We start from the raw sequence: 66,655 nt of genomic DNA, 5'->3' as shown, positions 1-66,655 counted from the left end.
GGGAAGGTAAAGGGGGGACCATTTGGGAGTTTTTTAATTGGGGAGAATAGATTATGGGGGCAAACTAAACGATGTCGTTTAGTTAAGTGCCAACTTGGTATTTAACTGTACACCTCAGCACCGTTAAAATGTCTCTTAACTTTTGGACCAACGGAGATTCACGATTCTGAGAGTGGAGGACTTATTTGGTCATTTTAAAAAGTGGACGAATAATCTGAAGCGAGTTGGAAATTTCATGGACCAAATTGGGCATTACCTCTATTCATATTTGTTGATTAATCAGTCAATTTTAATGTTGTAGCACTCTTACTGTACACAAAAAAAAAATAGATTCTGCCATCAAATCATGTTATACCTACTCTTTGTACCCCATGTGAACCAAACTCTACTATCTCACCCACATCAACCCTATAATGCCTTAAAATTGTTGCTACACTAATTATGAGAATAAATCCACCAATCATTTGTGTTTGAACATATATTATTGCAACACTTAAAAGTTATAGTAACATCAATTCTCTCTTTCATGATTAATTTCGGCCAGAAGCTAAATGTTTTCTATTTTAAAAATTTTGGAATTCCAAATTGAAAAAATATATATTGGATATGATTTTTCCTTTATAAGAAAGTATTTTTTGAAATACCAATAGAAAATATCATTGGCTCATTTTGTACTTTATCAATTTGATGAGAAATGTTTTCACCAAAGAGAGAGAATACAAAGTTAAAAAATAAAATAAGTGATAATGCATCATTGTTATTTTAGATACTCGAACGTAACAATAAGAACCATAAGTTCATAATAAATATATAGATGCATTTCATGATCTTATGCCAAAATAAAAAAACTTATCCAAATTCAAATTGTTGTCTCTGCTGGACAAATGACCATTAAAACACATATGCTAGAAGAAATTGACTCCAAAGGTAAACTTATTCGAAAAGAAAATAGGCAAATGATGTTACAAGAAGTGATTACTCTTCTTGTCAAAAAAGATAAAGATACAGGAAAGACACCTGCAGTTATCTAAAGCTCTAACGTTCTGACATAGTTTCAAATGCCTGAAGTCGTTTGATGACAGAAAAATTAATTCTCCGTATTAACTACTGGCAAGTGCACCGGGTCGTATCGAGTAATAAAACTCACAAGAGTGAGGTCGATCCCACGAGGATTAACGGATTAAGCAATCAATAGTTAGTTGACTATTCTAGTTAGACAAGCATAATTGGGTGATGATCAAACAAGAATTGTAAAAAGACATGAAAGTAAAGGAAAGCAATAAGGAGCAAGAAAAGTAAATGACAAGAAATGTAAAGTGCAAGAAAGATAAAATGTTGGAAAGTAAATTGCAAGGAATAGAAAGTGTAAGAAAGTAAAGTGCGAGAAGATAAAGTAAATGACGGAAAGTAAAGATGGAAAATATAAGGGATTGGAGATATTATGATCCTTCATAAATAAATGGGTCTCAACTTCATTCTCAATCATATGAAGTAGATCTATGGCGGATTGTCAATAATTGAGTTCCAATTCCTTGGCAACCCAATTTCTCTTAACACAATCAATTGCCAATTTCTTGATCTAATTATTCATGAGAAGAGGTTAAGCTCAAATTTCTAATCCATGAGCCACACAACCCTTAGGATCTCAATTCAAAGAGGTTATATGTCACGTACCAACTAAGAATGTGTTGATTAAAAGAGTTATGAGGGAGAAGCTTCAAAATGATTCCTATTATCCCTTTCCAAGGCTCACATAGAGATTCATGGAGATCCAAGCCCCCTTCCGGTAGTGAATGGATCTATGAAGCACAAAAGTTTTTCCTTAGCTACAAAAAGTGGATTGAGAAGAAGAAGAGTTACATTAATTCATTGGAATTACAATATAGCTCCTTCCCCTAATGAGTGGGGGTTTAGTTGATCATTGCTCCAAGAAAACTCAAAAGAAAATTAAAGTTCATGAAAGTAAAAATGAAAATTAAAGATTCATAACTAAAATGTGTACAAAGTAAGAAAGAAAGTGGAAGAGTGTGGAGGGAGAGTCTGAAGACCACTCCCTCGAATGGTGTATCCAGCCAAGAGTCCCCCTTAATTCTATGAAACTAAGGCTTTTATATAGGCTCTCCTAAATTATAAATTGAAATAAAATTGAAAATAAATTACAATGAAATAAAAATAAACTATTCTAGATGCTTCTTGTGGCCTTGATTGAGTGATATGAGTGGGCTTTGCTTGCTTGAAGTTTGGGTGGACCTTTGATGTGAATTTGAAGCTTCAGGGGTCACTTGCATGTGTTGGGCACTGCTTAGAAAACTTGCAAGGGAGCGTGGCCTATGGACGCTCTTCTGCACACTGGGTATTGAGTGTGATAAATGAGCGCTGGCCATTTTTCTTCTTGTGCTTACCCACACCTGCTTGTGCGTGTGCACACTTAGCAAAAACTCTTCTTGTGCGTACGCACAGACCCCAAATTCTCATTGGTCTAGTGTCAAAGACGCTCTCCAACCCACGCTTGAAAACGAGCGCCGGGAACGAGCGCCAGAATCACCATTTTGTGCGTGCGCACAATCTTGTGTGTACGCACACTTCCTTAAAAATGCATGTTTTGTGCGTACGCAAACATCAAAAATAAAAGGTGCTCTCAAGTGAATGCCCAGGAGAGTGCCCAAGTGAGCGTTGCCTTATCTCCAGGGGTGCTTTTGATATTGGTGCTTGCAAGGTAACTTGGAGTAGAGTGTTGCAACGAGCGCTGAGGCAGGGCACTCTTGGGCACGCATGGAGATGAGCGTGGGTATGAGGGAAGTATTGGGTGAGTGTATGGTGTGGCTTGATGGTGTCAAGGTGACAAGGGGTGGCAAGGTAGTTTGAAGGGGCAAGTGGTGAAAGTGGCACTCTCCAGCAAGCTTGCTGGAGAGCTTAGAAGAGAGCGTGACAAGGTGTGTGCTTAAGTGGTGTCAAGGATGGTGTCAAGTGGTGAGGCTTGACAAGGTATTGGGGCTGTTGAGGCTGGTTGTGACGCTCTCTAATGAGCTTGAGGGAGAGCGCCAGGCTTGAGTGTTGTGATTGATGATAGCTTGCTTTGTTGCTTCATGCTGGGTGTTTTTGGGGGCTTTAAAGATGCCAATTGTTTGTGCCTCAATTTCATACCCACTATGGACTATTATACATCATTGGAAAGCTCTGAATGTCAACTTTCTAACTCAACTAGAAGCCTCTCATTTGGAGTCCTACAGATCAAGTTATGCTCCTTTGAAGTAGGTAAGGTCGTGCTGTCAGGATTGCTGGCGCTCTTGGAGGGAGCTTGCTCGAGAGCGCCAGTAGTGAGAGCGCCAGGCCTACTTCCAGGGTCTATTTCAACACCAGGTTTTGAGGCCCTAATTAAATGTCCATCCCATACTATTATATATCTTTGGAAAGTTCTAGATGTCTACTTTCCAATGTAATTGAGAGGGCATCAATTGGACCTCTACAGCTCAAGTTATACTTCATTGAAGAAGGCATGGTCATGCTGATTTGGTGCTGGGCGTCTTCATGTGTTCCTTTGTAAAGAGTGCTTTGTTTTGTCCTTTTTTACTTCCTTCTCCACCATTTTCTACAACATAAATCAAAATCAAAGAGATAAAAGTAATCTATGACTTAAGCACAAAAACACTCAATAATTAAGTATGATTAATTAAAATTTAATGTGAAAAAGCATAGGAAAACACAACATGATGCGCAGTCATCACAACACCAATCTTAAACTTTGCTTGTCCTCAAGCAAGAAAAGAATCATGCAATAATATTTGACAATCTAAGGTAAGAAGAATAACAATGTAATGTTCATGGTTGGCTAGTTTCTTGTGCATGCTACAATCACAAAGGAGATTTAAATGATTAATCTTTCCATCTAGCTCACTTTATGAAATCTTTTCTTTATGTTCCTTCCTTGAAACAAGCTTTTCATTTTCTTCTTGTCTTATCTTTTTGGGTGCTTTGCACCATGAGTTGAAAGCTACGACTCTAAATGCTTTGTTTTCAAGTATTAACACTTGGTACATAAGCACCACAAGCATTTAATTAGAGGACTTCCTTAAGTTCATTTGTTTCTTTTCTTTACTCTCTAATCATTGATGCTCAGAGCCTTGAGCTTTGAGGGAGTGTTTTTGCACTTGAGCCTAGCCTTGACTCTAAGTGTTTTGTTGTCAAGCTTTTTGCTTGATACATAAACACCACAAGTACTTAACAAATGAATTGTCATTACTCAGAGCCTTCATCTTTCTCATTCTTTTTCTTTTTCTTGCCTTAATTGCATTTGCTTCTTCAAGGTTTTAATGATTTCAAAAAATTTCATACAATGTCCTAGATGAAAACTTCAATTAAACAAATTCAAATGCAATTGAGCAACAATAGCTATGCTAGCCTCCCAATACTTATATGCTCATGCTAACTTCTTCTTTAATGACCTTGTTTGTTTATGATCATGAAACTAAATTGTTTTGAACTCACAAAATTCAAGATGGTAGTTGTAAAGCTATGCTTATTCACAAGGAATGGCACACATGCGTATAGAGAAAATAAGAGACAATTATGCAATTGAATGTATTGGAAACAAATAAGAGAAAAAGGAACTTTACCACCTTGTAGTTCATCTTCATTGTTGTTATCATTTTCCTCCTATTTTTCTCCTTTCCATACCAGACTTAGAATGATTGCTTCAAGCAACAAATAAAACAATGGTGATGAGGTTCATGATAGGTCATGAATGTCTTAGAGAAATGAAGTGTTAGTAATGCATGTGCTTCAGCAAGCAAAGTTAGAAAAGATAACAATGAAGTCACAAGAAACAGAGACATTGTGATTGCAAAATCAAGTGGAGTGTGCATAATACATTGCATGAAAGTTAAGTCGCACACCAAACTTAGTGTAATACTTTTATTTGGAATTGATGCAAGTACCCAGTGAGGATTTGGAAATCAAATTTGTTGCATAGCAACACCAAATTTAGAATGCAATCATATGCCAATTTATTTGAAATAAAACTAAGTAAAAAGAAGAAACTGTTCTATATTAATAACACAATCACTAAGAGAAAAAGATGTCACGAGTAGGAGTTTCTTGGTGAGGTATTAACACAAACAGTTGGGGACAAAAATAAAAGGAAGAATTAAAAGCAAATAAATGACTAAAACAAAGAAAGAAAAAGTGTCTAATCTAGGTAATCAACCACCGGTAGTTTGTTAATCACAATTAATCCCCGAAAACGGCACAAAAAACTTGATGACGGAAAAATTAATTCTCCGTATTAACTACCGGCAAGTGCACCGAGTCGTATCAAGCAATCAATAGTTAGTTGATTATTCTAGTTAGACAAGCATAATTGGGTGATGATCAAATAAGAATTGTAAAAAGACATGAAAGTAAAAGAAAGCATTAAGGAGCAAGAAAAGTAAATGACAAAAAATGTAAAGTGCAAGAAAGATAAAATGCTGGAAAGTAAATTGCGAGGAATAGAAAGTGTAAGAAAGTAAAGTGCGAAAAGATAAAGTAAATGACGGAAAGTAAAGATGGAAAATATAAGGGATTGGAGATATTATGATCCTTCATAAATCAATGGGTCACAACTTCATTCTCAATCATATGAAGTAGATCTATGGCGGATTGTCAATAATTGAGTTCCAATTCCTTGGCAACCCAATTTCTCTTAACACAATCAATTGCCAATTCCTTGATCTAATTATTCATAAGAAGAGGTTAAGCTCAAATTTCTAATCCATGAGCCACACAACCCTTAGGATCTCAATTCAAAAAGGTTATGTCACGTACCAACTAAGAATGTGTTGATCAAAAGAGTTATGAGGGAAAAGCTTCAAACTAAATCCTATGATCCCTTTTCCATGGCTCACATAGAGATTCATGGAGATCCAAACCCCTTTCCGGTAGTGAATGGATCTATGAAGCACAAAAGCTTTCCCTTAGCTACAACAAACGGATTGAGAAGAAGAAGATTTACATTAATTCATTGAAATTACAATAGAGATCCTCCCCCTAATGAGTGGGAGTTTAGCTGATCATTGCTACAAGAAAACTCAAAAGAAAATTAAAGTGCATGAAAGTAAAAATGAAAATTAAAGATTCATAACTAAAATGTGTACAAAGTAAGAAAGAAAGTGGAAGAGTGTGAAGAGAGAGTCTGAAGACCACTCCCTCGGATGGTGTATCCAGCCAAGAGTCCCCCTAATTCTATGAAACTAAGGCCTTTATATAGGCTCTCCTAAATTACAAATTGAAATGAAATTGAAAGTAAATTACAATGAAATGAAATTAAACTATTCTAGATGCTTCTTGTGGCCTTGATTGAGTGATATGAGCGGACTTTGCTTGCTTGAAGTTTGGGTGAACCTTTGATGTGAATTTGAAGCTTCAGGGGGTCACTTGCATGTGTTGGGCGCTCACTTTGGGCGCTGCTTGGCAAACTTGCAAGGGAGCGTGGCCTATGGACGTTCTTCTGCACACTGGGTACTGAGCGTGATAAATGAGTGCAGGCCATTTTTCTTCCTGTGCGTACGCACACCTGCTTGTGCGTGTGCACACTTCGCAAAAACCCCTCTTGTGCATACGCACACTACGTTGTGCATATGCACAGACCCCAAATTCTCTTTGGTCCAATGTTACTATTATTCTTGTTAGATGAATTGATTGAAATGAATTAAGAAAAAACTAAATATATAGGTGAATCTCTTCAATCATCCCTCAATCAGAGATATATAATTCTTCTCTTTTTTAACCATTAAAATTCTATTGTTATAAACTAAGATTGTTTATTACTTTTCAATTAGCTTTATTAATTTTCACAATTTTTTATTTTATTTTCAGTATTTTTTATTTTTAAATTTTGTAAAAAAAAAAAAGAAAAAATGAGATAAAAACAAAAAAATATGATTTTATTATTTTTAATATTTTTAATTTTTCTTTCAAAAAACAAAATATACTAAAAATATAAATACAAACCAAACACACTCTATTAATGATTTCTATCCTTATCATGGAGGATACTAATTTAGTTAGACTTGAAAGTGAATTGTTACGATTACTCTTGGGTTGTTGTACTACATGATTAATCGAATTTATCTTCGATTTGAATTATATTAATTGACATGAACTCTAGCTAATTTCTTCGTCTTGTGAGTTAACTTACTAGGACTACGTTAATTAATGTGATAAACTCTAACAGAATTTCCACAATTTAGTTGATTAACTTGTTGGGATGAATGGGTTAAATTCAATTATGCAATTTTTTTTTGGTGACTTTTCAATTATGCAATTTGAAGGATAATGATAGTCAGTCTTAAGCATTTACTTTCAAGCCAATATCTAGATTGTATTTGAAATTCTACTCATCAATTTAATTTCATGTTGTTAAATGGCATGAATCTGACCCATTTAGATCCAACCCGCATAAGCATGTGGTTTATACGAGTTGACCCATTTATTTTTCATTTGTTTACAGACTTCAAATTTTAAGTCCAGACCATTTATAGTCAACCCAACCCAACGAATTAAACAGGTTGTCTCATTTTTTTTTTTACTTTTCATTTTTCAAAAAATTGGATAAAAAAATCCAATTTTTTTCTAAAGACATAAAAAGTCATTTTTAAGCAAAAAAACCTTAAACAAACAAAGTTTCTTTACACATTGTTTGGATCAAGAGAATTTGGAGGGAAAGAAAATGAAAGGAGAGAAAATGGATGGAAAAGTAGGTTTTTTGTTGTTTGGATGAGAGAAGAAAATAGAGTGGAAAGAAAAAAATTTATGTAGGACCCACTAAAATATTTTCATCTCAAGGATGAGATGAAAATGAAGAGAAATGTTACAAACATAAATAAAATTACATATTTACCTTTTATTATTAATAAATTATAACTTATATATAATATAGATAAGGATATTAATGTAATTTTATACTATTATGATTTTCTTTCTTTTCACTTTTCTTTCTATCCAAACAAAAAAAAATTTTCTTTCCATTTTCTTTTCATCTATTTTCTCTTCATCCAAACACCATACAAATTACTCTATTTTTCCTTCTATTTTCTTTCCTCTTATTTTCTTTCCTTCCATTTTCTTTTTTACATCCAAACAAAGCCTTAGTGAGTTAGGTTTGATCAAGAAAAAATATTGCAGAAAAGCTTATTGTTTTAAAAAAAATGCAAAAATAAAATGTAAAAGGATCGCCCATTTAGCCTACAGACTAGCCTATTTAACCTGCTATTTCTTGACCAAAAAAAAAAAAAAAACCTGCTTAATTTTTTTTAAATTAGTTAAACTCAACTAGTTTAACCCAAAATTTAAACGACTTTGATTTTAGAAGCAAAACCTACTCACTTAATTAGGTAAATGGACTATCCCGACGAATATAGTCCATTTTGTCGGCCTATTTACAACTCAAAATCCCCAATTTTTTGGTCAATATAATGAATCTTCTCTAAATTCGATTTTAGGTTATATACTCCTAAACCTATTTTCAAAATTCATTTATGCTCCCTTTTAAATTTAATGACAGCCTCCTTTATTTTGCACAATGACAAAAGTTCACAAGCTTAATACTTTGGCAAACAATCAATTATTAAAAATTTCTTTTTCTTTGAATTCATCCTAGTAGAAGTTGAATGACCTAGCCTAGCATGCCAGCCACAGCAGACTAGATGATGCAATGTGTTGATGCTAGTGCAGCTGTGAGTTTCCATGAATTAGCATCCATCATCTCCAACCACTTTAGCTTGACTAGTCAATGAACCTAAATTCAAAGTTGAGATTGCTAGTGAGTTTGGACAATAAAATTAAGTTGAATTTAAAATATGGAATGTGAACTACATTTGTGAGAATTAGCCAATTAGGTCTTTCAATAATTGTATGTTGCCAGTGTTATTGGTTATTGTTTTGGAGTCATCAGGTAATTTAAGAAGAGATTTTGAAAAGACTCGAGGGCGAATGATACATGATCAGTGACACCACTATCAATTATCCATGATTTAGTTTTAAAAGATGCAATGCTCTAGATATGATTACCTTTTGGCTTAGTAAGAGTGGTTGTGGTAGTGATGTTGCTTACACTAGGAGGAGCTGTTGTGAGTTAACAATGCTTTCTTCTGGCCCTGAGTGACTACAAGACTGGGATCATTACTGCTCTCGTCAGAAGCTGTTATCAGTACTAGAAAGCTGAAAAAAGGACATCATAACCAACTGATTGAAATATTCACAACCAATTTCTGTGAGAGCTTTTACTCCTTTTGGTGGTAAGAGATCTTCTGCCATCCATAACAAGATCAGCTCATCCTTATTGAATTCACAATCTTTGGGAAACAAAGAACAATAAACAAAGTATTGCTTTAGACTTGAAGGAAGACAATGATAGCTAATGCTTAATGCAGGAATAATTTCATTCTATGTCTTCAAAAATTCCCCAAAGATCACTTTTCAATACATTATCCCAATCCCTGTGACCTGTCATCATAGTTTGTTGTACTTAATAAGGCAACTAGTGCCTCTAGGCCAGATGTAGCCCTTGGCACTTTTTGACAAGTTTCGGCCAACAAGTTCTAGAGTTGAATAATACTTCAATTCAGGAGAAAGAAATACACGTTACAAAAAAGAGACCAGCAATCTTCCTCTGACAATAAACTTAACTTGTAAGCTGAAATAGTTTTCACTATAGCAACAGTTTCATTTCGACTTAAAAGAATCTTGCCTCCCATTTTTCCATATTGAAAAGCTTTTTGAAGAATTTTACAATGACTGGAACTATTAATCCACACATCACACAAAACAATCAAGAATTTCTTCCCCTCTAACTTACCCTAGAAACTAGTTTGAAGTAAATTTAAATCATCCTCATTACAAGAACTAGCACTAGCTGCTTTTATTATGGTCTTTGTAACCTTAACAATGTCAAATTGGTCAGAAACACAAACCCATGCTTTAATGTCAAATTTGTCCTCCACTTTGGCATCATTGTAAACCAATTGAGCCAAGGTAGTTTTTCCACCTCCTCCAATGCCTACAATGGGGATCATAGATATGTTAGCATCACAAGTACCATATAACAACATTTCTCTGATGGCCTCCTTGTCAATGTCCCTGCCATATATAGCAGAACTTTTAACCAGAGATGACTGAATTCTCCATGTCATGTCCTCCAGACCTTTGGCAAGCTCTTCTTTTAGAACAAGATCATCTTTCTCTTTAACAATAGTGAGAGTAGGAAGAAACATTACCTGGATCCCTTTGAGAGGCAGTGGCAGTGGTGGCATTAGTGGAGAGCTCATCCAGCAAATCATCAGACAATAGACAGCATCTTGGAGATCAACAAGCCACTTCTTCACTTCTTGGTCTCTGATCTGCTCCTGCTCAGCATCATCAAGCACAGGCCAAGCAGCATGGAGACCTACTTTCAGCTTTCAAAGCAACTTCTGGTCAACTGGCTTCCTTCCGGGGGTTGAGTTGACAGAAGACAGCTTGTTCAAAATAGCATCATCAAAAGGAGAGATAAGCTCCACCCTCAAGTTTTGCAACCATTATTGAGTCTCAAGTAAAATAGAAAGAATGTTTTTTGCTAAGTATTATATTTGTAGTACAGAGATATTGTTAACAGTGCTGAATAATTAATTAATAACATGACAAGCATAAATTAGGTGATACCAATTATATGCACAAATACCTCAACAAATAAGTGATTCAGCTCCACTTAAAATTCTTTTAAGAAATAAATTAATAAATACTAAAATGTGTTTTGTCTATTCCTGCGTCATTTTACAAGGTTCAAGTTAGAGATTATGTACTTCAATCCTTAATATAATAATTAGGAATGTTTCCTTCAAAGATTTATCATTTTATTGGCCTGGATAAATAAAAATGATATCAGAATAGTTTAGTGCAGATAAAACAATAATCATGGACTTATGCTAGTTTAGTGTAGATAAAATAATAATTCATCATCTAATTTGTGTGTTTAACAGAAATTACAGCTGGCAAAAAGAAGTGATAATATGCTAGCATGTTCAACAAAACTACTATGTGCAAACTGAAAATCAACCTCCAAATCAGTCAACATATATTTGTGTATATATATGTATGTGTTGTTTCAAACATTTTCCATGTGTATTTTCTATATGTGCAACTTATTTGGTGGCTAACTTTTTGTGTACACGCAGCATTGCTGTGTTCTTAAATGGATTTTTGTCAAGTTCAGAACTAAACATTATTTTCAATAAAGTAAACCATTTGGTACTTTAGAAGAGGAATCAATGGCATAAGAAGGGCACCTTTCACTGAAGCCACATTGCCTATGACCTGAAAAGGGTTATTAGTTAGAAGTGCTACAAATGTGCATAAGCTAGTAAACAGATAAACTATGATTGTATGCACGAAACGACATGCACTTATACACAGATAACTGTATTCATGAAATGTACATATGGTACATAAACCCTTACAAGTTATCACCCAATAGCATTACCCTCCTAATTGAATTATGCAGCACAACATGGTCAAATTTATCCATGAAATAGTAATGCTCTGAAGTGTTTTGTAGTTTTTAAGAGATATTTTAGCCTCAAAAGTTAGACATATATATGGACAATATTCATTATAATGTACATAAACAAGGGCATCGTCTCACAAAGGAAAGTAGGAAATCATTTTTTTCTTTTTTTTTTTTTTTTTTTACCAAAGATAGGAGACTCGAACCCGCAACCTCTTGATTGAGTATGGGGAGATTATGCCATTTGAGCTATAACTCATTGACAAAGTAGGAAATCATTAACATGAATTAGTCAGAGATTATATATAAGATACAGAATATGAAAATATACTCGGGTAGAAATAATATAGCGAACAAATGCATAGCTACCACTTATTTCCTACACACCTCATGACTCAAGTTTGTCAAAATCCAAGGGAAACATTTGGATGAGCAGGAACATAATATATAGTTTAAAAATTTACAGGCTCAAGAGTAAACTTGATATCAGATGATCATTAGTTGCAAGACTATCTGCACAAAGCAACATGATGAGAACAAGCATGTTACTACAAAGTAGATAAGCACAATGGAGCACTACCTCTCCACTCCATATACAAAATCACTTCCTATAGAAAATCATTAGTTGATATCTACCATTTAGCTTCTGTCTCTCTTAAACAAAAAAATTAAACATAATTGCAGTTTAAAACATCATCAAATTTGTGGCAGTCCCAACAATGAAGGGTTCCATCAGCAATCTGGTCAAGAAATAGAAAAGAACACCCAAGGTGATCGAAATTGGGAGCGCCGGCAGAGCTTGGCGGCACACCGACAGCAGAATAAGAGTGCAGCCTAGTCCTGATATAATTGCAAGGTAACAAGCATACACAGTCATGAGATCATACATTGCAGCTCTACCAACAAGAACACTGTAGAAAACAAAGTCTCCAAGGCCAAGCTTAATGCCCCTCTCAGCAATCTCCACATCACCACCTCTGCTCTCATTCCCTTCATGCCTTTCCTCATCAACAATACCACCCTCTCCGCCACCATTGCCAACCAATGGCGATCTCTCCTCTTCATCATTCCTCCCACCCTGACTTCTCTCACCCCCAAAACCACCCATTGCCACAACAGAGTACTCATTCCCACCATAATCCCTATTCTCATTCAAATTATCATTCACATTCCTATCTTTGTTGTCCCTAGACACCGCTTGAAGCTCAATTGCCGATGACGACGATGATGACGGCGCTGAAGACGGCTCCCCTGCTGTAACCCCAGTCACCAAAAGCCCCAAACTGGTCCCTCCGCGAGACCCGGCCCGTGCCACTGTGGTGGGCCGGGCCTCATAAATCAAAGCAGGAAGCTCCTCATTCCGGCTGGATGCTAACTCAACCAACATCTTCAACGGTCCACCAGGTGCCAAAACCGCCACAAGATCATAAGCCGCCAGAGCCACCAGAAGAACCCAGGTGGTCCACTCGGGCAGCTTGGTCAGCCACGCAGCAACACTGATACCCAAACAGACCATGTACGACTGCCGAACGATTATCGGAATCCCGGTGCCAAAAACGGAGAGAACCCCGACGACGGTGAAATTGAAGAGAAGGATAAAGCACGTGACGGAATCGACGGGGATCGAGAATCGCTGGATGAGTGAGAGGAAGATGGATCCGCCCATGGAGCCGAGGACGAAGAAGGCGCTGAAGCGCGTGTAGTGTTTGAGGAAGGAGGTGCAGTTGTAGTAGTACAGGAGGAGGAGGAGGAAGGTGACGATGGCGATAAGGATGACGAATACGAGGGCGTTGAGGAGTGCTCCCTCGAGCTTCTGTGCGGCGGTGTCGGAGGGGTTCTCGGCGTAGACGAGGTTAGCGGCGGTGCGGATGTCGGAGACGGCTGAGGAAGGGGAGGAGGAGGAGGAGGAGAGGGAGTAGACGAGGAGGACGACGAGAAACATGCAGATGGAGACTGGTGACATGACTCCGATTATCTCCACGCCGATGGATTCTAGAATGCTCGATTCCATTTTTCTTTTTTCGTTGGGGAATTTCGTCGAACACTTGCTGGGTGAGTGATGATGTGAAGGTACGGTTACGACTTATGAGTGATGACTATGGTCATTCATTGCTGATTCCATTTTGTTTGATGCTACCTTTTTTTATTTGCTTTTCTTTGTCGTGCTGTGTTTGTTTGGTGCGGGTGTCATTCTTTTTCGAAGGGCTTAAGATCATTATGGAACTGGTGGAATTAGAATAGAGAGAAACCATTGGAAAGGGAATGGTTATTTTATGTGAAAAAAGTTTTAAAATATGATTAATTTGCCTGTTTATCAACAATGGCAAGTATAGTATTAGTACACTTAGCAATCATTATAATGTTATGGAAAGTTCTACAAAAAATAATAGTCTCATTTATTTGTTTTCGTTTTTTTTAAATAAAAATTAGGAAGAAAACTACGTTATGAGATGTGAGATGCGAAAAAAAATTCTTCTTGAATCATCAATTCATCACTCTCACTAGAAGCATTAATTAAAATTTACATGATATTCCAAATTTTGAAAAATAGTTGTTGTTTTCTTGTTTAAGATCATCTATCATTCTCTCTCTCAATGAACATATGACATCCAAACTTCCCAACCTAGAAGAGTTTTAATTTTTAGAATAAGAGTTGCATATGAGTGAAGATAAATCTTTTGATAGTGAACCAAATACACTAAAATCAAGTGCTAACAACTCTTTCCTATAGTCATAGTTCCATGCAATTTGTAAATCATAGAAGGCTCCCCAAAATTTAGCACAATGACCCAAATTAGTAATGAAACAAATTTGAGAAAAAGCCATCCTTATATCTGATGATGACACCACCACAAGCTGTCCAAATATCATACAGAACAGAGCCATCTGTATTCAATTACCCTTCAATTTAAACCAAGGATGTGGAAGTGAAGACCATGCAATATCAACAGGAAAACTTCAATTGTACCTACATCCAGCAAGATATTTTTATTAAAAAAATTTCAAAACCTATCATAGATTTGTTACGGAGATGAAGCAAGATGTTAAAACAATTCTTCATTCCCAATTTTCCCACAAAAAAAAAAAAAAGGTGGTTGTCCTAAACATATAAGCAATTTGTGAATCATCATTACAATGAATGTAAGAAAATTGTGACAGCATATAAGCAAATTTGTGATGTCCTAAGTGACCTAATCTTAGATACCATATGGATTCTGTGAAAGTTGCAGAATTAACAGAGGAGACCTGGCAAATTTGGTTTGGTTTAAGTTGATATGTCAAGTTTTTGGTGGAGTTTTTCAAGATATAGAGACTTCTACATTCATTAACTACTCTAATTACTAAGATGTAGTTAAATTCCGAATCTGACATGTGATCTGAGAAAACGAAAATAAGTAATTTAGTGCTGCAGTAAGAGCTGAGATTGACAACAAAGTGAAAGAGAAAGTTGGGATATACAATATATTAGTGAGGTAAAGTGATTATTGAAAAAAATTGTTCCTGTGATATCAGTTTTAACAATTGACTCATCTGGTAGCTTGACATATATGGGTTTAAGACGATGGTAAACTTGGAAAGAAGACAAAAAATGCATACATAATTAGTTGCTCCTGTATTAATGATCCAGAGCTAGATTTTAGTGAATTAACTAACAAAGTTGCTGCTAAAATCGTATTTTTTTTGTCTTTGAGGTCTATAGACAGAGATTTTGAGAAAATGATACTAGTTTGGTTGATGGAATATTGTGTTTGGCTACGCTGATTGTTGAAGTAAAATCATTAAAGAAGTCTTCTATTCTTGAGATAAAACAAGAGATATGGTATTGCTATTTACATGCTGTTTTTTTTTTTTCACTTTTATTGAATTCACCATTCTCTTCATCAGCAAAAATGTGACGGATAGAGCCTGTTTTTTTTTTTTTCATGTGAGATGAAACTCCATGTTTCTTGTAACAAGAATCCACTAGATGTCCATTTCTTCCACAATAAGAACAATTTTTTTTTATAGCCTCTTCCTATACCTCTTCCAATAATTGAAATTTTTTCACTTCTACTCCCTTCTTGATAGCCTCTTCCTACACCTCTTCCAATTGAAGTTGTTTCACCTCTACTCCTTCTTCTGCCGCTTTGAGCCATGATGTTCCTCTCAATAGTTGCATCAGCACTTATAAGGGCTTTGGATTCAATAAATTCAGAGTAAAATTGCCTTTTCTACTGTGAAAGCAAGGCAAATATTGTATCAATATCGGGTAGAGGCTTTTTGCAATATTATTTGTGACTAGACAATGTTGAATTGCTCGTTCAGACTAGGACTGTGAAAATGGGCTAAACTTATCGGGCTACCCCGTTTATTTGTTTAAACAGGTAGGTTTTGTCTCTAAAATTAAACCCGTTTAAATTTTAGATTAAACAGACTGAGTCCGATTAACCTGAAAAAAATAACGGGTTAAACAGGTTAGCCTGTGGGCTAAATGAGCGGTCCATTTATTTTTTATATTTTTTAAAAAATAGCACTTTTAGCCAATATATATCCCGATTTAGCACTTTTAGCTAAAGGATTGAAATTGTTCTTATTAAGTTGAGATTGTAGTGTTGTCTGTAATGATCTATTTTCATTATGTTTAGATCATACCAGAAATTAAGCGCTACTAATTTGTCTTCCTAATTATTATATATTATTTATTATATAAGCATGATTTGTTGTTAAAATATAGTTATTTTATGAGGTATTCTTTTTTTTTTTAAATATTTGGATTGATAATTGGAATCATTCATAATCAATTTACAAATAATAATAGATAAAATAGTTATAAACAAGCACACTTATATACATATCAGGCAATTAACAACATTCGGTCATCTAGCCTTTATTAGAGTATATATATATATATGACATCCCAAGTTCTGACCTATTCAAAAAGTCTCTAAGCTAGCGTCCAGGCTAGTTTAGACTCTACACTCACCTAATCCCTCTAAACTATAAAAGCGAGGAAAAGTATGTTCTAGATCTTCAAAACTCGGGTCAGGTGGAACGTTATCAGAAAGTGGAATATCATATACTGCTTTTCTGTACGATCATATGTAAGATCCAAACTTTTTGAAGTTAGATTAAGGATTAGTTTTGATATATTTTAATGGGGTAAAGTTCAATTTTCAAAAATTATTTTACTAAAGGTAATTAATTTCAAATTTGGATAACTGAGTTTGAATTAAATTAGAATTTTTATATAATTTTATAATTATTGAATAATTTTCTAGATTTAAATTATAAAGTTTAGTAGTTGTAAAATAATAAGAATTTTATATGAATTGATTTAAATAATTGAGATTTTAGAATTTAATACTTTAAATTTTATGAATAAAGAAAATTAATTTTATTATCTTATATTTTAAATTAGAGTACCTGATTGAAAATCTAATAGCCAATTTAAGAAATGAATAATGTTTTTGAGAAAATTTTATTGGGTTAAATTAGGTTTTCAATTTACTACTCTACCTTTCAATTTTACTAAAATACCCACATTAGTCATAAGATCCCTAATTTTTACTTTTTTTCCAAATTAAACTTTAACTTTAGCCCTAAATCCATTACACATACACTCTATTCTTCTTTCTCACCGCCGTTCACTCCCTAAGACACACACACACACACACACACACAAAAGAAACAAAGAAAGAAAAAAGAGAGGAAGCACTTGAGTGAGGGAGCATGGAGAAAGGGAAAAGAAAAGAAGGAGGTGACGGCGCCGGCGGGGATAGGTGTCGCCATCGCCGTCGTCGTTGTCGAACCAGAGGAGAGGGGGGAGAGAGCACGGTGTTGAGTGGGAGGAGAAGTAGTCACTGCTGCTGGAGGATCTTCGTCACCGCCACTGCGCCTTGTAGCCATCGTTGTTGCTGTCATCGTCTTGGGTCGTCGCCTGTGCCACCGTCTGTGAAGCCATCGCCGCCACCGAAGCTCAGGGTCACCATCGAACAGAACACGAAGAGAGAAAGGGAGCTCACGAGTGCAAATGATGCGATGATGGTGGGTAGTCATTGCGATGCCGTTACTGTCGTTGCTTTCGTCGTCGCCGCTGGAGCTCCTCGGCGTAGTTTTCGCCACCGGGGGTTACCATCAGAGCTACTGCGGCTCTGGTCTGTTGTTCTCCCTAAGTGTGGTAATTTCTCTTTTTTTTTTGGAATCATCGAAATTTAGTGTTCTGTTAAAGTTTGTTAAAGATGTTAAAATTTTGGTACCGTATGATTGAGTTTCGATGATTGCATGTTGAAATTAAGGTTACTGCTGAACCACTGGAGCTTTTGATCGCTGTCGGAGCTGCTGCCGAGTCAGTTCGAGGCTGCTGCTTTGTTCTTTTGTTGCAGTAAGTTAACTCTGTTCCAAAACTATCACTGCTAGCATTCTGGTTATTTGTTTTTGAGAATTCCGCGATGTTAACATTTTAGGGTCGAGTTTCGGTAATTGCATGGTTGAAATAAAAGTTGTTGCTGTTGTTGCAAAAGTAAACGATGTTGTGGATGCAGCTGCCGCTGTTGCGGGCCAAGGAAAAAAGGGACTTGTTGCGTTTAATTATGCAAATTGCGACTAACTGAGGTAGGGGATCATTTTAAAATAAAAATATTTTAGGCTTGAATACCTAACAAGTTTAGTAGGTTAATGCAAATGAATGAATGCTTGTGATGTAAATGGTTTTTTCTGTGTGATTGAATATGTTGATTTTGATTTTTAGATTGAAATTGATAATGATTGGTTCTGAATGACGGACTTGAAAATGTTGATTTGAAATGTTGATTTTGTTGGATTGAGGTTGAATTGAGGGAACCCGAAAAGGGTGGTAAACTCCGGTTTTTAGGGGAGGTTCTACCAGAATTTTTGTAAAAATTTAAAGAGTTTTGAAATTTTGGTTTAAATGAAGAATGAGTTTTATGATTTCAATTTGTGAAAATGATTTATGATTTAACTTATCTAATTTTTAATAACAACAAAAGGAGATTTATTTAATTAGTTGAAGCTTTTAAAAAGGCAAATTACTTTATCAAACTATGGGTTCAGGTTTAGGAAGTGTGAGAGGAGATAATGTTAATAGAGTTAGGTAATGGAGTTGAAGGAAAAAGAGATACTTGGGGAAGGATATAGTAAGTTTTGATTTATAAGAATTTTTAGATAATGGTTGAAGAATTTGAGAGTATTATATTGAAATTGAGGATTTAGAGAAGTTTGGCTTGTCAATTTATAAAGTGATTAATTAGAGAAATGATTTAATGAGATTGAAGGGGTCACGCCGTGTTTGAGTTAGATTGTTGTTGGCTATGAATGATTATGTTCTAATTGAGTTAGTATACAACCGTGACCTCGAGTCTAGGGTGTCGTATTAGAGACCTCATACCCGCAAGCCACATGTAACGACCCAAGTCTAACCCGGTACATGTTGAAGTGTGCGGAGTAGAGTTATGGCATTGAGTTATTAATGAGTCTGATGAGAATTGTGATTTAAGTTGAGACATGTGCAAAAAATTATGATTGATGATGATTATGTTATTAATGAATCGATTAGTAATAGTTAAGAATGTGGTGTTGGTTCTGGTTGATTATATTTACGTGGGATGATGATTCTGGTTGATGAGGATTATGCTGTGATTATTGATGATTATGATTATGCTAAATGATAAATTTGGTGATGATGTTGACTGTTGTGATTTGTTTCCCCTTTTGTTGCATCTTATTCTCTTTGTTTATAAAGTGTATTGGGTACTATATCCCATGAGTGTGACGGACACTTTATCAAAGAGTGTGGTGGGTACTATATTCCAAGAGTGTGGGAGCATTTAGAAGTGTGACGAGCACTATATCCCATGAGTGTGACGGGCATTTTATCCTAAGAGTATGGCGGGCACTATATTCCAAGAGTGTGGGGCACTTTATCCTGGAAAATGCGACAGACACTATATCCCAGGAGTGTGGCAGTACTATATCCCAAGAGTGTGACGGGTATTATACCCCAAGAGTGTGGATGCATGTTAGATAGATGATATCTGGGTTAGCTACCGGACATGTTGGTGCAGAGTTCAAAGTCCATAAACTAATCGGCAAGTGCACCGGGTCATACCAAGTAATATCTCAGGTTAGTGAGGGTCGATCCCACAAGGATTGATGGACTGAGAAATAATAGTCAAGTGAATCACTTAGTCATGCAAACAGAAAATTGTGTTTTGAGGTTCAAAAGCAATAAAATACCAACGCAGAGAGTGAGAAAACAAACAGTAGAATTTGTGTGAAATGTTTGTGAGAAGACAGTTACGGTTTCAGACGGAGTTATTTATTCTTTCGAATTAAGTTTTCTTACCAACTATTTTAATCATGCAAGATTCATTTCATGGCAAACTGTAATTGACTAAACCATAATTCCTTAGTAATTTAGTCTCCTCTAACCTAATCAACCGCCAATTTCTTAGTCACTTAATGTAGATTAGAGGGTTATGTTCAATTCTAGTTTATTGGCCAAAAAAATACTAATTATCCAAATATAAGAGGATTATATGTCACGTATCCCGTTAAGTCCAAGTAATTTGAAGTTTAAGAAGAATTTACTTTCAAGTTAGTATTCAAGTGAGATAACTTTTCTAAGAATCATAAGAATTCATGTAGAATAAGAATTATTCTTCTGATATATTCAAATTCATAAGATGAAGAACGAAAGTAATCCTTGAAACTGAATCAATACATTAATTAAAATAGAATGATAATATTCTTAATCCATAGAAATAAACAAAACTCTTAACCTTAACCAAGGAGGTTTAGTGGCTCATTGGTGCGCGGAAATCGTGAAGGTTCCATTCTTTGGTAACGGCGCTAAAAACTCAATACACACATTCACAATCTTAGTTCTTTGTCACAACTTTCACAACTAACCAGCAAGTGCACTGGGTCGTCCAAGTAATAAACCTTACGTGAGTAAGGGTCGATCCCACGGAGATTGTCGGCTTGAAGCAAGCTATGGTCACCTTGTAAATCTCAGTCAGGCGGATTCAATTGATTATGGAGATTTAATAATTAAAAGATAAATAAAATATAAAATAAAGATAGTGATACTTATGTAATTCATTGGTGAGAATTTCAGATAAGCGTATAGAGATGCGTTCGTTCCTCCTGAACCTCTGCTTTCCTATTGTCTTCATCCAATCATTCATACTCCTTTCTATGGCAAGCTGTATGTTAGGCATCACCGTTGTCAAGGGCTACATCCCGTCCTCTCAGTGAAAATGGTCCAATGCGCTGTCACTGCATGGATAATCATCTGTCGGTTCTCGATCATATTGGAATAGGATCCATTGATCCTTTTGCGTCTGTCACTACGCCCAGCACTCGCGAGTTTGAAGCTCGTCGCAACCATCCCTTCCCAGATCCTACTCGGAATACCACAGACAAGGTTTAGACTTTTCGGATCTCGAGAATGGCCGTCCATGGATTCTAACTTATACCACGAAGATTCTGATTAAGGAATCCCAGAGATACTCATTCAATCTAAGGTAGAATGAAAGTGGTTGTCAGGCACGCGTTCATAGGTTGGGAATGATGATGACTGTCACGATCATCACATTCATATTGAAGTACGAATGAATATCTTAGAATCGGAATAAGCTTGAATTGAATAGAAAAACAATAGTACTTTGTATTAATTCATGAGGAACAGCAGAGCTCCACACTTTAATCTATAGTGTGTAGAAACTCTACCGTTGAAAATACATAAGTGATAATGGAGTTCATTGGTCTCGGCCCCAGAGGGGAACCGGAGTAACCAAGACTTTTTATGATCCGAAGATCTAAATACAATAGTAAAAAGTCCTATTTATGCTAAACTAGTTACTAGGGTTTATAAAAATGAGTAAATGATGCAGAAATCCACTTCTGGGGCCCACTTGGTGTGTGCTTGGGCTGAGCATTGAGCTTTACACGTGTAGAGGCTTCTCTTGGAGTTGAACGCCAGTTTGTAACCTGTTTTTGGCGTTTAACTCCACTTTGCAACCTGTTTCTGGCGTTTAACTCCAGAATGCAGCATGAAACTGGAGTTGAACGCCAGTTTGTGTCATCTAAACTCGTGCAAGGAATGGACTATTATATATTTCTGGAAAGCCCTGGATGTATACTTTCCAACGCAATTGAGAGCGCGCCATTTGGAGTTTTGTAGCTCCAAAAAATGCACTTTGAGTGCAGGGAGGTCAGAATCCAACAGCATATGCAGTCCTTCTTCAACCTCTGAATCTGATTTTTGCTCAAGTCCCTCAATTTCAGCCAGAAAATACCTGAAATCACAAAAAAATACACAAACTCATAGTAAAGTGCAGAAATGTGAATTTTATTTAAAAACTAATAAAAATATACTAAAAACTAACTAAATTATACTGAAAACTATGTAAAAACAATGCCAAAACTATCTAAAAACTTCCCAACCTCTTCTTCGGATCTCATGTCGGATCTCTGGATACTCATTCTTTTTTAGCTTGAAAGGAACCTCAGGGATCACTTTCTTCTTGGCCACAACTTCATAGAAGTGGTCTTGATGGACCTTTGAGATGAATATCTCCATCTCCCATGACTCAGAGGTGGAAGCAATTGCCTTTCCTTTCCTCTTTCTAGAGGTTTCTCTGGCTTTAGGTGCCATAAATGGTTATGGAAAAATAAAAAGCTATGATTTTACCACACTAAACTTAAAATGTTTGCTCGTCCCCGAGAAAAGGAAGAAAGAAAGTAGTAGAAGAAGAAGAAAATAGAGGAGATGGGGGAGGAAGATGTATTCGGCCAATGAGAAGAAGAGAGGGTTGTGTTGTGTGAAAATGAAGAAGGAGTGAGGGGTTTATATAGGAGTGAGGGGGTGTAGGGTTCGGCCATTAGGGTTGGGTTTGGGAGGGAAATTAGTTTGAATTTTGAAGGTAGGTGGGGTTTATGGGGAAGAGAGGATGGATGTGAGTGGTGAAGAGGTGATGGGAAAGAGTGATTGAGGTGATTGGTGAAGGGTATTTAGGGAAGAGAGTTATGAAAAGGTGTGAAGAGGAGAGAAGAAAATGTGGGGATCCTGTGGGATCCACAGATCAAGTGGGGTCAAGGACTTAACATCCCTGCTCCAATTAGGCGTGTAAAATGCCCTTGCTGTGCAATCCTGGCGTTTAACGCCAGACTGCTGCCTGTTTCTGGCGTTAAACGCCCAAATGTAGCTTGTTTCTGGCGTTTAACGCCAGGTAGATGCTTGTTTCTGGCGTTAAACGCCAGCTTGGTGCCTGTTTCTGGTGTTAAATGCCAGACAGATGCTTGTTTCTAGCGTTTAAATGCCAGACTGCTCTCCTCCAGGGTGTGCTATTTTCAATGCTATTTTTCATTCTGTTTTTGATTTTTCAGTAGTTTTTGTGACTTCACATGATCATCAACCTAATAAAACACGAAATAACAAAAAGAAAATAAAATAGATATGATTAAATAACATTGGGTTGCCTCCCAACAAGCGCTTCTTTAATGTCAATAGCTTGACAGTGAGCTCTCATGGAGCCTCACTAGGGGTGGCAAGCGGGGAAGCCCGTCCCGCCCCGCCCCGCCTAGTGAGGCGGTCCTAGAATCCTAGCCCACCCCGCCTAACGGCGGGCTGGCGGGCCGGCGGGCTAAGCCCGCCAAATATCCTCTTTTTTTTTTTTTTACTTTTAACTATCAAATAATATATATAAAGATATAAAAAAATCTCTTTTGTTTTTTACTTTTAACTATTATAATTTCTAAAAGTATAAACAAATTATAATTTTTGTATTCACAAACATTAAAGTCTTTGTAATTATAAATATTGTTTCCAAAGCAAAATAAACATAATCCAAAACATAATTAACAATATTGTCTCTAAAACAAAACAAACATAATCTAAAACACCCAATTTTCATCTTCATTCTCTTGTAAGTTGGGTTGGGGAAGTTGGGTTTTGGTAAAAAAAATTATAAAAATACCCCTTGATAAAAAAAGACTAAGCCCGGCGGGGAAGCCCGCCCCGCCCCGCCAAAGCCCGCCAAAACCAGCGGTTTAAGCGGTGCGGGTTAAGCGGGCTTTTGCTATTTGGCGGTCCCAATTTTCTAGCCCGGCCCGCCTTTTTTGGCGGGTTACGCGGGCCGGCCCGGCGGGTTTAGGCCCGTTTGCCACCCCTAACCCTCACAGATAATCAGAGCAAGGTTGGAACCTCCCAACACCAAACTTAGAGTTTGAATGTGGGGGTTCAACACCAAACTTAGTGTTTGGTTGTGGCCTCCCAACACCAAACTTAGAGTTTGACTGTGGGGGCTTTGGTTGACGCTGCAATGAGAGAAGCTTTTCATGCTTTCTCTCCATGGTTACAGAAGGAGATCCTTGAGTTTTAAACACAAGGTTGTCCTCATTCAGTTGAAGGACCAACTCTCCTCTGTCCACATCAATCACAGCTCTTGTTGTGGCTAGGAAGGGTCTTCCAAGGATGATGGATTCATCCTCTTCCTTCCCAGTGTCTAGGATTATGAAATCAGCAGGGATGTAAAGGCCTTCAACCTTTACTAACACATCCTCTACTTGTCCATAAGCCTATTTTCTTGAGTTGTCTGCCATCTCTAATGAGATTCTAGCAGCTTGCACCTCAAAGATCCCTAGTTTCTCCATTACAGAGAGTGGCATTAAGTTTATTCCTGACCCCAGGTCACACAGAGCCTTCTCAAAGGTCATGATGCCTATGGTACAGGGTATTAAGAATTTGCCTGGATCCTGTTTCTTTTTAGGTAATTTTTACCTATCCAATGCATTCAGTTCATTGGTGAGCAAGGAAGGTTCATCTTCCCAAGTCTCATTACCAAATACTTTGGCATTCAGGTTCATGATTGCACCAAGGTACTTAGCAGTTTGCTCTTCAGTAATTTCTTCATCCTCTTCAGAGGACGAATACTCATCAGAGCTCATGAAGGGCAGAAGGAGGTTCAATGGAATCTCTATGGTCTCTAATTGAGCCTCAGATTCCTTTGGTTCCTCAAAAGGGATACTCCTTATTGGTCACTGAACGTCCCAGGAGGTCTTCCTCACTAGGATTCACGTTCTCCTCCTCCTCTTTGGGTTCGGCCACATCATGTAAGGCTATGGCCTTGCACTCTCTTTTTGGATTTTCTTCTGTATTGCTTGGGAGAGTACTTGGAGGGATTTCAGTGACTCTTTTACTCAGCTGGCCCACTTGTGCCTCCAAATTTCTAATGGAGGACCTTATTTCATTCATGAAACTCACAGTGGCCTTAGATAGATCAAAGACTATATTTGCTAAGCTAGATGGATTCTGCTCAGAATTCTCTGTCTGTTGCTGAGTGGATGGTGGAAAAGGCTTGCTATTGCTAAACCTGTTTCTTCCACCATTATTAAAGCCTTGTTGAGGCTTTTGTTGATCCTTCCATGAGAAATTTGGATGATTTCTCCATGAGGTATTATAGGTATTTCCATAGGGTTCACCCATGTAATTCACCTCTGCTATTGCAGGGTTCTCAGGATCATAAGCTTCTTCTTCAGAAGATGCCTCTTTAGTACTGTTGGATGATTCCTTCAATCCATTCAGACTCTAAGAGATCATATTGACTTGCTGAGTCAATATTTTATTCTGAGCCAATATGGCATTCAGAGTATCAATTTCAAGAACTCCCTTCCTTTGAGGCGTCCCATTACTCACAGGATTCCTTTCAGAAGTGTACATGAACTGGTTATTTGCAACCATGTCAATGAGTTCTTGAGCTTCTGCAGGCGTTTTCCGCCTACAGAATAGTCCAATGACATCTTTGATAATTCAGACAGACCATCATAGAATATATCCAGGATGGTCCATTCTGAAAGCATGTCAGAAGGACACTTTTTGGTCAGTTCCTTGTATCTCTCCCAAGCTTCATAGAGGGATTCACCTTCCTTTTGTCTGAAGGTTTGAACATCCACCCTAAGCTTGCTAAGATTTTGAGGAGGAAAGAACTTGGCTAAGAAAGCCATGACCAGCTTATTCCAAGAGTTCAGGCTATCCTTAGGTTGAGAGTCCAACCATATTCTAGCTCTGTCTCTTATAGCAAATGGGAAAAGCATAAGCCTGTAGACCTCGGGATTAACCCCATTGATCTTAACAGTATCACAGATCTGCAAGAATTCAGTTAAGAACTGAAAGGGATCTTTGGATGGAAGTCCATAAAACTTGCAATTCTGTTGCATCAGAGAAACTAGTTGAGGTTTCAGCTTAAAATTGTTTGCTTCAATGGCAGGGATTGAGATGCTTCTTCCATGTAAATTGGAATTAGGTGAAGTAAAGTCACCAAGCATCTTCCTTGCATTGTTATTATTTTCGGCCATGTCTCCTTCTTTTTTCGAAAATTTCTGTCAGATTTTTTCCAGAGAGTTGTGCTTTAGCTTCCCTTAGCTTCCTCTTCAGAGTTCTTTCAGGTTCAGGATCAGCTTCAACAAGAATGTTCTTATCCTTGTTCCTGCTCATATGAAAAAGAAGAAAACAGAGAAGAAAATTTGGAATCCTCTATGTCACAGTATAGAGATTCCTTTATGTGAGTAGAAGAGAAGAATAAAAGGAAGGGAAGAGAAAAACTCGAACACAGAGAGGAAGATGGTGTTCAAATTTTGGGTGGAAGAGAAGTGTTAGTAGATGAATAATTAATTTGAAGGAGATGAGAGATGAGAGAATTCGAAAATTAATTAAAATAATTTTTTTAATTTAAAATCAAAGTTATAATTCGAAAATTAAAAAAGAAAAATTAAATTAAATTAAATTAAAGTTTAAAACAATTAGTTAATTAAAAAGGAATTTTGAAAAAGAGGAAAGGGATTTTCGAAAATTAGATATAAAATTAGTTAGGTAGTTTTGAAAAAGATATGATTGAAATAGTAAACTTTTAAAATCAAACAAAAAGTCAAGTAGTTAATTGAAAAAGATTTGAAAATCAATTTTTTGTAGAGATAAGAAAATAGAAATGATTTTGAATTTAAATTTTGAAAAAGATATGATTGAAAGATTTGGTTGAAAATTTAAATTGAAAAAGATTTGAAAAGGAAATTAAAAAGATTTTATTTTTGAAATTAAAGTTGATTACTTGACTAACAAGAGACTAAAAGATATGATTCTAGAAGTTAAAGATTGATCCTTTCTTAATAGGTAAGTAACAACTTGAAAAATTTTTGAATCAAAATATTAAATGTTAACATTGAATTTGAAAAAGATAAGAAAAAGATTTTGAAAATAAATTTTGAAAATTTCGAAATTATGAAAGAAAAAAATGAAAAAGATTTGATTTTTAAAAAAGATTTGAAAAAGATAGAATTTTTAAATTGAAAATTTGATTTGACTCATAAGAAACAATTAAATTTTTAAAACTTTTGACTAAATCAAATCAAATTTTTGAAAATTATGAGTGAGATAAGGAAAAGATATTTTTTTTATTTTTGAATTTTTAATGATGAAAGAGAAAAACACCAAAAAGACTCAATTCATGAAAATTTTGGATAAAAACAAAGGAAACATGCAAGAACACTTTGAATGCAAAGATGAACACCAAGAACACTTTGAAGATCATGATGAACATCAAGTATGTATTTTTGAAAAATTTTTAATAAGAGAAAACATGCAAGACACCAAACTTAGAAATTTTTAATATTTGGACACTAAGAATTCAAGAATGCATATGAAAAACAAGAAAAGACACAAAACAAGAAAATATGAAGATCAAACAAGAAGACTTGTCAAGAACAACTTGAAGATCATGAAGAACAAGAAAGAGACTCAATGCATGTGTTTTCGAAAAATGCAAGAAAATTATAAAAACATGCAATTGACACCAAACTTAAAAATTGACACAAGACTCAAACAAGAAACATCAATTTATTTTTGGTTTTATGATTTTATTTAATTTTTTTGGATTTTTGAAAATTATTTTGGGAAAAATAAAAAAGAAAATTATTATTTTTTTTGTATTTTTTGAAAATAAGAAATAAAGAAAGCTTAAAAATAAAATAAAATTACCTAATCTGAGCAACAAGATGAACCGTCAGTTGTCCAAACTCGAATAATCCCCGGCAACGGCGCCAAAAACTTGGTGCGCGGAAATTGTGACGGTTCCATTCCTTGGTAATGGCACTAAAAACGCAATACGCACGTTCATAATCTTAGTTCTTTGTCACAACTTCGCACAACTAACCAACAAGTGCACTGGGTCGTCCAAGTAATAAACCTTACGTGAGTAAGGGTCGATCCCACGGAGATTGTCGGCTTGAAGCAAGCTATGGTCACCTTGTAAATCTCAGTCAGGCGGATTCAATTGATTATGGAGATTTAATAATTAAAAGATAAATAAAATATAAAATAAAGATAGTAATACTTATGTAATTCATTGGTGAGAATTTCAGATAAGCGTATAGAGATGCGTTCGTTCCTCCTGAACCTCTGCTTTCCTATTGTCTTCATCCAATCATTCATACTCCTTTCTATGGCAAGCTGTATGTTAGGCATCACCGTTGTCAAAGGCTACATCCCGTCCTCTCAGTGAAAATGGTCCAATGCGCTGTCACTGCATGGCTAATCATCTGTCGGTTCTCGATCATACTGGAATAGGATCCATTGATCCTTTTGCGTCTGTCACTACGCCCAGCACTTGCGAGTTTGAAGCTCGTCGCAGCCATCCCTTCCCAGATCCTACTCGGAATACCACAGACAAGGTTTAGACTTTCCGGATCTCGAGAATGGCCGTCCATGGATTCTAACTTATACCACGAAGATTCTGATTAAGGAATCCCAGAGATACTCATTCAATCTAAGGTAGAATGAAAGTGGTTGTCAGGCACGCGTTCATAGGTTGGGAATGATGATGTCTGTCAGGATCATCACATTCATATTGAAGTGCGAATGAATATCTTAGAATCGGAATAAGATTGAATCGAATATAAAAATAATAGTACTTTGTATTAATTCATGAGGAACAGTAGAGCTCCACACCTTAATCTATGGTGTGTAGAAACTCTACCATTGAAAATACATAAGTGATAATGGAGTTCATTGGTCTCGGCCCCAGAGGGGAACCGGAGTAACCAAGACTTTTTATGATCCGAAGATCTAAATACAATAGTAAAAAGTCCTATTTATGCTAAACTAGTTACTAGGGTTTACAGAAATGAGTAAATGATGCAGAAATCCACTTCTGGGGCCCACTTGGTGTGTGCTTGGGCTGAGCATTGAGCTTTACACGTGTAGAGGCTTCTCTTGGAGTTGAACGCCAGTTTGTAACCTGTTTCTGGCGTTTAACTCCACTTTGCAACCTGTTTCTGGCGTTTAACTCCAGAATGCAGCATGAAACTGGCGTTGAACGCCAGTTTGCGTCATTTCAACTCGTTCAAGGAATGGACTATTATATATTGCTGGAAAGCCCTGGATGTCTACTTTCCAACGCAATTGAGAGCGCTCCATTTGGAGTTCTGTAGCTCTAGAAAATCCACTTTGAGTGTAGGGAGGTCAGAATCCAACAGCATCTGCAGTCCTTCTTCAACCTCTGAATCTGATTTTTGCTCAAGTCCCTCAATTTTAGCCAGAAAATACCTGAAATCACAGAAAAATACACAAACTCATAGTAAAGTACAGAAATGTGAATTTTATTTAAAAACTAATAAAAATATACTAAAAACTAACTAAATTATACTGAAAACTATGTAAAAACAATGCCAAAAAGCGTATAAATTATCCGCTCATCACTCATGACTCAAAGAGAAAACTAGGGTTTAGAAATTGTGAAAGTGCGAAAGAGAGAAGATCCCTCGCAAGGCTGAATCTTTTCTCTTTAATATCTAACCTAATTTGATTTGAAACTAAAATAAAAATAATAAATTCTAAAGATAAAAGATTTTGTTTGTAAATAAAAATAACTAAAATAAAATAAAATAGAACAATTAAAAGCTAAATCCAACTAAAGATGCTATTTTGGTGAAAGTGGATCCACATTGCTAGCGCTAAACGCCAGATTTGGCGTTTAGCGCCTTAGGGGACAGAAACTCTCCTTTCAATTCTGGCTTGCTGGCGTTTAGCGCCCTAGTGGGCAGAGAGATCCCTTGCGTTTCTGAGTTGCTGGCGCTAAACTCCTAGGTCCGCATTTAGCGCCAGCTTGACAGTTTTCAAACTCTTCTCTTTTCTTGCACACGAACTCTGCCAAACCGATTCAAACATCACCTAAAATAATTAAAACACCAAATCAACTCAAAGTAGCATCCAAAGAGATTTCAAATACAAAAATTTAATTAAAACTCAATAAATTTGTATCTAAATTAAATAGAAAATAGAGAAAAGATGCTCACGCATCACATGTCGGGTTTGGCTGTATAACCGACAGATGAGTTTATTAGCCATAGGGCATACATGCATTATTTGCATTTGTGTGTATTTTTTGATTGTGCATCTTGTTTTTGGTTTGCCTATTTGAAACTGGTATTCTGTTTGTTGTCTTCTTGCTACTTGCACATGGTCGGCGTGTTTCTGTTTTTATGTGGTTTGACTATATGTAAGCTAATGTTGAATGAATTCATGTTTTTTTTCGAGTTATTGGATGCATACATTAGTGATTAGACTAGAAAACTTTGTCAACATACGTTGAGTACATGGGGTATATTATTAGAGGCATATTAAAATGCCGTTAAATCCTACTTAATCATGTCATTTTGAGTTCACCAGGAATGCGGATGGTTAGTATAATACTCATGCGGCTGGCTTGATTACGTAGTTACTAGTAACATATGCTGGATGTTCAATTCAATAGGTATACAGATGGTTATTTTTTATCTAAATTGGATGGTTACTTCTGTTGACTTGTTTTACTCGTACACAGTTAACAAAGGCTGGAGATGGCTGGATATTCAACTCAGTAGGTGTGCAGATGGTTACACTAATATTACCTTCATAGTTGTTTAATTGCTTTTGGTTTAACTAGTTACCATCTAAGAGACCCTAAATGTTTATTTAACTAGGTATGCGGATGGTTATTTGTAATACTCTTGGTGTAGTGTGTATAATTAGTTATAAGTAATATATGCTGGATGTTTGATTCAATAGGTATGCAGATGGTTACTTCCAATAGTATCCGAATGGTTATTGTGTTACTCAAGTGGGTAGTGTTTTAAATTAGGTATAGGTAAGATATAATGGATGTTTGATTTACTATTTATGTGGATGGTTATTTTAATTTCTTACCTTGATAGTTGTTGGCTTGGTTTCGGCTTAACTAGTTCTCATTTCAGAAAATACTAGATGCTCGAGTCACTATGTTTGCGGATGAATACTCTTATCTTTAAACGTGTGATTATTTTCTATTAGCTTTTATGCATCACTAATATCATGTAACAAAATCAGAGGAGTTCGAAAACTAATAGACCATATAAATGTTACTCGCTAGGAAACTTTACCCTATGTCTTATAATAAAACTCCCTCTTGAAAACACATAAACAGTGTCAAAAAGGTATTTGTGGTATTAGAATTAAGTACATCTTTTTCTTTCTCCCTTTCATGGTCTTTCTCACAGGTAATCCTTCAACCCGTTGCATCAATGTGCTTGTGCTTGGTGCTGTGAATGGTGATTTAACCTCCCTTTGCTTGTTTTTTGGATGGTTGCAGCGTATAAGTTCAGCCTTTTCTTCCAACAATCTTCGCACCTGATCAATTGATGCATTGTGTGCGCTCATGACGATTTCCACCATTAGCTCCAATCTCAGACCTAAGCATATCAAGTATGGTGTTTTCATAGTGAGCGCGATGTTAGAAGTGTCAGAGTAACATGAATTGCAAATAACAAATTAAATCTAGAAGGACTAGTAAACTTGCATCGTCCCATTCATCCAGGTTACAATCTTCAGTCCACGTCTCCATGAATTTAATGGCATAGATGCCACAATCCCAGCTACATAAACAAGTAAGATTGGTGCTATCAGGATGATACACATGTTACAGCAAGTGCGTTATGGATACATTGTTGGGTGTGTTTTTCGATTCTACTTACCTGTTTGGTTGCTTAAGCACTTTGGCGTATGCACAACTTGGGCCATTTGTATTGTTCTTGTATGTGAGGATGGCCACTTTAGTCATGTCTTCAATTAGTCATCCCAGTAAAATAGCCAGAGTTCTTTCGTGTTAATATGTTATTGGTGTATATATTAGCAATGTTCACAGGATTTAGGGGATGTCTTATCTTATTGCATATGTGGTGCACGAATCTCCACACTCCATACAACTGTACCAGTAAGTGTACTAGGTCGTCCAAGTAATACCTGAGTGAATCATGGTCGATCCCACGAGGATTGTAGTTTGAAGCAAGCTATGGTTATCTTGTAGGTCTTAGTCAGGCGAATCAAGAGGTTGTCAATTTGATTGTTTGTGAGATCTAAACTAACTTGACATGTAAATAAAGAAAAAGGGTATAAAATACTATGTAAATCAGAATGGAATCAGTAATAGGAATATGGTTAAGGATTGGAGTTGCTTTGTCTTTCTGAATTAACTCTGGTATTACTGTCTCCTTTACTTGTGAGTGATTTCTTCTATGGCAGGTTGTATGTGATCAATGCTGTTGGCCATGGTCATCAATCTCCTCTGCTTCAGATCAAACGCCGTATGGTCGTGGTCATCCAATATGAACGAGGGTGAAGTTCTAGCAGTTCATTCTCTCTGGTGATCCTACTCAAAACGCCACAGACAAGGTCGAATCTTTCGGATTAGAAAATGATGCTCCTTTGGGTTCTAGCCTCTACCACAGAGACCCTAATCTCCCCGAAAATTGGCTGAACTGGTGTCTCGAGAAGTCCCCAACGAAGTCGTGGATTAGCCATCTGAGAGATGTATAATCAAGCTGGCGGTTCGCGCTTTCTAGCCACGTATTCACATGAAACCAAGTAGACACGAGTGGTTGTCTGGCACGCGGTCTTAGTATGATGAACAGAGCTGATTGTCATTGATCATCCTATTCACCATGTTGAAGAACGAGTATACATCTTAGAATTAAATTAAACACGGATCGAAGAGAAATAGTAATACTTTTATTAATTCATAGAACTCAGCAGGGCTCCTCCCCTCAACCTAGGAGGTTTAGAAACTCATACCGATAGGAAATACAATATGGTAAACGAAAATATGGTGTAAAATATGGTAAAAAGGTCTTCGAATAACATGAATTTAATCCCTTAAATACTAAATTAATGACTAGTAAGGGTAAATCAGTCTTTTTAGGGCTAAATTCTACTTTTGAGGCCCACTTGGTGAGTGCTTAGGCTGAGTTTTGATGAGATCAACGTGCTAGGAGGCCTCTAGGGTGTTGAACGCTGGCTAGGGGGTCCTCTTTGGGCATTTGGACGCTGGTCTCTACTCCTTGGGTGCTGGACGCTTGAAAGGGGGCAGGAAGCTGGCGTTGAACGCCAGTTTTGGGCCTTCTAATCTGAAGCAAAGTATCGACTATTATACATTGCTGAAAAGCTCTAGAAGTCAGCTTTTCATAGCCATTGAGAACGCTCTATTTGGAATTCTGTAGCTTCAGAAAAGCTCTTTCGAGTGCACAGAGGTCAGATTCGGACAACATTTATAATGCTTTCTCTGTCTCTGAATCAGACTTTTGCTTCAACTTGATGAACGGATAATTTATACGCTTTTGGCATTGTTTTTAAGTAGTTTTTAGTATGTTTTAGTTAGTTTTTAGTATATTTTTATTAGTTTTTAAATAAAAATCACATTTCTGGACTTTACTATGAGTTTTTGTGTTTTTCTATGATTTCATGTATTTTCTGGCTGAAATTGAGGGACTTGAGCAAACATCTGATTCAGAGGCTGAAGAAGGACTGCAGATGCTGTTGGATTCTGACCTCCCTTCACTCGAAATGGATTTTCTGGAGCTACAGAAATCCAATTGGCGCACTCTCAATTGCGTTGGAAAGTAGACATCTAGGGCTTTCCAGCAATATATAATAATTTATACTTTGCCCGAGTTTTGATGACGAAAAATGGCGTTCAAACGCCAACTTCCTGCCCTATTCTAGAGTTAAACGCCAGAAACAGGTTACAAACCAGAGTTAAATGCCAGAAACAGGCTACAGGCTGGCATTTAACTCCAAAAGAAGTCTCTACACATGAAAGCTTCAATGCTCAGCCCAAGCACACACCAAGTGGGCCCAGAAGTGGATTTCTTCATCAATTACTCAATTTCTATAACCCTAGCTACTAGTTTAGTATAAAAGCTACTTTTAGTGATTTATTTCACGTCTTTGACCGATCTTTTGAATAGTTTATGTTCTGAGATCATTTTTATGGGGGTTGGCCATTCGGCCATGCTTGGACCTTTATCACTTATGTATTTTCAACGGTGGAGTTTCTACACACCATAGATTAAGGTGTGGAGCTCTGCTGTTCCTCATGAATTAATGCAAAGTACTATTGTTTTCTTATTCAATTCAAGCTTATTCCTATTCTAAGATATTCGCTTGCACTTCAACATGATGAATGTGATGATCCGTGACACTCATCACTATTCTCAACCTATGAACACGTGCCTGACAACCACCTCCGTTCTACCTTAGCTTGAGCGTTTATCTCTTAGCCTCCATTCCGAAAGATCAGAGTCTTCGTGGTATAAGCTAGAATCATCAGGCAATATATTTGAGATCCGGAAAGTCTAAACCTTGTCTGTGGTATTCTGAGTAGGATTTGGGATGGGATGACTATGACGAGCTTCAAACTCGCGAGTGTTGGGCGTAGTGACAAACGCAAAAGAATCAATGGATCATATTCCAACATGAGTGAGAACCGACAGATGATTAACTGTGCGGTGACAGCGCATTTAGACCATTTTCACTGACAGGACGGATGGTAGCCATTGACAACGGTGATCCCCAACATACAGCTTATCATGGAAAGGAGTATGAATGATTGGATGAAGGCAGTAGGAAAGCAGAAATTCAAAAGGAACAAAGCATCTCCATACGCTTATCTGAAATTCCTACCAATGAATTGCATAAGTATCTCTATCCTATTTTATATTTTATTATATTATCAAATCTCCATAACCATTTGAATTTGCCTGACTGAGATTTACAAGGATGACCATAGCTTGCTTTAAACCGACAATCTCCGTGGGATCGACCCTTACTCACGTAAGGTTTATTAATTGGACGACCTAGTGCACTTGCTGGTTAGTTGTGCGGAGTTGTGACAAGAGAATTGAGATTATGAACGTGTGTACCAAGTTTATGGGCACCATTGAAGATCGCAATTCCGTGCACCAAGTTTTTGGCGCCGTTGCCGGGGATTGTTTGAGTTTGGACAACTGATGGTTCATTTTGTTGCTCAGATTAGGTAATTTTATTTTATTTTTAAGCTTTTTATTTTTCGAAAAATTTTCAAAAAAAATTTAAAAATATAAATTAAATAAATTATTCTATGGCTTCAGAATTTTGAGAATGAATTCTAGAGTTTCATGATGATCTGTTGAAGCCTGTCTGGCTGTAAAGCCATGTCTAATCTTTTGGACTGAGGTTTCAACTTATTATCACAAGAGCTTCTTTGTCTTTCTCATCAATTTAGCTGTTGTATGCAATGTTCTTAAATTTTCATGTTTTTTTGTCATTTTTGTGTTTTTCTCTTTCTTCATTAAAAATTCAATAATAAAAAAATTATCTTTCCCTTATTTCACTCATAAATTTCGAAAATTTGAATTGATTTAGTAAAAAAGTTTTAAAATTTAGTTGCTTCTTATGAGTCAATTCAAATTTTCAATTTAAAAATTCTATCTTTTTCAACTCTTTTTCAAAAATAAAATCTTTTTCATTTTTTTTTCATATTTTCAAAAATTTCAAAATGATTTCAAAATCTTTTTCTCATTTTTTTCGAAATTAATGTGATTGATTCAAAAATTTTAAAGTTTGTTACTTGCCTATTAAGAAAGGTTCAATCTTTAAATTTTAGAATCATATCTTTTAGTTTCTTGTTAGTCAAGTAATCAACTTCAATTTTCAAAATCAAATCTTTTTAAATTTCTTTTTCAAATCTGTTTGAAAATAAATTTCAATCATATCTTTTTCAAAACTTAATTTTCAAAATCTTTTCTAACTTCTTATCTTTTCAAAATTAATTTTTAAATCTTTTTCAATTAACTACTTGATTTTTAATTGATTTTAATTCTTATCTTTTTCAAAACTATCTAACTACTTTCCTCTCTCTGATTTTCGAAAATCACTAACCTCTTTTTTCAAAATTTCTTTTCATTAACTAATTGTTTTAAATTTCAATTTAATTTTCCTTCTTAATTTTCGAATACTAACTAATAATTAAAATAAAAACAAAAATATTTTCCTTTTAGTTTTAATTTAAATTCGAATTCAATCTCCCTCTCTCATCTCTCTATTTATTTATTCATCTACTAACACTCCTCTCCCACTCAAAATTTCAAACCCCATCTTCTTCTCTGTGTTCGAATTTTTCTCTTCTCCTTCTTCTATTCTTCTCTTCTTCTACTCACAAAAGGGAATCTCTATACTGTGACATAGAGGATTCCATATTTTTTTTGTTCTCTTCTTTTTCATATGAGCAGGAACAAGGATAAGAACATTCTTATTGAAGCTGATCCTGAACCTGAAAAGACTCTGAAGAGGAAGCTAAGGGAAGCTAAGGCACAACCCTCTGGAGAGGACCTGACAGAAATTTTCGAAAAAGAAGGAGACATGGCCGAAGCTAATAACAATGGTGGAGATGCAAGGAAGATGCTTGGTGACTTTATTGCACCCTCTTCTAACTTCTATGGAAGAAGCATCTCACTCCCTGGAATTGGAGCAAACAACTTTGAGCTTAAGCCTCAATTAGTTTATCTAATGCAGCAGAACTGCAAGTTTTATGGACTTCCAATGGAAGATCCTCATCAGTTTTTAGCTGAATTCTTGCAAATCTGTGACACTGTCAAGACCAATGGAGTTGATCTTGAGGTCTACAGGCTTCTGCTTTTCCCTTTTGCTATAAGAGACAGAGCTAGAACATGGTTGGATTTACAACCTAAGGATAGCCTGAACTCTTGGGATAAGCTGGTCAGTGCTTTCCTGGCCAAATTCTTTCCACCTCAAAAGGTGAGCAAGCTTAGAATGGAAATCCAAACCTTCAGACAAAAGGAAGGAGAATCCCTCTATGAAGCTTGGGAAAGATATAAGCAACTGATCAAAAGGTGTCCTACTGACATGCTTCCAGAATGGAGCATCATATGTATATTCTATGATGGTCTGTCTGAGTTGTCAAAAATGTCATTGGACCATTCTGCAGAAGGATCTCTTCATCTGAAAACCCCTGCAGAAGCTTAGGAACTCATTGAAATGGTTGCAAATAACCAGTTCATTTACACCTCTGAGAGGAATCCTGTGAACAATGGGACACCTCAGAAAAAGGGAGTTCTTGAAATTGATACTCTGAATTCCATATTGGCTCAGAACAAAATATTGACTCATCAAGTCAATATGATTTCTCAAAGTCTGAATGGATTGCAAGCTGCCTCCAACAGTACTAAAGAAGCATCTTCTGAGGAAGAAGCTTATGATCTTGAGAACCCCGCAATGGCAGAAGTGAATTACATGGGAGAACCCTATGGAAACACCTATAATCCTTCATGGAGAAATCATCCAAATTTCTCATGGAAGGACCAACAGAAGCCTCAACAAGGCTTTAACAACAATGGTGGAAGAAATAGGTTTAGCAATAGCAGGCCTTTTCTATCATCTTCTCAGCAACAGACAAAGAACTCTGAACAGAGCCATTCTGGCCTGGCAACCATGGTCTCTGATCTATCCAAGACCACACTAAATTTCATGAATGAAACAAGGTCCTCTATTAGAAATTTGGAGGCACAGGTGGATCAGTTGAGTAAGAAGATTACTGAAACTCCTCCCAGTACTCTCCCAAGCAATACAGAAGAAAATCCCAAGAGAGAGTGCAAGGTCATAACCATGACCAACATGGCCGAACCTGGAGAGAGTGAGGAGGACGTTAGTCCCAGTGAGAAAAGCCTCATGGGACGTCCTCTGGACAGAAAGGAGTTTCCCTTTGAGGAACCAAAGGAATCTGAGGCTCATACAAAGACCATAGAGATTCCATTGAACTTTCTTCTGCCATTCATGAGCTCTGATGAATATTCTTCCTCTGAAGAGGATGAAGACATCATTGAAGAGCAAGTTGCTAAGTATCTAGGAGCAATCATGAAGCTGAATGCCAAGTTATTTTGTAATGAGACTTGGGAGGATGAACCCCCCTTGTTCACCAATGAACTGAGTGCATTAATGAGACAGACATTACCTCAGAAGAAACTGGTTCCCGAAAAATTCTTCATACCTTGTACCATAGGCACCTTGACCTTTGAGAAGGCTCTGTGTGACCTGGGGTTAGGGATAAACCTCATGCCACTCTCTGTAATGGGAAAACTGGGAATCTTTGAGGTATAAGCTGCAAAAATCTCACTAGAGATGGTAGACAAGTCAATAAAACAGGCTTATGGACTAGAAGAGGACGTGCTAGTAAAGATTGAAGGCCTTTACATCCTTGCTGATTTCATAATCCTAGACACTGGGAAGGATGAGGATGAATCCATCATCCTTGGCAGACCCTTCTTAGCCACAGCAAAAGTTGTGATTGATGTTGACAGAGGAGAGTTGGTCCTTCAGTTGAATGAGGACTACCTTGCATTTAAGACTCAAGGGTCTCCTTCTGTAACCATAGAGAGGAAGCATGAAAAGCTTCTCTCAGTACAGAGTCAAACAAAACCCCCACATTCAAACTCTAAGTTTAGTGTTAGGAGGCCACAACCAAACTCTAAGTTTGGTGTTGAGAGGCCCCAACCATGCTCTGATTATCTGTGAGGCTCCATGAGAGCTCACTGTCAAGCTATTGACATTAAAGAAGCACTTATTGGGAGGCTACCCAATGTTATTAATTATATTTATATATTTTCCATTGCTATTTTATGTTTTCTTTAGGTTGATGATCATGTGAAGTCACAAAAACAACTGAAAAATCAAAAACAGAATGAAAAACAGTATTAAAAACAGCTCACCCTGGAGGAAGAGCTTACTGGCGTTTAAACGCCAGTAAGAAGCAGCAGACTGGCGTTAAACGCTAGAAAGAAGCATCAAGCTGGCATTTAACACCAGAAACAAGCACCAGACTGGCGTTTAACGCCAGAACAGAGCATCTACTTGGCGTTTAACGCCAAGAATGGGAGAAAAGCTGGCATTAAACGCCAGAAACAAGCAGCAACCTGGCGTTTAACGCCAGAATTGCACTATAAGGGCGTTTTGCACGCCTAAATGGAGCAGGGATGATAAGTCCTTGACCCCTCAGGATCTGTGGACCCCACAGGATCCCCACGTACCCCACCTTTCTTCTCTCCTCTTCACACTCTTCCCCAAATATCCTTCACCAATCACACCCATATCTCTTCCCCAAATACTCTTCACCACTCACATCCATCCACTCTTCCCCAAAAACCCCACCTACCTCCGAATTCAAAAATCCTTTCCCTCCCAAACCCAACCCTAATACACAAAACCTAACCCTTCCCCCACCCTATATAAACCCCTCAACACTACTTTATTTTCACATATTACAAACACTTCTTTCCCCCCTTGGCCGAATACACACTTCCCCTTCATCTCCTCTATTTTCTTCTTCTTCTACCCCTTTCTTTCTTCTTTTGCTTGAGGACGAGCAAACCTTTTAAGTTTGGTGTGGTAAAAGCATTGCTTTTTGTTTTTTCATAACCATTAATGGCACCTAAGGCCAGAGAAACCTCAAGAAAGAGGAAAGGGAAGGCAATTGCTTCCACCTCTGAGTCATGGGAGATGGAGAGATTTATCTCAAAGGTCCATCAAGACCACTCCTATGAAGTTGTGGCCAAGAAAAAGGTGATCCCTGAGGTCTTTTTTAAGCTCAAAAAGGGCGAGTATCCGGAGATCCGACAAGAGATTAGAAGAAGAGGATGGGAAGTTCTCTCCAATCCTATTCAACAAGTCGGAATCTTAATGGTTCAAGATTTCTATGCAAACGCATGGATCACTAGGAACCATGATCAAAGTATGAACCCAAACCCAAAGAATTGGCTTACAATGGTTCGGGGGAAATACTTAGATTTCAGTCCGGAAAATGTAAGGTTGGCGTTCAACTTGCCAATGATGCAAGAAAATGCACGCCGCTACACTAGAAGGGTCAACTTTGATCAAAGTTGGACCAAGTCCTCATGGACATATGTGTGGAAGGAGCTCAATGGAAAGTTGACTCAAGAGGCAAGCCAGTTCAATTGAGAAGACCGGACCTTAAGCCTGTAGCTAGAGGATGGTTGGAGTTCATCCAACGTTCTATCATTCCTACTAGCAACCGATCTGAAGTAACTGTGGTTCGGGCCATCATGATCCATAGTATCATGATTGGGGAGGAAGTGGAAGTTCATGAGATTATACCTCAAGAACTCTACAAGGTGGCTGATAAGTCCTCCACTTTGGCAAGGCTAGCCTTTTCTCACCTCATTTGCCACCTCTGTAATTCGGCTGGAATTGACATAGAAGGAGACATCCTCATTGATGAGGACAAGCCCATCACTAAGAAAAGGATGGAGCAAACAAGAGATCCCACTCATGGACCTCAACAAGAGCATGAGGAAATTCCTCATCATGAAATCCCTGAGATGCCTCAAGGGATGCACTTTCCTCCACAAAACTATTGGGATCAAAATAACACCTCCCTAGAAGAATTCAGTTCCAACATGGGACAACTAAGGATGGAGCACCAAGAGCACTCCATCATTCTCCATGTGATTAGAGAAGATCAAAGAGCTATGAGGGAGGAGCAACAAAGGCAAGGAAGAGACATAGAGGAGCTCAAGAACACCATTGGTTCTTCAAGAGGAAGAAGACGCCACCCTCACTAAGGTGGACCCGTTCCTTAATCTCCTTGTTCTTATTTTTCTATTTTTCAGTTTTTGAGCCTTATGTTTTAATTATGTTTGTGTCTTTACTACATGATCATTAGTGTCTAGTGTCTATGCCTTAAAGCTATGAATGTCCTATGAATCTATCACCTCTCTTAAATGAAAAATGTTCTAAACACAAAAGAACAAGAAGTACATGAATTTCGAATTCATCCTTGAGATTAGTTTAATTATTTTGATGTGGTGGCAATACTTTTTGTTTTTTGAATGAATGCTTGAACAGTGCATATTTTTGAATTTGTTGTTTATGAATGTTAAATTTGTTGGCTCTTGAAAGAATGATGAAAAAGGAAAAATGTTATTGATAATCTGAAAAATCATGAAATTGATTATTGAAGCAAGAAAAAGCAGTGAATACAAAAGCTTGCAGAAAAAAATGCGAAAAAAATGAGAAAGAAAAAGAAAAAGCAAGCAGAAAAAGCCAATAGCTCTTTAAACCAAAAGGCAAGAGCAAAAAGCCAGTAACCCTTTAAACCAAAAGGTAAGGGTAAAAAGGGTCCAAGACTTTGAGCATCAGTGGATAGGAGGGCCCAAGGGAATAAAATCCTGGCCTAAGCGGCTAAACCAAGCTGTCCCTAACCATGTGCTTGTGGCGTGAAGGTGTCAAGTGAAAAGCTTGAGACTGAGCGGTTAAAGTCGTGATCCAAGAGTGTGCTTAAGAACCCTGGACACCTCTAGTTGGGGACTCTAGCAAAGCTGAGTCACAATCTGAAAAGGTTCACCCAGTTATGTGTCTGTGGCATTTATGTATCCGGTGGTAATACTGGAAAACAAAGTGCTTAGGGCCACGACCAAGACTCATAAAGTAGCTGTGTTCAAGAATCAACATACTGAACTAGGAGAATCAATAACACTATCTAAAATCTGAGTTCCTATAGATGCCAATCATTCTGAGCTTCAAAGGATAAAGTGAGATGCGAAAACTGTTCAGAGGCAAAAAGCTACTAGTCCCGCTCATCTAATTGGAGTTAAGTTTCATTGATATTTTGGAATTTAATACTATATTCTCTTCTTTTTATCCTATTTGATTTTCAGTTGCTTGGGGACAAGCAACAATTTAAGTTTGGTGTTGTAATGAGCGGATAATTTATACGCTTTTTGGCATTGTTTTTAAGTAGTTTTTAGTATGTTTTAGTTAGTTTTTTAGTATATTTTTATTAGTTTTTAAATAAAAATCACATTTCTGGACTTTACTATGAGTTTGTGTGTTTTTTTGTGATTTCAGGTATTTTCTGGCTAAAATTGAGGGACTTGAGCAAACATCTGTTTCAGAGGCTGAAGAAGGACTGCAGATGGTGTTGGATTCTGACCTTCCTGCACTCGAAATAGATTTTATGGAGCTACAGAAACCCAATTGGCACGCTCTTAATTGCGTTGAAAAATAGACATTCAGGGCTTTCCAGCAATATATAATAGTCCATACTTTTTCCGATTTTTGACGATGCAAACTGGCGTTCAAATGCCAACTTTCTGCCCTATTCTGGAGTTAAACGCCAGAAACAGGTTGCAAACTAGAGTTAAATGCCAGAAATAGGCTACATACTGGCATTTAACTCCAAAAGAAGTCTCTACGCATGAAAGCTTCAATGCTCAGCCCAAGAACACACCAAGTGGGCCCGGAAGTGGATTTCTTCATCAATTACTCATTTTCTGTAACCCTAGCTACTAGTTTAGTATAAAAACTACTTTTAGTGATTTATTTCACGTCTTTTGACCGATCTTTTGAATAGTTTATGTTCTGAGATCACTTTTATGGGGGTTGGCCATTCGGCCATGCTTGGACCTTTATCACTTATGTATTTTCAACGGTGGAGTTTCTACACACCATAGATTAAGGTGTGGAGCTCTGCTGTTCCTCATGAATTAATGCAAAGTACTATTGTTTTCTTATTCAATTCAAGCTTATTCCTATTCTAAGATATTCGCTTGCACTTCAACATGATGATTGTAATGATCCGTGACACTCATCACTATTCTCAACCTATGAACACGTGCCTGACAACCACCTCAGTTCTACCTTAGCTTGAGCGTTTATCTCTTAGCCTCCATTCCGAAAGATCAGAGTCTTCGTGGTATAAGCTAGAATCAATTGGCAGAATTCTTGAGATCTGAAAAGTCTAAACCTTGTCTGTGGTATTCCGAGTAGGATCTGGAATGGGATGACTGTGACGAGCTTCAAACTCGCGAGTGTTGGGCGTAGTGACAGACGCAACAGGATTAATGGATCCTATTCCAACATGAGTTAGAACCGACATATGATTAGCCGTGCGGTGACAGCACATTTGGACCATTTTCACTAAGAGGACGGATGGTATCCATTGACAACGGTGATCCCCCAACATACAGCTTGCCATGGAAAGGAGTATGAATGATTGGATGAAGGCAGTAGGAAAGCAGAGATTCAGAAGGAACAAAGCATCTCCATACGCTTATCTGAAATTCCTACCAATGAATTGCATAAGTATCTCTATCCTATTTTATATTTTATTATATTATCAAATCTCCATAACCATTTGAATCTGCCTGACTGAGATTTACAAGGATTACCATAGCTTGCTTCAAACCGACAATCTCCGTGGGATCGACCCTTACTCATGTAAGGTTTATTACTTGGACGACCTAGTGCACTTGCTGGTTAGTTGTGCGGAGTTGTGACAAGAGAATTGAGATTATGAACGTGCGTACCAAGTTTATGTGCGCCATTGAAGATCGCAATTCCATGCACCACAACTCCTCAATTTCAGCAAGAAATTACCTGAAATTGTACAAAAACACAAAAACTCATAGTAGAATCCAAAAATGTGAATTTAACACTAAAATCTATAAAAACTTAATAAAAACTAAACAAAACATACTAAAAACTATATGAAAATGATGCCAAAAAGCGTATAAAATATCCGCTCATCAATATGCATCGAGTTTTTTCCGTCAATCATCGGGTTGTTCAGCATGCAAACTATCAATTACCAACACCTTTTTCCTTACCACCTCAAACGCATACAGCCACCAATGGCCTTGTGAACACATCGGAATAAATCACTGCAATAAAAATTCACAAAGTACAAAACATTCAATACTTGACTGCATCGTATTACATGCATCATAATGTACCGTATCTGAATCAGTTAACTCCCATTGCGATTGCTAGGACCTAATTGAAATCAAGATATGTGACAACCACTTCAGATTACAACAAAAACCTACCAGTCTGTTGCATGTATAACCAATCAATGAAATTGTCAGAGTATGGATAAAATGAACATACCCTTCTCAACTGAAACAATCATCCTATCTCATGGTGAACTGAACATCCAAACCCCTCCTAAAATTAATAAGTATGATTTAATAAGTCCGTAAAGAAAACACAGCCAGCAAATTTTAGCATATTCGAGACAAACTTAGCAAATTAGGCAGAACAATTAACCTGGATAAATATGTTCAACTTATCTGAATATGGTATAACATGAAATACATAAAACAGACTGATGTCTCACCCATTTTCTCGTGGTTGCATCGACTTTGTTGAAGAACTTGGTATCCTCTTCGAAGTTTAGACCCAACCCCACAAACACCAAAACTGGCCCGTTATTGAAGGAATCCAGGTTATGCTGTTGTGTCACCATTTTCTGTTATGAAAGAAGCAGTCAGTACGGCAACAGGTACTGTAAGATTGCAAAAAAAATTATAGTATTTATACCAATATTCCTAGACACACGCAGTAGAAACCACGTTTGAATCTTATAGCCCGTGAATCGTTGAATGTGTAGCACATTTATTGCATGATCTGCGTGGTAAAGTTTACATGCATGATATTAAATGTGAACAACACAATGAGGTTAACTTCAACATGGAGTTCAGTCACTTATGTTGTTGTTGACCCAACCATGTGCTTTCAACGTCCATAGATCTTTTCTCAACAACTGAAGATGCGGCCTACCTTTGTAGGTTGCCAATGCTTGCTCTTTATCGAGGGACGAGTTCAGAATCCAAACTCAGACTTTTTTCTCCTTATGCTCGCCCAACCTGACATTCTTAAGCCTCAAATGTACTGATGTGATAGGGGATGGGATCAGTGACTTCTCAAGCTGAGTCAACCCAAGAGAAAAGCTAGGCTTTCCTGGGCTCAGTGTGTGACAACGTGAATTCTTTGGCATCACGGTCTGGAGGGTTTCCATCTTTATCGGCCTTTGTGTACCGATCTTCTTCAGTGTTTACCAATATTTCTTCAACTTCTGGATACTGCATCAGGTTTTAATCCATAGAACTTGCCTGTCAAAATCGTATCCAGTATGTTGAATAAGTGCTGCTGATGGTGTTACTGGATCCGTTTCCTGCGCCTCCAACGGAATTTCATTGTTATTTAGCTATTCAACACTGACCTCGTCATCTCTTGGGTGAGGTCATCTCTTGGGCTCTCACCATGTGGGTTCTAGTTGTTCTGAAACAAATGGCACATTCTTTTAGTAATCAAATCATTATCTTCATCATCAAAGTTGGGAATAACTACAGGTGTCTCCTTGCGCTTTAGGGCAGCTTGCTCTACAGGTGATGTTGTCTTGCTTCTGCACGATTTGCCTCTAACAATGGGCAGCTTTTTCTGCATGCCTTTCCTGGTTTCCTTGGTTGTAAATATTGAACTGGTAAAAAGAATGAAATGAATAACATGTTATAAATTTCACACACAATAAGGACGAGAGGAAGAAATTCAATAAACAAAATAGGCCACTTTGGTACCAAGATTAACATCTACATTACTGCGTCAGTAACCATTCTCATACAATATAAAACGAACATCCGACACAACTGACATAAAACAAAAGATATACGAAATCCAACTCCAACAAAATTGATTAGAAATTCGAGTTACTGTGTCAGGAAATCAACCTATATGCACAACAACATGCACTCATCTCTTGTGCCGCTGTACGGCTTTTTGGTAGTTTTGTTTGAACTGGGTTCAAGGACGGTTTTTCTGATGTCTTTGGGGGTTGTCTTTTAAAGGTTTCCTCCTTGCTTCCTTAGTTAGATGCATCCACAAAAGCAAATAATAACCATACCATTTTCGACATACAATTACAATAATCTTAACCTTACAAAACATCCAAAGGATAAAGGAACATGGCTCTAGTTTTTCAATTACAAATAAACACATCAAATTAGCATGTAATCTAACCACCTATAGCTTGCATGTTGTAAGTAATTTAAATTTCAATAGGCGAATTACCTTGTACACCGCTGCAGTCTTGCATTCCATCTTTAGGCTTCCTTGTTTAGATGCAGAGTGTGCACCTTTCTTCTTTGTTCCAAGCTTGGGTTCCTTACCCACTTTTGCCTTATCTCCGATGCAACCCTAATTGGTCAAGATCAAATGGGTTAGAAATTAATCATCCAAATTCCATCGGAAGAAATCGTTAGTAAAAGAATAAAGAATAAATCTTCTACTTTAGTATCTGAGCAAGGACATTAGTTGCCTTCTTTTCAAGTTCTGCTGCAGTCTATGCGGTGACCCATGCCTCTAGTTCTTGATATCGATCTAGTGGACTATCCTTCAGTCGCTGAAAGTACAATAGCTGGATGGAAAGGTTAAAAGGTTTAGTGGTGCAACATAAACGTAAGTAGGATATACAAGCAGTTTAACAATTAAACTTACCATCAGGGTGAACATGCAGCCACCACAAGTTTCATGCTTCTTGATTTTATATTTTTCCACCGCTAGTTCCAACTGCTTGAATGTACTAAATGCCCAATTGAATTTGCTGGGGTCTGAGACATCCAGAATTGAAGGTGATATAACTGTTACAAATCGATTACGAAAGGCTCGGCTTATAAGTTATAGGTGGTAATTAGAATCACAATTAATCAGATCAAAGCGTTATGATCCTTAAAACGTTACTCCTATAACTCGGTAACGGACAAATTATGGATACCTCGGACGACTACTATAAACGAAAACAAGGGAACTCGTCTGAGGTATGCGAAATACTCCTTTTCTTTGAAGATACCACACACAAGTACTAACTTAAGCATTGGAGTGCCTTTTGCAGGTATCTCCCCCCTTGTTGTTCGTTCATCCCGAGGAATCCGTTCTTTCAAGAATAAGCTCGGAGTGGAACATTCAGGAGCCCGGCGACAGAGTTCAACGAAGCCGAGCTATACCTAGAACTCAAGTAAGAACAATTGGCACCCACCGTGGGGCCGAAAATATAAAGCCCTCCCCTTTTTCTTGACCCCGTTACCAACCAATTTGTCCATGGTTGATGCAAACCCGCCTTCATCATCTAAGCTTCTCTGGATGGTAGCCAAATTGCAACAAGCCAACCAACGAATGGCAGAAGCAAACTAGCGCATGATAGTAGAAAATAAAAGAATGGCAGATCAAATTGCTGAACTGAATAATGCCCGAATAAAAAATAATAACGATCACTGTGAACAATCCGAAGATGAGGAACATCAATCGGACCCAACTCATGTCTCTGAAACTATTCGGGTTCAAGAGACTCGCCCTCCCTGAAACGAAGAAGCTCGGCAAGAAAACAAAAATAAAGAGCCATACAATTCTGTCAGACCATTCACAACTGACGTTATGAACTTTGAATTGCCACGAAGGTTTACTCTCCCAATGACCCTAACCCCCTATGACGAGTTGGGAGATCCGAAGAAATACCTCAAAAAATTCAGATCAATAATGATCGTAAATGGTGATTCTGATCCTGTTTTATGTCGTTGTTTTCCATCTTATTTAGATGATCATGCACTTGATTGGTTTTGTTCTTTGCTTGCAGATTCTATTTCTCGGTTTCAAGAGCTAGCCAAGCTTTTCGAAGATCATTTTGTAGGATCTGCCATCTACCTCCACGACTCGGACTACCTGAACACAATCAAGCAAGGTCAGCATGAAAATTTGAAATACTACATGACCCGTTTCACAAAGGTGGCAATGAGCATTCCAGATCTCCATCCTAAAGTCCACCAACATGCTCTTAAAAGCGGCCTTCGACTGAGCAAGTTCTAGGAGGCCATTGCAGTCGCCAAACCAAAGACTCTCGCTGAATTCTGTGAAAAAGCAAAAGGCCAGATCGATAATGAGGAACTTCGCCAAGCTTGGAAAGCAGACAAGTCACAATTCAAAGAAGACGATAAAGCTTGGGACAGTAAGAAAACCTTTAAGTTAACACCTCGATATGAATCATATGCTCAGTTTAACACTAAACGGGATGACATCATTAAGGAGATCCTAAACTCGAAGCTAATCAAACCACTACGCAAAGCCGGCACCTACCAAGATACCAAGAATGTAGAAAAATCAAAATATTGGTCCTTTTATCAGAAACATGGGCATACCACTGACGAGTATGTCATCGCTAAAGACCTTCTAGAGCAATTAGCTCGGCAAGTTCATTTAGACAAATACATCGGTGGCTATCATTTAGAGCGATTAGCTCGTCCGCTGACGTTACCTCGGCGGGGCATCATTCCAGATACAAAGAGCGAGCAACATCAAGCCACCCCAACCAACCGCGCGGAGTTATCAACTGTATTTCAGGAGGTTTTACAGGTGGAGGACCAACAAGCTCGGCAAGAAAGTGCTCCTACTGAGCTATGTTATCAGTTGCAGGCAACCTTAGTGACAACCGAACATCGTCTCATTTCCTATAAATGACATTCCAGGCATCAGATGATCCTGTGGTTATCTCCGTCCAGCTCGGAGACTTGTTGATACGAAAAGTACTCATAGATCCAGGTAGCAGTGCAGATGTCTTATTCTACTCAACTTTCTGTAAGATGAAACTCAGTGATAATATACTCCAGCCCACCACGGGCGACCTAGTTGGCTTTTTAGGTGAACGTGTCCCAGTGTTGGGATCTGTGTGGTTACAAACCACACTGGGTGAGCATCCCTTATAAAAAACTTCTGATGTTCAGTTCCTAGTTGTTGATTGTTTTAGTCCATATAACCTAATACTTGGCCGACCATTTTTAAATAAGTTCGGCGCTATAGTATCTACAATTCATCTTTGTGTCAAGTTTCCCGTGCAGGATGACCTTATCGCTACCATTCACAGTGACCATCGGGAAGCTCGCCAATGCTACAATATCAGCCTTAAACAACCAAGCCGAGCTATAGATGCCCATTTCAACAACGTCAGCAGCACCAACGAGCTCCCGGCACTAGTCGACCTTGACCCAAGGGCCGAATTCGCTGAAAGGCCTACGCCAACAGAGGACCTGCAGAAAGTTTACTTTGATAATAATCCAGACAAATTCACTTATGTAGGTACAACTCTCAGCTCAGAAGACAAACTCTCCCTAGAGAAGTTTCTACAACAACACGCTGACCTCTTTGCGTGGACACCTACTGATATGCCCGGAATTTACCCTTCGGCATTTCTCACAAACTGGCATTAGATCCATCTGCCCGACCTATAACTCAGAAGAAAAGAAATATGGGTATTGAAAAGAAACACGCGTCCTTGGAAGAACCCAAGTAGCTTATCAACGCCGGCTTTATCAAAGAAGTTCGGTTCACAACATGGCTGGCGAATGCGGTAATGGTTAAAAAACACAACAGTAAATGACGCATGTGTATTGATTTCACAGATCTCAACAAAGCATGTCCCAAAGATGCTTATCCCTTACCTTATATTGACTCTTTAGTAGATAGTGCTTCAGGATACAGAACTTTAAGTTTCATGGATGCATATTTTGGTTATAACCAGATTCTAATGCATCCACCTGACCAAAATAAAACTACATTCATTACTGCCTATGGAAATTACTATTATAAGGTTATGCCTTTTGGACAAAGTCTTCTCAAATCAAATATGCAAAAACCTGGAAGTGTATGTCGACGATATGGTAGCTAAAACAAAGCTCGGCGATAGCCATTTGGATGACCTGCTGGAGATCATCAACCAAATCCGACAATACAACATCCGACTCAACCCTAAGAAATGTGCCTTTGGAGTACAGGGGGCAAGTTTCTCGGATTTATACTCACAAATCGAGGCATAGAGGCTAACCCAGAAAAATGCCGAGCAGTCTTGGACATAACGAGCCCACAAACGATTAAAGAGGTCCAACGCCTAACAGGGAGACTTGCTGCCTTGGCTAGATTTTTACCATGCTTAGCCTCCAAATCTTTCCACTTTTTTTAAACGTTAAAAAAGAAAAACAATTTTATTTGGAATCAGGAATGCGAAAAAGCTTTTTCTAGCATAAAACGATAATTTCAAAACCTCCTATTTTACAAAAACCCTACAATGGAAAGAGCTTTACTTATATTTATCTATTACTGACTGGGCAATAAGTTCTGTACTTGTAGCAAAAAGACAAAAGCAGCAACAACCGATTTACTTTATCAGCAAGTGCCTGTAGAATGCCGAGCTTCACTACTCGAAAATTGAGAAATTAGCTCTCACTTTAATCTTTTCAGCTTGGTGTCTTCAGCCATATTTTCAGAGTCATAGTATCACTGTCAAAACAGATCAACCTCTCCGACAGGTGTTGCACAAGCCCGAGCTTGCAGGCCGACTTATTAAATGGTCTACCAAATTTTCAGAGTTTGATATCAGATACCAGAGCAGAGGGCCGGTCAAATCCCAATACCTAGCAGACTTTATCGCCGAATTCACTACCCCATGCCTAGAGAATCAGCTAACGGAGTGGACACTCTATGTGGACAGATCCTCAAATCCGCAAGGGTGTGGTGCTGGGGTTCTGCTTGAAGACGGCCAAGGATTTATGATCGAACAGTCTCTACATCTCTCTTTCAAAGCTAGTAACAATCAGACTGAATACAAATCCCTGATTGCTGGCCTCAAACTAGCAACAGAGTTAAATATCTCGGAAATCAAGGTATTCTGTGATTCATTGCTAGTGGTGCAGCAGGTAAACAATCTCTTTCAAGTCAAAGATCCATTGCTGGGAAAATACCTTGATGTTGTGAAAACATTGATCTCGAATTTTTCAAAATTCGAAATCAATCATATACCCCGAGAAAGCAACCACCGAGCTGATATTTTATCAAAGCTTGCTAGTTCACAAGCACCCACTTCATCTCTTTATCGATCTACACTTTCTACTCCAAGTGTAAATTTAACAGAAATTTTGAGTTTAGTACAGGCTGAGGATTGGAGGATGCCGTACATCAAATATATCAAATCTGGAATCATCCCACAAGAAACCACTGATGCTCAAAAATTCTGACGATATGCATCATTCTTCACCATATACAACAACTCCTTATATCGGCGAGGTTTTTCTCGTCCTTTGTTAAAGTGTTTATCCAGGTCAGAGGCAAAGCTCCACTAGCCGAGGCTCACGAAGGTATATGTGGAACACATGTTGGGGCACGGAGCTTATCCTCCAAGATCTTACGAGTAGGTAATTACTGGCCAATACTACAGAATGATTGCATCAAAAAGGTCAAAACATGCCCAAGTTGTCAAAAGCACGACTTGATCACACACTTTCCAGTTGAGGAACTACATAACTCTGAAGTAAGTTGGCCTTTCAACCACTGGGGGCTTGATATACTCGGCCCCTTCCCCTTAGCACCTAGACAGGTAAAATTTTTTATTGTCGCTATCGATTACTTCTCGAAATGGATAGAAGCCCTACCTCTAGCAAAAATTGCATCCCAGGAAATGATTTCTTCTGTCTGGAAACACATTATTTGTCGATTCGGCATACCTCGGCACATTATCACAAATAATGGTCACCAGTTTGCCAATAACATCTTCAAATATTCTTTGTAGAATTTAGGAATCAAACAACACTTCTCTTCAGTAGAATGATGAGCGGATAATTTATACCCCTTTTAGCATTATTTTTAGGTAGTTTTTAGTATATTTTAGTTACTTTTTATTATATTTTTATTAGTTTTTCTTCAAAAATCACATTTCTGGACTTTACTATGAGTTTGTGTATTTTTCTATAGTGTCAGGTATTTTCTTGCTGAAATTGAGGGACCTGAGCAAAAATCTGATTCAGAGGCTGAGAAAGGACTGCAGATGCTGGTGGATTCTGACCCTCCTGCACTCGAAATGAATTTTCTGGAGCTACAGAAGCCCAATTGGCGCGCTCTCAATTGCGTTGGAAATTAGACATCTTGGGCTTTCCAGTAATATATAATATTCCATACTTTTCCTGAGATTTAATGGCCCAAACTGGCGTTAAACGCCAGCCAAAAACTTTCTAGCGTAAAACGCCAGAACTGGCATACTTCTTGGCGTTAAACACCCATTTTGGCACCCACGGTGGCGTTTGACTCCAATTTGAGGCATAATCACGTGAAAGCTTGAAAGCTCAGCCCAAACACTCACCAAGTGGGTCCCAGAAGTAGATTTCTGCACTATCTGCACTTAGTTACTCATTTTTCTGTAAACCTAAGTTACTAGTTTAGTATAAAAACTACTTTTAGAGATTCATTCAGGGATCACGACATTTTTTTACATTTCATATTGTATCTCTGATGGCATGAGTCTCTAAACCCATAGGTGGGGGTGAGGAGCTGGTATGCGAAATTGTTACTTAGGTTGTGAATTATTGTACGAAATTGATTCCCTGGCGATGGCACCAAAAACGGATGCACAGAACCAAGGTCTAAACATATCTTCACAACTTCGCATAACTGACCAGCAAGTGCACTGGGTCGTCCAAGTAATACCTTACGTGAGTAAGGGTCGAATCCCACAGAGATTGTTAGTATGAAGCAAGCTATGGTCACCTTGTAAATCTCAGTCAGGCGGATATAAAATAGTTATGTAGTTTTCGAAAATTATTAATAAAAGAAGGATAGAAACACTTATGTAATTCATTGGTGAGAATTTCAGATAAGCGTATAGAGATGCTTTCATTCCTCTGAACCTCTGCTTTTCCTGCTGCCTTCATCCAATCAGTCTTACTCCTTTCCATGGCTGGCTTAATGCAAGGGCATCACCGTTGTCAGTGGCTACATTCCCTCCTCTTGTGAAAATGGTCCAAGATGCCCTGTCATGGCATGGCTAATCATCTGAGGTTCCCGATCATACTGGAATAGGATTCATCCTCCTTTTGCGTCTGTCACTACGCCCAGCACTCGCGAGTTTGAAGCTCGTCACAGTCATTCAATCATTGAATCCTACTCGGAATACCACAGACAAGGTTTAGACTTTCCGAATTCTCTTGAATGCCGCCATCATTCTAGCTTACACTACGAAGATTCTGATTAAGAGATCTAAGAGATACCCATTCAGTCGAAGGTAGAACGGAAGTGGTTGTCAGGCACGCGTTCATAGGGAATGATGATGATTGTCATGTTCATCACATTCAGGTTGAAGAGCGAATGAATATCTTAGAAGCGAAATAAGATTAATTGAATAGAAAACAGTAGTACTTTGCATTAATCTTTGAGGAACAGCAGAGCTCCACACCTTAATCTATGGAGTGTAGAAACTCTACCGTTGAAAATACATAAGTGATAATGGTCCAGGCATGGCTGAATGGCCAGCCCCCAAACGTGATCAATAGATCAAAAGATAATCCAAAGATAAAACTCAGGATGATCCGAAGATGTCTAATACAATAGTAAGAAGTCCTATTTATAATAAACTAGCTACTAGGGTTTACAGGAGTAAGTAATTGATGCATAAATCCACTTTCGGGGCCCACTTGGTGTGTGCTTGGGCTGAGCTTGAATGTTATACGTGCAGAGGCTCTTTCTGGAGTTGAACGCCAGGTTGTAACGTATTTCTGGCGTTCAACTCTGGTTTGTGACTTGTTTCTGGCGTTTAACTCCAGACACCAGCGTAGAACTGGCGTTCAATGCCCTTTTACGTCGTCTAAACTCGTTCAAAGTATCGACTATTATATATTTCTGAAAAGCCCTGAATGTCTAATTTCTAACGCAATTGGAAGTGCGCCATTTTGAGTTCTGTAGCTCCAGAAAATCCACTTTGAGTGCAGGGAGGTCAGAATCCAACAGCATCAGCAGTCCTTCTTCAACCTCTGAATCTGATTTTTGCTCAAGTCCCTCAATTTCAGCCAGAAAATACCTGAAATCACAGAAAAACACACAAACTCATAGTAAAGTCCAGAAATATGAATTTAATATAAAAACTAATGAAAACATCCCTAAAAGTAACTAGATCCTACTAAAAACATACTAAAAACAATGCCAAAAAGCGTACAAATTATCCGCTCATCACAACACCAAACTTAAATTGTTGCTTGTCCCTAAGCAACTGAAAATCAAATAGGATAAAAAGAAGAGAATATACTATAAATTCCAAACTATCAATGAAATATAGCTTCAATCATATGAGCGGGACTTATAGCTTTTTGCCTCTTGAATAGTTTTGGCATCTCACTTTATCCATTGAGGTTCAGAATGATTGGCATCTATAGGAACTCAGAGTTCAGATAGTGTTATTGATTTTCCTAGTTCAGTATGATGATTCTTGAACACAGCTATTTTATGAGTCTTGGCCGTGGCCCTAAGCACTTTGTTTTCCAGTATTACCACCGGATACATAAATGCCACAGACACATAATTGGGTGAACCTTTTCAGATTGTGACTCAGCTTTGCTAAAGTCCCCAATTAGAGGTGTCCAGGGTTCTTAAGCACACTCTTTTTTTGCTTTGGACCTTGACTTTAACCGCTCAGTCTCAAGTTTTCACTTGACACCTTCACGCCACAAGCACATGGTTAGGGACAGCTTGGTTTAGCCACTTAGGCCAGGATTTTATTCCTTTAGGCCCTCCTATCCACTGATGCTCAAAGCCTTGGGATCCTTTTTATTACCCTTGCCTTTTGGTTTTAAGGGTTATTGGCTTTTTGCTCTTGCCTCTTGGTTTTAAGAGCTTTGGCTTTTTCTGCTAGCTTTTTATTTCTATATTTTTTTTCGCCTATTTTTTTTTTCTGCAAGATTTTTTTCTTTGCTGCTTTTTCTTGCTTCAAGAATCATTTTTATGATTTTTCAGATTATCAAATAACATGTTTCCTAGTCATCATTCTTTCAAGAGCCAACATATTTAACATTCTTAAATAACAACTTCAAAAGACATATGCACTGTTCAAGCGTACATTCAGAAAACAAGAAGCATTGTCACCACATCAATATAATTAAACTAAGTTCAAGGATAAATTCGAAACTCATGTACTTCTTGTTCTTTTGAATTAAAACAGTTTTCATTTAAGAGAGGTGATGAATTCATAGGACATTCATAACTTTAAAACAAAGTTACTAAATACTAATGATCATGTAATGAAGACACAAACATAGATAAGCACTTAACATAGAAAACGAAAAACAGAGAATGTAAGAACAAGGAATGAGTCCACCTTAGTGATGGTGGCGTTTCCTTCTTGAGGAACCAATGATGTCCTTGAGCTCTTCTATGTCTCTTCCTTGTCTTTGTTGCTCCTCCCTCATTGCTTTTTGATCTTCTCTTATTTCATGAAGGATGATGGAGTACTCTTGATGTTCCACCCTTAATTGTCCCATGTTGGAACTTAATTCTCCTAGGGAGGTATTGATTTTCTCCCAATAGTTTTGTGGAGGAAAATGCATTTAAGGCATCTCCGGGATCTCATGGTGATGAGCTTCATGCGCCTCTTGAGCTCCATGAATGGGCTCTCTTGCTTGCTCCATCTTTTTCTTAGTGATGGGCTTGTCCTCTTTAATGAGGATATCTCCCTCTATGTCAATCCCAGCCGAATTGCATAGGTGGCAAATGAGGTGAGGAAAGGCTAACCTTGCCATAGTGGAGGACTTGTCAGCCACCTTGTAGAGTTCTTGAGGTATAATCTCATGAACTTCCACCTCTTCTCCAATCATGATGCTATGGATCATGATGGCCAGGTCTATAGTAACTTCAGACCGGTTGCTAGTGGGAATGATTGAGCATTGAATGAACTCCAACCATCCTCTAGCTGCAGGCTTAAGGTCCAGTCTTCTTAGTTGAACCGGTTTGCCTTTTGAGTCAATCTTCCATTGAGCTCCTTCTACACATATGTCCATGAGGACTTGGTCCAACCTTTGATCAAAGTTGACTCTCCTTGTGTAGGGGCGTACGTTCTCTTCCATGTTTGGCAAGTTGAATGCCAACCTCACATTTTCCGGACTAAAATCTAAGTATTTCCCCCGAACCATGGTGAGATAATTCTTTGGGTTCGGGTTCTTACTTTGATCATGGTTCCTAGTGATCCATGCATTAGCATAGAACTCTTGAACCATTAGGATGCCGACTTGTTGGATGGGGTTTGTTAGAACTTCCCAACCTCTTCTTTAAATTTCATGTCGGATCTCCGGATACTCATTTCTTTTGAGTTTGAAATGGACCTCGGGGATCACCTTCTTCTTGGCCACAACATCATAGAAGTGGTCTTGATGGGCTTTGGAGATGAACCTTTCCATCTCCCATGACTCGGAGGTGGAAGCTTTTATCTTCCCTTTCCCTTTTCTAGAGGATTCTCCGGTCTTAGGTGCCATCAATGGTAATGTTAAAACAAAAAGCTTATGCTTTTACCACACCAAACTTAGAATATTGCTCGCCCTCGAGTAAGAAAAGAAAGAATTAGATGAAGAAGAAGAAGAAAATATGGAGAAGAGGGGGGTGTTTTCGGCCAAGAAGGGAAAGAGAGGGTTGTGTTGTGTGAAAATGAAGAAGAATGGAGGGCTATATATAGGGAAGGGAGGGTGGGTTAGGTTCGGCCATTTAGGGTGGGATGGGAGGGAAATTGTTTTTGAATTTTGAAGGTAGGTGGAGTTTATGAGGTAGGTTTATGGGGAAGAGTGGATGGATTGTGAGTGGTGAAGAGGTGATGGGGAAGAGAGATTGAGGTGATTGGTGAAGGGTTTTGGGGAAGAGTGTTTATGGGATTGTGTGAAAGAGGGGTGAGAAGAAGTAGTGGAGGTAGGTGGGGATCCTGTGGGGTCCACAGATCCTGAGGTGATCAAGGATTTATAACCTTGCACCAAATTATGCATGGAAAATTCCCTTGCATACAACTTTGGGCGTTCAGCGCCAGATTGGTGCTTGTTCTGGGCGTTGAACGCCCATTTGTAGCCTATTTCTGGCGTTGAACGCCAGAACCATGCTTGTTCTGGGCGTTCAGCGCCAGCTCTCCTCCAGGGTGCATTTCTGGCGTTCAAACGCCCAGATGCTGCCCATTTCTGGCATTCAGCGCCAGAACCATGCTCTGTTCTGGCGTTGAACACCCAAAACATGCTTCTTACTGGCGTTTAAATGCCAGTAAGGTCTTCCTCCAGGGTGTGATTTTTCTTCTGCTGTTTTTGATTCCGTTTTCAATTTTTATATTTATTTTGTGACTCCACATGATCATGAACCTAATAAAACATGAAAAACAATGAAAATTAGATAAATAAACATTGGGTTGTCTCCCAACAAGCGCTTCTTTAATGTCAATAGCTTGACAGTGAGCTCTCATGGAGCCTCACAGATGTGCAGAGCTTTGTTGAAACCTCCCAACACCAAACTTAGAGTTTGGATATAGGGGTTTGACACCAAACTTAGAGTTTGGTTGTGGCCTCCCAACACCAAACTTAGAGTTTGACTGTGGGGGCTTTGTTTGACTATGCTTTGAGAGAAGCTTTTTATGCTTCCTCTCTATGGATGCAGAGAGAGATCCTTGAGTTGTAAACACAAGGTTGTCCTCATTTATTTGAAGGATCAATTCTCCTCTGTTCACATCAATCACATCTCTTGCTGTGGCTAGGAAAGGTCTTCCTAGGATGATGGATTCATCCTCTTCCTTTCCAGTATCCAGGACTATGAAATCAGCAAGGATGTAAAGGCCTTCAACCTTTACTAACACGTCCTCTACTTGTCCATAAGCCTGTTTTCTTGAATTGTCTGCCATCTCTAACGAGATTTTAGCAGCTTGCACCCCATAGATTCCCAGTTTCTCTATTACAGAGAGGGGCATGAGGTTTATCCCTGAACCAAGGTCACACAGAGCCTTAAAGATCATGGTGCCTATAGTACAAGGTATTATGAACTTTCCAGGATCCTGTCTCTTCTGAGGCAATGTCAGTTGATCCAGATCACTTAGTTCATTAGTGAACAAGGGAGGTTCATCTTCCCAAGTATCAATGCCAAATAATTTGGCATTTAGCTTCATGATTGCACCAAGGAACTTGGCAGCTTGCTCTTCAGTAACATCCTCATTCTCTTCAGAAGAGGAATACTCATCAGAGCTCATGAATGGCATAAGGAGGTTCAATGGAATCTCTATGGTCTCTAGATGAGCCTCAAAGTCCTTTGGTTCCTCAGAGGGAAGCTCCTTATTGATCACTGGACGTCCCAGGAGGTCTTCCTCCTTGGGATTCACTTCCTCTCCTTCCCTTACAGGTTCGGCCATGGTGCTTATGTCGATGGCCTTGCACTCTCCTTTTGGATTCTCTTCTGTATTGCTTGGGAGAGTACTAGGAGGGATTTCAGTGATCCTTTTACTCAAATGGCCCACTTGTGCTTCCAAATTTCTAATGGAAGACCTTGTTTCATTCATGAAACTTACAGTGGCCTTGGATAGATCAGAGACTAAGTTTGCTAAATTAGAGGTATTTTGTTCAGAGTTCTCTGTCTGTTGCTGAGTGGATGATGGAAAAGGTTTATTATTGTTAAACCTGTTTCTTCCACCATTATTAAAGCCTTGTTGAGGCTTTTGATCCTTCCATGAGAGATTTGGATGATTTCTCCATGATGGATTATAGGTGTTTCCATATGGTTCACCCATGTAATTTACCTCTGCTATTGCAGGGTTCTCAGGATCATAAGCTTCTTTTTCATAAGAAGCCTCTTGAGTACTGTTGGATGCAGCTTGCATTCCATTCAGACTCTGAGAAATCATATTGACTTGCTGAGTCAATATTTTATTCTGAGCCAATATGGCATTCAGAGTATCAATTTCAAGAACTCCCTTCTTCATAGGCGTCCCATTACTCACAGGATTCCTCTCAGAAGTGTACATAAACTGGTTATTAGCAACCATGTCAATGAGTTCTTGAGCTTCTGCAGGCGTTTTCTTTAGGTGAATGGATCCACCTGCAGAAGTATCCAATGACATCTTTGATAGCTCAGATAAACCATCATAGAATATATCCAGGATGGTCCATTCTGAAAGCATGTCAGAAGGACACTTTTTGGTCAGCTGTTTGTATCTTTCCCAAGCTTCATAGAGGGATTCACCTTCTTTCTGTCTGAAGGTTTGAACATCAGCTCTAAGCTTGCTCAGCTTTTGAGGAGGAAAGAACTTGGCTAAGAAAGCCGTGACTAACTTATCCCAAGAGTTCAGGCTGTCTTTGGGTTGAGAGTCCAACCACACTCTAGCTCTGTCTCTTACAGCAAAAGGGAAAAGCATGAGCCTGTAGACTTCAGGATTTACTCCATTAGTCTTAACAATATCACAGATCTGCAAGAATTCAGTTAAGAACTGAAAAGGATCTTCAGATGGAAGTCCATGAAACTTGCAGTTCTGCTGCATCAGAGAAACTAGCTGAAGTTTCAGCTCAAAATTGTTTGCTTCAATGGTAGGAATGGAGATGCTTCTTCCATGTAAATTGGAATTAGGTGCAGTAAAGTCACCAAGCATTCTCCTTGCATTATTGTTGTTGGGTTCGGCTGCCATCTCCTTTACTTGTTCGAAATTTTCAATAAGGTTGTCTCTGGATTGTTGTAATTTAGCTTCTCTTAGTTTTCTCTTCAGAGTCCTTTCAGGTTCTGGATCAGCTTCAACAAGAATGCCTTTTTCTTTGTTCCTGCTCATAAGAAAGAGAAGAGAAAAAGAAAAGAAGAGGAATCCTCTATGTCACAGTAAAGAGGTTCCTTATTGTTAGTAGAAGAGGACAAGAAGAGAGAAAATTCGAACACAGATAGAAGAGAGGGTTCGAATTTGGTGAGTGATGTGAGGAAGAGATGTTAGTAGATGAATAAATAAATAGAATAAGATGAGAGAGGGAGAGGATTTTCGAAAATAATTATTGAAAAAGAGTTAGTGATTTTTGAAAATAGTTTTTGAAAAAGGTTAGAAATTTTTGAAAATTAAAATAAAAAATTAAAATAATTGGTTAATTAAAAAGAATTTTTGAAAAAGAGGGAAGATATTTTCGAAAATTAGAGAGAGAGAGTTAGTTAGGTAGTTTTGAAAAAGGTAAGAAACAAACAAAAAGTTAGTTAGTTAGTTGAAACAAATTTTGAAAAGATAAGAAGTTAGGAAGTTAGAAAAGATATTTTGAAATCAAAATTTTTTTGAAAAAGATAAGATAAGAAGATATTTTTGAAAAGATATGATAGAAATTAGTTTTTGAAAAAGATTTGATTTTGAAAATCACAATTAATGACTTGATTCACAAGAAATCACAAGATATGATTCTAGAACTTAAAGTTTGAATCTTTCTTAACAAGTAACAAACTTGAAATTTTTGAATCAAAACTTTAATTGATGATGTTATTTTCGAAAATATGATGTAAAATTAAGAAAAAGATTTTTTGAAAAATATTTTTAAAATTTTCGAAAATAACTAAGAAAAATGAAAAAGATTTGATTTTTGAAAAAGATTTTGAAAAAGATAAGATTTTTAAATTGAAAATTTGATTTGACTCATAAGAAACAATTGAATTTTAAAAATTTTTGAAAAAGTCAAATCTAATTTTTGAATTTATGAGAGAGAAGAAGGGAAAGATATTTTTTTTATTTTTGAATTTTTATGATGAGAGAGAAAAATTAAAACATCATTTTCATGTTTTTCTCTTTTATTTTTGAATCAAAACAAGGAATGCATGCAAGAACACTATGAACGTCAAGATGAACACCAAGAACACTATGAAGATCATGATGAACATCAAGAACACATTTTTGAAAAAAATTTTTTAATGCAAAGAAAACATGCAAGATACCAAACTTAGAAATCTTTAATGCTTAGGCACTAAGAATTCAAGAATGCATATGAAAAACATCGTACAACACAAAATAAGACATCAAGATCAAACAAGAAGACTTACCAAGAACAACTTGAAGATCATGAAGAACACATGCATGAATGCAATTTTCGAAAGATGCAATATGAATATGCAATTGACACCAAACTTATAACATGACACATGACTCAAACAAGAAATATGAAAATATTTTTGATTTTTGTGATTTTATAATTTTTTTTTGTATTTTCTTTTAATTTTTTTCGAAAATCATTTTTTTAAAAAAAGAAAAATAAGGATTCCAAAATTTTTAATATGAATTCCAGGAATCTTATGCTCTTTAGTCTAAAGCTCCAATCAAAGGGTCAGGCATGGCTTAATAGCCAGCCAAGCTTTAGTATGTAACTCAGACGTGACACGCCTGACATGTCCTACAGTCGTGGCTTTACAGCCAACCAGGCTTCAACATGCCTTATGAAACACTAGAATTCATTCTTAAAAATTCTGAAGAAAAATATTTTTTTGAAAACATTTTTATTTTTTTTAAAATTTTTTCGAAAACAAAGGAAAAATTTTTGAAAGATTTTTGAAAAAAAAAATTTTTTTTTTTGAAAACTTTTTGAAAATAAAACAGAAAGAAAGTTACCTAATCTGAGCAACAAGATGAACCGTCAGTTGTCCAAACTCGAACAATCCCCGGCAACGGCGCCAAAAACTTGGTATGCGAAATTGTTACTCAGGTTGTGAATTATTATACGAAATTGATTCCCTGGCGATGGCACCAAAAACGGATGCACAGAACCAAGGTCTAAACATATCTTCACAACTTCGTATAACTGACCAGCAAGTGCACTGGGTCATCCAAGTAATACTTTACGTGAGTAAGGGTCGAATCCCACGGAGATTGTTGGTATGAAGCAAGCTATGGTCACCTTGTAAATCTCAGTCAGGCGGATATAAAATAGTTATGTAGTTTTCAAAAATTATTAATAAAAGAAGGATAGAAACACTTATGTAATTCATTGGTGAGAATTTCAGATAAGCGTATAGAGATGTTTTCGTTCCTCTGAACCTCTGCTTTTCCTGCTGCCTTCATCCAATCAGTCTTACTCCTTTCCATGGCTGGCTTTATGCAAGGGCATCACCGTTGTCAGTGGCTACATCCCCTCCTCTTGTGAAAATGGTCCAAGATGCCCTGTCACGGCATGGCTAATCATCTGAGGTTCCCGATCATGCTGGAATAGGATTCACCCTCCTTTTGCGTCTGTCACTACGCCCAGCACTCGCGAGTTTGAAGCTCGTCACAGTCATTCAATTATTGAATCCTACTCGGAATACCACAGACAAGGTTTAGACTTTCCGGATTCTCTTGAATGCCGCCATCATTCTAGCTTACACCACGAAGATTCTGATTAAGAGATCTAAGAGATACTCATTCAGTCGAAGGTAGAACGGAAGTGGTTGTCAGGCACGCGTTCATAGGGAATGATGATGATTGTCACATTCATCACATTCAGGTTGAAGAGCGAATGAATATCTTAGAAGCGAAATAAGATTAATTGAATAGAAAACAGTAGTACTTTGCATTAATCTTTGAGGAACAACAGAGCTCCACACCTTAATCTATGGAGTGTAGAAACTCTACCGTTGAAAATACATAAGTGATAATGGTCCAGGCATGGCTGAATGGCCAGCCCCCAAACGTGATCAATAGATCAAAAGATAATCCAAAGATAAAACTCAGGATGATCCGAAGATGTCTAATACAATAGTAAGAAGTCCTGTTTATAATAAACTAGCTACTAGGGTTTACAGGAGTAAGTAATTGATGCATAAATCCACTTCCGGGGCCCACTTGGTGTGTGCTTGGGCTGAGCTTGAATGTTATACATGCAGAGGCTCTTTCTGGAGTTGAACGCCAGGTTGTAACGTATTTCTGGCGTTCAACTCTGGTTTGTGACTTGTTTCTAGCGTTTAACTCCAGACAGCAGCGTAGAACTGGCCTTCAACGCCCTTTTACGTCTTCTAAACTCGTTTAAAGTATAGACTATTATATATTGCTGGAAAGCCCTGGATGTCTACTTTCCAACGCAATTGGAAGCGCGCCATTTTGAGTTCTGTAGCTCCAGAAAATCCACTTTGAGTGCAGGGAGGTTAGAATCCAACAGCATCAGCAGTCCTTCTTCAACCTCTGAATCTGATTTTTGCTCAAGTCCCTCAATTTCAGCCAGAAAATACCTGAAATCACAGAAAAACACACAAACTCATAGTAAAGTCCATAAATATAAATTTAACATAAAAATTAATGAAAACATCCCTAAAAGTAACTAGATCCTACTAAAAACATACTAAAAACAATGCCAAAAAGCGTACAAATTATCCGCTCATCAGGAGCTTTGCTGTGTTTCAATGGATTAATGCAATTACTACTGTTTCCTATTCAATCACGCTTATTCTAAGATAATCACTCGTACTTCAATCTGGAGAAGATGATGATCTGTGACACTCATCATTATTCTCACATTTATGAACGCGTGCCTAACAACCACTCCCGTTCTATCTGAGCTCAACATAGTCATTGGGCGACAGCTTGAGTGCGTATCTCTTGGGTCTCTGATCCACGGACCGAGTCCGTAGGATCAGAATTTTCGTGGTATAGGCTAGAACCATTGGCAGCATTCTTGGGATCCAGAAAGTCTAAACCTTGTCTGTGGTATTCCGAGTAGGATCTGGAAAGGGATGATTGTGACGAGCTTCAAACTTGCGAATGTTGAGTGCAGTGACAGTGTGCAAAAGGATATAGAGATCCTATTCCGATGCTAGTGAGAACCGACAGATGATTAGCCGTGCGGTAGCTGTACCTGGTATTTTTCACCCGAGACGAGAAATTCGACAGTTGATTAGCCGTGCAGAGATCGTACATGGTATTTTTCATCCGAGGGGATCATACAGCTTGCCATTGAAGGAAGCCATGCCTGTTTGGAGAAGAAGACAGTAGGAAAGTAGAGATTCAGACAACAGAGCATCTCTGGAACCTCAACCTGTTCCTCATTACTGAATCACAAGTACCATTTAATTCATATTATTTACTTTTCATAACGAAATCATTTTTATCATTAATCTCCTGACTAAGATTTACAAGATAACCATAGCTTGCTTAAACCCGACAATCTCCATGGGATCGACCCTCACTCACGTAAGGTATTACTTGGACGACCCAATGCACTTGCTGGTTAGTTGTGCGGAGTTGTGAAAGGTGTGATCACAATTTCGTGCACCATAGAACATCCACAAATAAATGGATTAGCAGAGGCCGCGAATAAAGTCCTCCTACATGCCCTAAAAAAAGCTTGAAACGCCAAGGGACTTTGGGCCAACCTAGTTCCCGAGGTAATTTGGGGGTACAATACCACTATTCACTCAACAACAAAGAAAACACCATTCTGACTAGTATACGGTTCAGAAGCAATGATCCCCATAGAGATCTCACAATCCTCACTCCGAACACAGCTTTTTGACCTCCACAAAGACAATGAGGCTCGAAAACATGACCTTGATGTTATTGAAGAAGTTCGCAGTCCAACAAAGATTCATCACCGAGCTATGCAATTGCATATAGCTCGGCAGTACAACCAACACCTTAAACCAAGATCTTTCCAATAAAACGACTTAGTCTTGAGAAAAGCAGAGCAAATCAGGAAACCCCCTGCTCACGACAAATTAGCAACAAACTGGGATGGTCCCTTTCGAATAATGGAAGTATTAGGTAACGGTGCTTACCGTCTACAATCACTTGATGGTACTGTTATACCGAACACTTGGAATGTCTCTTCTTTAAAACTTTATTATAGTTAGAGCAGGGTCAGGCTTGTACCCTTTTTTCTACTCACAAGATTTTTTCCACAAGGATTTTGCTTGGAGAGGTTTTAACGAGGCAAGCCTACCTGTGCCTTTGTATTCAAAGGTTATAAATTTATCACTACTTATTACGCATTACTCTTTCCAAATTATGTCTAAATTTGTCTCTTCATTAACAATTATCAAATATTCTTTTGTACATGCTTGGCATATTAGCCATCGATACAATCAATAGAATTCTATTTTCATCAGGATCAATCAATTTCCTGACCTATATTCTATCTTCGAATATACTAAAAATCAATCAACCTCATGAAGCTTCTAAACATACAAATACCAACTTCGTGTCAAACACACCAACAAGATCAATTACACAATCCAAACATTCCTAATGTTATCAACATAATATTAGGGGATCAAAAAACATTTAGTTTATCAAACTAAAGTAATAAAAAGTTCAATATATTACAACCAAGCGATATTAGGCAAAATTCAAAAAATCAAATCTCCATTTGTAATTAAAAGATTAGCTATCTGCCCCAGTCTCACCCTCCTCTTCTGGAGCCACCTCCTCATCATCAATAAGCATACCATTATGCACAAGCTTCGCCGGATCCATTGCACTAAAATCCTGCTCGGGTGCCAACAGTTTAGCTTGATTAACAACTCTCCCAAATCCTTCCACAAAGGCGTCAAGAATCTCGGTTTCCTTTTTTTTCCAAAGTCTTCATTTTTTCAGTGGTCTCAATTAATTGCTTTTGGATACTTTCAATATATTTTTCATATTTCTTTAGCGATTGGGAACTTTTATCACAACTATCCCTTAGAGTTTTTAGCTCTTCATCCTTCAAACCGATCTGTTCCTTCAGCTCGGATACCAACTTCTTATTTTCGGCAAGTTCACTCTTAAGAACTTCAAAATCCTTATTCTCTATCAACCTTCTATGCTTCTTCTCTTGACTCTAACCAATACTGGCCAACTGGAGTCCGAGTACCTAAAACACGAAAAATTATGCTCTGTATATTAAAAAAAATAAGAAATCATATTATATTGATGTACCTGCATATACTGGTCAATTGCAACATCACCAATATCCATAGCCAATTGCACATCCAACGGAGACTGTAACACCTCGTCGGTAACAACCGCAACTGGAAAATTCTTATGCCATATAAAAGTCACGTCTCCAACGTCAGAAAAAGAATGCAACCTCTCCTGATTCACACCCCAGTTTGTAACTTCGTCCAGTGATATACCCTTACCCACCCCCATCTACTCCATCAACTACAGGGTTCACATCCGTTTTCCTCTTCTTAAACTTAATCAGTTTCCTTTTAGGTTGATTGACCTCCCCTTCCAAATCAATTATGGAGTTCAATGACGACCCCTCTTTATCCATATTTTGGCTCCTTAGTCGAGCCCTTAAAGCAGTCGCAGTAACGCGGTATATTTCTCACCTGGAAAATCAAAACCGAAATCAGAACGTGATAAGAGTAACTTCACTTTCACAACTAAAATCAAAATCACTTACCCATGTACTTCACAACAGACTCTTTGTCTTCTTCCCACGGGAAAATATCATAAATCGAAATCAAATCTCCATTTCTAATGTGAGTCATTAGAAATTCTATTATACAGGTATCCCTACCACTAATAACATCAGGACTAAGAACATGAACAGGTTGGAGGCACCAATACAAAGGGAATTTCTCATACAAATGCTCATCTAAATAAAACAGAAATTCTTTGTCCACATTTTTCACATTCAAAACATTTCTTTAAAATCTTTGAATGAAGATTTATATAACTTAAACATACTGATACCTGGAAAACTGTTAAGGTTCACCCAAACACCTTTCCGCACCCCTTGGCTTGGAACAATGGAAAAAACAAACTCAAATTCGGTTCCAACTCCAAAAACTCCATCAAAATTTTGAGGCATCTCAGAAATGTCCATCCGTTCGGATGAAGTTGAGAGGGGCGCAGTTTAATTGCCACAACACAGAACACTCAAATTCCGTAAAAGGTAGTTTTACATACAGCTCTTACAACAAATAATTGTAAATATAAAAACACTCAAAATCATTTTTACAGTGAAAAACTCTTTCAGACCTCAAACATGGCAACAATACCAAGTTAATACCAGAACCTACCCTGGTTACCTTATGTCTATAAATTTCATTTACACTATCTTGATCAACAAACAGCGAACCACGAATTTTTACATCCTCCCCCACCCAATTATACGAACCATCATCTTTCTTTTGCGCCTCACTCATTTTTTCCACACTCAATACTCAAAAAAAAAAAAGAATTTCAAAAACAATGGCAT

At 37.7% G+C, this 66,655-nt stretch overlaps 1 protein-coding gene, 1 long non-coding RNA gene and 3 other non-coding genes across 5 annotated transcripts; 2 read left to right on the top strand and 3 right to left on the bottom strand.

Annotated features, from left to right (window-relative positions):
* Positions 1-8,521: 8,521 nt before the first annotated feature.
* Positions 8,522-9,949, bottom strand: LOC140180362 (uncharacterized). Its single transcript, XR_011874441.1, has 2 exons — positions 9,046-9,949; positions 8,522-8,773 (listed from the first exon to the last, which is right to left on the bottom strand). It is a non-coding gene; the product is annotated as an uncharacterized lncRNA (long non-coding RNA).
* A 1,966-nt stretch (positions 9,950-11,915) lies between these two features.
* LOC112754719 (presenilin-like protein At1g08700) lies at positions 11,916-13,897 on the bottom strand. Its single transcript, XM_025802465.3, has one exon. It carries the CDS (start codon positions 13,524-13,526, stop codon positions 12,201-12,203), a length of 1,326 nt encoding a protein of 441 aa, XP_025658250.1. The 5' UTR covers positions 13,527-13,897; the 3' UTR covers positions 11,916-12,200.
* Positions 13,898-25,369: 11,472 nt separating this feature from the next.
* On the top strand, positions 25,370-25,477 carry LOC112760466 (small nucleolar RNA R71). Its single transcript, XR_003180904.1, has one exon. It is a non-coding gene; the product is annotated as a small nucleolar RNA R71 (small nucleolar RNA).
* Positions 25,478-36,653: 11,176 nt separating this feature from the next.
* Positions 36,654-36,761, bottom strand: LOC112761748 (small nucleolar RNA R71). The gene has a single exon (XR_003182127.1). It is a non-coding gene; the product is annotated as a small nucleolar RNA R71 (small nucleolar RNA).
* A 21,907-nt stretch (positions 36,762-58,668) lies between these two features.
* LOC112761800 (small nucleolar RNA R71) lies at positions 58,669-58,776 on the top strand. Its single transcript, XR_003182177.1, has one exon. It is a non-coding gene; the product is annotated as a small nucleolar RNA R71 (small nucleolar RNA).
* Positions 58,777-66,655: the final 7,879 nt, after the last annotated feature.

This window comes from Arachis hypogaea, chromosome 16 (genome assembly GCF_003086295.3).
Source record: "Arachis hypogaea cultivar Tifrunner chromosome 16, arahy.Tifrunner.gnm2.J5K5, whole genome shotgun sequence".
Classification (NCBI taxonomy): Eukaryota; Viridiplantae; Streptophyta; class Magnoliopsida; order Fabales; family Fabaceae; genus Arachis; species Arachis hypogaea.
Note: the sequence above shows the minus strand (reverse complement) of the source record. Positions and strands in the feature narration are given on the sequence as shown.

Coding starts and splice junctions, on each gene's coding strand:
- LOC112754719 (XM_025802465.3), bottom strand. CDS start 13,526: ATGGAATCGAGCATTCTAGAATCCATCGGCGTGGAGATAATCGGAGTC.